At 45.9% G+C, this 71,629-nt stretch overlaps 4 protein-coding genes across 6 annotated transcripts in view; 1 reads left to right on the top strand and 3 right to left on the bottom strand.

The window, feature by feature from the left end:
* ciartb (circadian associated repressor of transcription b) overlaps window positions 1–1,491 on the top strand; it is a 7,578-nt gene extending 6,087 nt beyond the window's left edge. The window contains exon 6 of the mRNA XM_084452690.1: window positions 1–1,491. This exon is cut by the window's left edge and continues 373 nt beyond it. Coding sequence (XP_084308816.1) covers window positions 1–65 — 65 coding nt within the window. The 3' untranslated portion in view covers window positions 66–1,491.
* A 24,486-nt stretch (window positions 1,492–25,977) lies between these two features.
* Window positions 25,978–45,855, bottom strand: dapk2b (death-associated protein kinase 2b; the record flags this gene model as incomplete). 3 transcript variants are annotated; one of them, XM_084452940.1, is made up of 12 exons in its annotated part: window positions 45,734–45,855; window positions 45,104–45,275; window positions 36,603–36,824; window positions 34,466–34,604; window positions 33,668–33,797; window positions 33,430–33,478; window positions 33,307–33,333; window positions 33,027–33,179; window positions 30,614–30,659; window positions 28,168–28,257; window positions 27,975–28,058; window positions 25,978–27,027 (listed from the first exon to the last, which is right to left on the bottom strand). In XM_084452940.1, the coding sequence occupies exons 2-12, from the start codon at window positions 45,178–45,180 to the stop codon at window positions 26,950–26,952; spliced, it is 1,095 nt and encodes a 364-aa protein (XP_084309066.1). In that variant the 5' UTR covers window positions 45,181–45,275; window positions 45,734–45,855. The 3 variants fall into 3 exon arrangements, with proteins under 3 accessions (XP_084309066.1, XP_084309067.1, XP_084309068.1); XM_084452941.1 differs by lacking the exon at window positions 45,734–45,855 and having other exon boundaries at window positions 45,104–45,299; XM_084452942.1 differs by lacking the exons at window positions 25,978–27,027; window positions 27,975–28,058; window positions 28,168–28,257 and adding an exon at window positions 30,188–30,403.
* On the bottom strand, window positions 28,260–30,105 carry LOC311321060 (death-associated protein kinase 3-like; the record flags this gene model as incomplete). Its single annotated transcript, XM_084452945.1, has 1 exon — window positions 28,260–30,105. The coding sequence occupies one exon, from the start codon at window positions 30,103–30,105 to the stop codon at window positions 29,335–29,337; it is 771 nt and encodes a 256-aa protein (XP_084309071.1). The 3' UTR covers window positions 28,260–29,334.
* Window positions 45,856–46,595: 740 nt separating the features above from the next.
* tbc1d2b (TBC1 domain family, member 2B) lies at window positions 46,596–67,423 on the bottom strand. The gene is made up of 13 exons (XM_084453122.1): window positions 67,052–67,423; window positions 64,537–64,687; window positions 60,947–61,121; window positions 58,898–59,046; window positions 57,163–57,413; window positions 55,217–55,630; window positions 54,816–54,926; window positions 54,332–54,528; window positions 52,812–53,306; window positions 52,392–52,509; window positions 50,778–50,963; window positions 50,228–50,349; window positions 46,596–48,945 (listed from the first exon to the last, which is right to left on the bottom strand). Exons 1-13 carry the CDS (start codon window positions 67,388–67,390, stop codon window positions 48,750–48,752), a joined length of 2,904 nt encoding a protein of 967 aa, XP_084309248.1. The 5' UTR covers window positions 67,391–67,423; the 3' UTR covers window positions 46,596–48,749.
* Between the last annotated feature and the right edge of the window lie 4,206 nt (window positions 67,424–71,629).

Raw genomic sequence — 71,629 nt, 5'->3', positions numbered from 1 at the left:
AGAGCATCATCGGCCACAAGGGGGCGTCGCCGGGAGGGGGCGTGACGGGCAGCGGCTGCTCCTAGTCCGGACAGAGGGCGTTGTGCCCATCCTCCCCAGGCCTGCCCCGCCCTGACCCGCCCAGGGCCGGTCGGCTCTCACTCAGCCCATTCCAGCCTTCAGGAGAGACGGGCGCCTCTCGCAGACGACGCGGGCGGTTCCATCCCAGCGTGGGAGGAAGGAGCGTCGGTGAAGACGGACTGCTGGAGCGAGCATGTCCTCATCCGGCATCATGCCCGCTTAACTTCCCTTTGTCGACTTATTTTTTTCCATGGTTGTACTTGCTTTGGAATTGTGTGTGTGTGTGCGTGCGTTTGTGTGTGCGTGCGCGCGCAGAGTAGGTCAGAAGGATGACTTTGGTGAATCTTGATGTCCACGGAGCTCTGCTCTGTCAGGGGCGTGACAGCTGAGTTCTTCTTTCTGTGGCTGATAGACACAGCACGGCGATAACACTTCAGAAGTGGGAATTGAACAGTGGAGTCATGTGCGTTGGGAACACTTCAAAAAAATTCAGTGTCACAGTGTCTCCATATAGCTGTGGTGTATATGTGGGGTTGAATGTGAAATTGTTTCATGAATCTCCTCTTTTAAGTTTATTGATGTGACTGTTACTCATTTGTACACTTTATAAATAAGTCATTGGTACAACAGTTCTACCTCAAAACAGGCACCACGTCAAGGTTAATGCGTAAGGAATATGAACGCCACACACACACACACGCACGCACGCGTATGGACATCTCACCAGGTCTGCAGTGAGCCAAACAGCCTGTGATGGCCGGGTTTTGGGCATGAGTTGTTCTGCTCGTACAATCAGAGGGGGCGCTCTCGGCAGGGATGGTCCCACAGAGGGACTGGTGCCAGGGGGAAGAATGTGAACTGCTGATGTCTCTGGAGTCTCCCAGTGGAAGGCAAACAGTGCCTGTAAAGTCATGCTGTGCCTGCCTACGCCAGTCCAATACAGAGGGAGAACCATCCAGATTACCTGAACCCTCTGAATGAACCATCCAGAATACCTGAACCCTCTGAATGAACCATCCAGAATACCTGAACCCTCTGAATGAACCATCCAGAATGCCTGAACCCTCTGAATGAACCTTCCAGAATACCTGAACCCTCTGAATGAACCATATCCACAATACCTGAACCCTCTGAATAAACCTTCCAGAATACCTGAACCCTCTGAATGAACCATCCAGAATACCTGAACCTCTGAATGAACCATCCAGAATACCTGAACCTCTGAATGATGTACAAATCAGGAATTCTCAAACTCCTGCCACTTCCTGTATCAAGTAAATTATTCAGTTCTTGCCAACTGCTTTGTGTGGTGGGATGGGACGTTTCTGTTTCTGTTGCACAGCACTGGACAGGAGACCACCACAGAGGGACGAGGTATTTCTTTGTGTAAATGTAAAAAAGAAAGAAAAAAAAGGTTAATTTACCCTGAAAAGTGGCCTTTATAGTGTGATATTTTATACTTTCAAAATAAATGTGGTTATATTTGTTTGACGTAAACATGTTCCTGCTTGGACGTGCTTTTCTTCGATTACATTTCTTCACTGTTAAAAACGACAGCTCTCTTAGTTAAGTAATTTGTTCAGGAAGCATGGATATAGGCTACACTCAATTTGTTTACCCCTCTGTAAGGTCAGCGACTTGATGAATTACAGGAGTGGTCTGTAGAGGAAAATACTGAGCACATTCTCCCCAAACTCACAAAGCAGCATGGGTAGTATACAGCTGGCACTGTATCAGAAGCTATTGCCAAAAAGAGAGGAATCCATTATCTATCAAAGTACAGTGACTACCACATAAGTGGGCACAAAGGATTTGTGCTGAGGAGTTGGGTGAATGAGACGGTCAGAAGCAGCGATCACCCAGCTGAAAGCCACATCCTGTGGGAGGAGAGAGCACTGTGGCTCTTTTATTAAACAGGCTGTCAGTTCACTTCTTTCCTGTACAGTCAAAAATTACATTTTGACTACCAGGGCCCATCGAACCTCACCAGTATCACTTCTCAATATTGTTGTTTCTCAGAAAGGGCGATTGTTCTAGGTAATGGAGGGGTGCCAGGACGTCTGTCTGTCATCCAGTCCTCCGATGCCCTGGGATGTTTGCTAGTAGACAGTATTTTACCACGGCTGCTAGCCAATCAGAATCAAGTATCCAAACTCTCCGTTGTAGAATAGCCTGTTCTCACTGCTCTTGCACTGTAAACTAGAAAGTACATTTCCTGGAGAAAATGTGAGGTGGGCTAGCTGCTGCAGTTGTATGTAACAGCTACTGCTAGAACTACTACGGACAAGGCAATCTCCATGCACCCACCGGCGAAGACTTTGCGTCTCTAGCCCAATCAGGGGCTGAGTTGTGGGGTCTGTGGTGTGGACAGTGGCATGGTGGTGAGACTCCGCCCCCTCAGGTCAGAGCTGGTCGAGGACAGTGTACCCCTCTCCGGGCCACCTACCCGCCCGCACCGGTGAAGACCATGTGTCTCTAGCCTACTCAGGGGCTGAGTTGTGGGGCCATGGCGTGGATAGTGGCGTGGGGGTGAGACTCGACCCCCTCAGGTCAGAGCCAGTCAGGGACAGTGTAGCCCTCTCCGGGCCACCTACCTGACTCAACCGGTGAAAACCGTGTCTCTAGCCCACTCAGGGGCTGAGTTGTGGGGCCCGTGGCGTGGATAGTGGCGTGCTGGTTAGGCCCCACCCCCTTGGGTCACAGCTAGTCGGGGACAGTACAGTGACCTCTGGGCAATTTCAATGCATCCACCAATGAAGACTGTGTCTCTAGCCCACTCAGGGGTTGAGTTGTGGGGCCCGTGGCATGGATAGTGGCGTGGTGATGAGACTCCACCCCCTCAGGTCAGAGCCAGTCAGGGACAGTGTACCCCTCTCCGGGCCACCTACCTGACTCCACCATGAAGACGTCGGGGCAGTCTCCTTGCACCCACTGGTGAAGACTGTGTGTCTCTAGCTCAATCAGGGGCTGAGTTGTGGGGTCTGTGGCGTGGTGGCGAGACCACCACGCCACCACGAAGAGAAAGAAAGAAAGAAAGAAAGAAAGAAGGATGGAAGGATGGAAGGAAGGATGGAAGGATGGATGGAAGGAAGGATGAAAGGAAGGAAGGAAGGAAGGAAGGATGGAAGGAAGGAAGGATGGATGGAAGGATGGAAGGAAGGAAGCAAGGAAGGAGGGAAGGATGGAAGGATGGATGGAAGGAAGGATGCAAGGAAGGAAGGAAGGAAGGAAGGAAGGAATGAAAGAAAGCAGGATGGATGGAAGAAAGAAATAAAGAAAGAAGGATGGATGGATGAAAGAAAGAAAGAAAGTAAGAAAGAAGGATGGATGGATGAAAGAAAGAAAGAAAGAAAGAAAGAAAAAAAGAAAGAAAGAAAGAAAGAAAGAAAGAAAGAAAGAAGGATGGATGGATGGATGGATGGATGAAAGAAAGAAAGAAAGAAAGAGAAAGAAGGAAGGAAGGAAGGAAGGAAAGAAGGAAGGATGGAAGGAAGTATGGAAGGAAGGAAGGATGGAAGGAAGGAAGGAAGGAAGGAAGGAAAGATGGAAGGATGGATGGAAGGAAAGGAAGGAAGGAAAGAAGGATGGATGGAAGGAAGGAAGGAAGGATGGAAGGAAGGAAGGAAGGAAGGAAGGAAGGAAAGAAGGAAGGAAGGAAAGGAAAGGAAGGAAAGGAAGGAAAGGAAGGAAGAAAGGAAGGAAAGAAGGAAGGAAGGATGGAAGGAAGGATGGAAGGAAGGATGGATGGAAGGAAGGAAGGGAAGAAAGGATGGATGGAAGGAAGGAATGAATGAATATGAATGCTACCACAATAGTCATAAAAGGGTGCCTGTACAGAGAGCATGCACGTGTCCCCAAATTCAAATCCCAACTGACACTGTGAGCATCCTCTCATTCACTTCAATGGAAAGGCATGTTGGCTTCAGACAGCTCTCTCTCAAAAAGTATAAATGTCACAGCCTAGATATTGACACCGTAGGAATCCTGGGAAAATGCTGAACATTTTAGGATATGATATGTCCATGTAGCTTAAAAACTGTAGGCATGGCGACGTGTTAGAAAAAGGGTAAAAATGCAAAATTAGCAGCTCAAAAGGTAGAGTGTGGGCCCATACATTTCAATGGGGAGCGCAGTTGCCGAACAAATCGTCATACAGCGAAAACTACAAGTCACACGGCTTAGATACTTTTATTGTACGAATCAGCACAGTTATGGGAACGTTTCGATATATAATATGTGTATGAGCTGTTAAAACTGTAGGCATAGCGACAAGTTAGAAAAAGAGTAAAAATGCAAAATTAGCAGCTCAAAAGCTAGAGTGTGTTGCCATACACATACGTACAATGAGGAGCGCAGTTGCCGAACAAATCGTCATACAGCGAAAACTATAAGTCACATTGCTTAGATACTTACATTGTACGAATCAGCACAGTTGTGTGAATGTTTTGATGTATAATATGTGTGTGAGCTTTCAAAATTGTAGGAGTGCCAGCAGTTTACAAAATGTGTGAATATTTTCAAAGCAACTGCTGCCACCACTCTAAAAACATAAAATTTCTGAACATTCCAAAAGCATTTCAAGCAGTTTCAATAGGACAAAAAATAGTTTTAAAAGTTAAATTTCTAAAAAACTATAACAAATATCAAAAATCTGAATGGATCCGTTCAAGAGCTGAACGTCATGAACATTTTAAAGTTTGAATGAGGTTTCTAGCACAAAGTATGAAGAACTAGTAGAGGTTCAAAAAAGCGGGGAGAATAATAATAATAATAATAACTAGAAAGTACATTTCCTGGAGAAAATGTGAGGTGGGCTAGCTGCTGCAGCTGTATGTAACAGCTACTGCTAGAAATACTACGGACCAGGCAATCTCCATGCACCCACCGGCGAAGACCGTGCGTCTCTAGCCCACTCAGGGGCTGAGTTGTGGGGTCTGTGGCGTGGACAGTGGCATGGTGGTGAGACTCCGCCCCCTCAGGTCAGATCTGGTCGAGGACAGTGTACCCCTCTGCGGGCCACATACCCGCCCGCACCGGTGAAGACCATGTGTCTCTAGCCCAATCAGGGGCTGAGTTGTGGGGCCCGTGGCGTGGTGGTGAGACTCCGCCCCCTCAGGTCAGAGCTGGTCGAGGACAGTGTACCCCTCTCCGGGCCACCTATCCGCCCGCACCGGTGAAGACCATGTGTCTCTAGCCCACTCAGGGGCTGAGTTGTGGGGCCGTGGCGTGGATAGTGGCGTGGGGGTGAGACTCCGCCCCCTCAGGTCAGAGCCAGTCAGGGACAGTGTAGCCCTCTCCGGGCCACCTACCTGACTCAACCGGTGCAGACCGTGTGTCTCTAGCCCACTCAGGGGCTGAGTTGTGGGGCCCGTGGCGTGGATAGTGGCGTGCTGGTTAGGCCCCGCCCCCTTGGGTCACAGCTAGTCGGGGACAGTACAGTGACCTCTGGGCAATTTCAATGCATCCACCAATGAAGACTGTGTCTCTAGCCCACTCAGGGGTTGAGTTGTGGGGCCTGTGGCATGGATAGTGGCGTGGTGATGAGACTCCACCCCCTCAGGTCAGAGCCAGTCGGGGACAGTGTACCCCTCTCCGGGCCACCTACCTGACTCCACCATGAAGACCTCCGGGCAGTCTCCTTGCACCCACTGGTGAAGACTGTGTGTCTCTAGCTCAATCAGGGGCTGAGTTGTGGGGACTGTGGCGTGGTGGCGAGACCACCACGCCACCACGAAGAGAAAAAAAGAAAGAAAGAAAGAAAGAAAGAAAGAGAGAAAGAAACAAGGAAGGATGGAAGGAAGGATGGAAGGAAGGAAGGAAGGAAGGATGGAAGGAAGGAAGGATGGAGGGAAGGAAGGATGGAAGGAAGGAAGGAAGGATGGAAGGAAGGAAGCAAGGATGGAAGGAAGGATGGAAGGATGGATGGAAGGAAGGATGGAAGGAAGGATGGATGGATGAAAGAAAGAAACAAAGTAAGAAAGATGGATGGATGGATGAAAGAAAGAAAGAAAGAAAGAAAGAAAGAAAGAAAGAAAGAAAGAAAGAAAGAAAGATGGATGGATGAAAGAAAGAAGGATGGATGGAAGAAAGAAAGAAAGAAAGAAAGAAAGAAAGAAAGATGGATGGATGGATGGATGGATGGATGGATGGATGAAAGAAAGAAAGAAAGAAAGATAGAAAGAAGGATGGATGGATGGATGGATGGATGGATGGATGGATGAAAGAAAGAAAGAAAGAAAAAGAAGGAAGGAAAGAAGGAAAGAAGGAAGGATGGAAGGAAGGAAGGAAGGAAAGAAAGGAAGGAAGGAAAGATGGAAGGATGGATGGAAGGAAGGAAAGGAAGGTAGGATGGATGGAAGGAAGGAAGGATGGAAGGAAGGAAGGAAAGATGGATGGAAGGAAGGATGGAAGGATGGATGGAAGGAAGGAAAGGAAAGGAAAGGAAGAAAGGAAGGAAGGAAGGAAGGAAGGAAAGAAGGAAGGAAGGAAGGAAGGATGGAAGGAAGGAAGGATGGAAGGAAGGATGGAAGGAAGGAAGGAAGGGAAGAAAGGAAGGATGGATGGAAGGAAAGAAGGAAGGAAGGAAGGAAGGAAGGAAGGAAGGAAGGAAGGAAAGGAAGGAAGGAAAGATGGATGGAAGGAAGGAAGGAAGGAATGAATGAATATGAATGCTACCACAATAGTCATAAAAGGGTGCCTGCAGAGAGCCTGCACGTGTCCCCAAATTCAAATCCCAACTGACACTGTGAGCATCCTCTCATTCACTTCAATGGAAAGGCATGTCCGATTCAGACAGCTCTCTCTCAAAAAGTATAAATGTCACAGCCTAGATATTGACACCGTAGGAATCCTGAGAAAATGCTGAACATTTTAGGATATGATATGTCCGTGTAGCTTAAAAACTGTAGGCATGGCGACGAGTTAGAAAAAGGGTAAAAATACAAAATTAGCAGCTCAAAAGGTAGAGTGTGTGGGCCCATACATTTCAATGGAGAGCGCAGTTGCCGAACAAATCGTCATACAGCGAAAACTATAAGTCACACGGCTTAGATACTTACATTGTACGAATCAGCACAGTTATGGGAACGTTTCGATATATAATATGTGTATGAGCTGTTAAAACTGTAGGCATAGCGACAAGTTAGAAAAAGAGTAAAAATGCAAAATTAGCAGCTCAAAAGCTAGAGTGCGTTGCCATACGTTTCAATGAGGAGCGCAGTTGCCGAACAAATCGTCATACAGCGAAAACTATAAGTCACACTGCTTAGATACTTACATTGTACGAATCAGCACAGTTGTGTGAATGTTTTGATGTATAATATGTGTGTGAGCTTTCAAAACTGTAGGAGTGCCAGCAGTTTACAAAATGTGTGAATATTTTCAAAGCAACTGCTGCCACCACTCTAAAAACATAAAGTTTCTGAACATTCCAAAAGCAGTTTCAAGCAGTTTCAATGGGACAAAAAATAGTTTTAAAAGTTAAATTTCTAAAAAACTATAACAAATATCAAAAATCTGAATGGATCCGTTCAAGAGCTGAACGTCATGAACATTTTAAAGTTTAAATGAGGTTTCTAGCACAAAGTATGAAGAACTAGTAGAGGTTCAAAAAAGCGGGGAGAATAATAATAACTAGAAAGTACATTTCCTGGAGAAAATGTGAGGTGGGCTAGCTGCTGCAGTTGTATGTAACATCTACTGCTAGAACTACTACGGACAAGGCAATCTCCATGCACCCACCGGCGAAGACTGTGCGTCTCTAGCCCAATCAGGGGCTGAGTTGTGGGGTCTGTGGTGTGGACAGTGGCATGGTGGTGAGACTCTGCCCCCTCAGGTCAGAGCTGGTCGAGGACAGTGTACCCCTCTCCGGGCCACCTACCCACCCGCACCGGTGAAGACCATGTGTCTCTAGCCTACTCAGGGGCTGAGTTGTGGGGCCATGGCGTGGATAGTGGCGTGGGGGTGAGACTCCGCCCCCTCAGGTCAGAGCCAGTCAGGGACAGTGTAGCCCTCTCCGGGCCACCTACCTGACTCAACCGGTGAAGACCGTGTCTCTAGCCCACTCAGGGGCTGAGTTGTGGGGCCCGTGGCGTGGATAGTGGCGTGCTGGTTAGGCCCCACCCCCTTGGGTCACAGCTAGTCGGGGACAGTACAGTGACCTCTGGGAAATTTCAATGCATCCACCAATGAAGACTGTGTCTCTAGCCCACTCAGGGGTTGAGTTGTGGGGCCCGTGGCATGGATAGTGGCGTGGTGATGAGACTCCACCCCCTCAGGTCAGAGCCAGTCAGGGACAGTGTACCCCTCTCCGGGCCACCTACCTGACTCCACCATGAAGACGTCCGGGCAGTCTCCTTGCACCCACTGGTGAAGACTGTGTGTCTCTAGCTCAATCAGGGGCTGAGTTGTGGGGTCTGTGGCGTGGTGGCGAGACCACCACGCCACCACGAAGAGAAAGAAAGAAAGAAAGAAGGATGGAAGGATGGAAGGAAGGATGGAAGGATGGATGGAAGGAAGGCTGAAAGGAAGGAAGGAAGGAAGGAAGGATGGAAGGAAGGAAGGAAGGAAGGAAGGAAGGAAGGAAGGAAGGAAGGATGGATGGATGGAAGGATGGAAGGAAGGAAGCAAGGAAGGAAGGAAGGATGGAAGGATGGATGGAAGGAAGGATGCAAGGAAGGAAGGAAGGATGCAAGGAAGGAAGGATGGATGGATGAAAGAAAGCAGGATGGATGGAAGAAAGAAATAAAGAAAGAAGGATGGATGGATGAAAGAAAGAAAGAAAGTAAGAAAGAAGGATGGATGGATGAAAGAAAGAGAGAAAAAAAGAAAGAAAGAAAGAAGGATGGATGGATGGATGGATGGATGGATGGATGGATGGATGGATGAAAGAAAGAAAGAAAGAAAGAGAAAGAAGGAAGGAAGGAAGGAAGGAAGGAAGGAAAGAAGGAAGGATGGAAGGAAGGAAGGAAGGATGGAAGGAAGGATGGAAGGAAGGAAGGAAGGAAGGAAGGAAAGATGGAAGGATGGATGGAAGGAAAGGAAGGAAGGAAAGAAGGATGGATGGAAGGAAGGAAGGATGGAAGGAAGGAAGGAAGGAAGGAAGGAAGGAAGGAAGGAAGGAAGGAAGGAAGGAAAGAAGGAAGGAAGGAAAGGAAGGAAAGGAAGGAAAGGAAGAAAGGAAGGAAAGAAGGAAGGAAGGATGGAAGGAAGGATGGATGGAAGGAAGGAAGGGAAGAAAGGATGGATGGAAGGAAGGAATGAATGAATATGAATGCTACCACAATAGTCATAAAAGGGTGCCTGTACAGAGAGCATGCACGTGTCCCCAAATTCAAATCCCAACTGACACTGTGAGCATCCTCTCATTCACTTCAATGGAAAGGCATGTTGGCTTCAGACAGCTCTCTCTCAAAAAGTATAAATGTCACAGCCTAGATATTGACACCGTAGGAATCCTGAGAAAATGCTGAACATTTTAGGATATGATATGTCCATGTAGCTTAAAAACTGTAGGCATGGCGACGTGTTAGAAAAAGGGTAAAAATGCAAAATTAGCAGCTCAAAAGGTAGAGTGTGGGCCCATACGTTTCAATGGGGAGCGCAGTTGCCGAACAAATCGTCATACAGCGAAAACTACAAGTCACACGGCTTAGATACTTATATTGTACGAATCAGCACAGTTATGGGAACGTTTCGATATATAATATGTGTATGAGCTGTTAAAACTGTAGGCATAGCGACAAGTTAGAAAAAGAGTAAAAATGCAAAATTAGCAGCTCAAAAGCTAGAGTGTGTTGCCATACGTTTCAATGAGGAGCGCAGTTGCCGAACAAATCGTCATACAGCGAAAACTATAAGTCACACTGCTTAGATACTTACATTGTACGAATCAGCACAGTTGTGTGAATGTTTTGATGTATAATATGTGTGTGAGCTTTCAAAACTGTAGGAGTGCCAGCAGTTTACAAAATGTGTGAATATTTTCAAAGCAACTGCTGCCACCACTCTAAAAACATAAAATTTCTGAACATTCCAAAAGCATTTCAAGCAGTTTCAATAGGACAAAAAATAGTTTTAAAAGTTAAATTTCTAAAAAACTATAACAAATATCAAAAATCTGAATGGATCCGTTCAAGAGCTGAACGTCATGAACATTTTAAAGTTTGAATGAGGTTTCTAGCACAAAGTATGAAGAACTAGTAGAGGTTCAAAAAAGCGGGGAGAATAATAATAATAATAATAATAATAAAGAAAGAAATAGTGGGAATATCACAAGTTGGGCTAGCTTCTGCAAGCTAGCCCACCTAATAATAAAGAAAGAAATAGTGGGAATATCACAAGTTGGGCTAGCTTCTGCAAGCTAGCCCACCTAATAATAAAGAAAGAAAGAAAGAAAGAAATAGTGGGAATATCACAAGTTGGGCTAGCTTCTGCAAGCTAGCCCACCTAACTAGAAAGTACATTTCCTGGAGAAAATGTGAGGTGGGCTAGCTGCTGCAGCTGTATATAAAAGCTACTGCTAGAACAACTATGGACCAGGCAATCTCCATGCACCCACCAGCGAAGACCGTGCGTCTCTACCCCACTCAGGGGCTGAGTTGTGGGGTCTGTGGCGTGGACAGTGGCATGGTGGTGAGACTCCGCCCCCTCAGGTCAGAGCTGGTCGAGGACAGTGTACCCCTCTCCGGGCCACCTACCCGCCCGCACCGGTGAAGACCATATGTCTCTAGCCCAATCAGGGGCTGAGTTGTGGGGCCCGTGGCGTGGATAGTGGCGTGGGGGTGAGACTCCGCCCCCTCAGGTCAGAGCCAGTCAGGGACAGTGTACCCCTCTCCGGGCCACCTACCTGAATCAACCGGTGAAGACCATGTGTCTCTAGCCCACTCAGGGGCTGAGTTGTGGGGCCCGTGGCGTGGATAGTGGCGTGCTGGTTAGGCCCCGCCCCTTTGGGTGACAGCTAGTCGGGGACAGTACAGTGACCTCTGGGCAATTTCAATGCATCCACCAATGAAGACTGTGTCTCTAGCCCACTCAGGGGTTGAGTTGTGGGGCCCGTGGCGTGGATAGTGGCGTGGTGATGAGACTCCATCCCCTCAGGTCAGAGCCAGTCGGGGACAGTGTACCCCTCTCCGGGCCACCTACCTGACTCCACCATGAAGACCTCCGGGCAGTCTCCTTGCACCCACTGGTAAAGACTGTGTGTCTCTAGCTCAATCGGCTGAGTTGTGGGGTCTGTGGCGTGGTGGCGAGACTCCGCCCGAAAGAAAGAAAAAAAGGAAGAAAGAAAGAAGGATGGAAGGAAGAAAGGAAGGATGGAAGGATGGAAGGAAGGAAGGATGGATGGATGGATGGAAGGATGGATGGATGGAAGGATGGATGGAAGGATGGAAGGATGGAAGGAAGGATGGAAGGAAGGATGGAAGGAAGCAAGGATGGAAGGATGGAAGGAAGGATGGAAGGAAGGATGCAAGGAAGGAAGGAAGGAGGGAAGGAAGGATGGATGGATGAAAGAAAGATACAAAGTAAGAAAGATGGATGGATGGATGAAAGAAAGAAAGAAAGAAAGATGGATGGATGGATGGATGAAAGAAAGAAGGATGGATGGAAGAAAGAAAGAAAGAAACAAGGAAGGATGGAAGGAAGGATGGAAGGAAGGAAGAAAGGATGGAAGGAAGGAAGGAAGGAAGGAAGGAAGGAAGGAAGGAAGGAAGGAAGGAAGGAAGGATGGAAGGAAGGAAGGATGGAAGGATGGATGGAAGGATGGAAGGAAGGATGGAAGGAAGGATGGAAGGAAGCAAGGATGGAAGGAAGCAAGGATGGAAGGATGGAAGGAAGGATGGAAGGATGGAAGGAAGGATGCAAGGAAGGAAGGAAGGAGGGAAGGAAGGATGGATGGATGAAAGAAAGATACAAAGTAAGAAAGATGGATGGATGGATGGATGAAAGAAAGAAAGAAAGATGGATGGATGGATGGATGGATGAAAGAAAGAAAGAAAGAAGGATGGATGGAAGAAAGAAAGAAAGAAAGAAAGAAAGAAAGAAGGATGGATGGATGGATGGATGGATGAAAGAAAGAAAGAAAGAAAGATAGAAAGAAAGAGAAAGATAGAAAGAAGGATGGATGGATGGATGAAAGAAAGAAAGAAAGAAAAAGAAGGAAGGAAGGAAGGAAAGAAGGAAGGATGGAAGGATGGAAGGAAGGATGGAAGGAAGGAAGGAAGGAAGGAAGGAAGGAAGGAAGGAAGGAAGGAAGGAAAGAAAGGAAGGAAGGAAGGATGGAAGGAAGGAAGGAAGGAAAGGAAGGAAGGAAGGAAGGATGGATGGATGGAAGGAAGGATGGAAGGAAGGAAGGAAGGAAGGAAGGAAGGAAGGAAAGAAGGAAGGATGGATGGAAAGGAAGGAAGGAAGGAAGGAAGGAAGGATGGAAGGAAGGATGGAAGGAAGGATGGAAGGAAGGAAGGGAAGAAAGGAAGGATGGATGGAGGGAAGGAAGGAAGGAAAGAAGGATGGAAGGAAGGAAGTGAATGAATGAATATGAATGCTACCACAATAGTCATAAAAGGGTGCCTGTACAGAGAGCCTGCACGTGTCCCCAAATTCAAATCCCAACTGACACTGTGAGCATCCTCTCATTCACTTCAATGGAAAGGCATGTCCGATTCAGACAGCTCTCTCTCAAAAAGTATAAATGTCACAGCCTAGATATTGACACCGTAGGAATCCTGAGAAAATGCTGAACATTTTAGGATATGATATGTCCGTGTAGCTTAAAAACTGTAGGCATGGCGACGAGTTAGAAAAAGGGTAAAAATGCAAAATTAGCAGCTCAAAAGGTAGAGTGTGTGGGCCCATACGTTTCAATGGAGAGCGCAGTTGCCGAACAAATCGTCATACAGCGAAAACTATAAGTCACACGGCTTAGATACTTACATTGTACGAATCAGCACAGTTATGGGAACGTTTCGATATATAATATGTGTATGAGCTGTTAAAACTGTAGGCATAGCGACAAGTTAGAAAAAGAGTCAAAATGCAAAATTAGCAGCTCAAAAGCTAGAGTGTGTTGCCATACGTTTCAATGAGGAGCGCAGTTGCCGAACAAATCGTCATACAGCGAAAACTATAAGTCATACGGCTTAGATACTTACATTGTACGAATCAGCACAGTTGTGTGAATGTTTTGATGTATAATATGTGTGTGAGCTTTCAAAACTGTAGGAGTGCCAGCAGTTTACAAAATGTGTGAATATTTTCAAAGCAACTGCTGCCACCACTCTAAAAACATAAAATTTCTGAACATTCCAAAAGCATTTCAAGCAGTTTCAATAGGACAAAAAATAGTTTTAAAAGTTAAATTTCTAAAAAACTATAACAAATATCAAAAATCTGAATGGATCCGTTCAAGAGCTGAACGTCATGAACATTTTAAAGTTTGAATGAGGTTTCTAGCACAAAGTATGAAGAACTAGTAGAGGTTCAAAAAAGCGGGGAGAATTATAATAATAATAATAATAAAGAAAGAAAGAAATAGTGGGAATATCACAAGTTGGGCTAGCTTCTGCAAGCTAGCCCACCTAATGATCAACTGTTTACGATGGAGGTCAACACCTCTAGTCTGATGGACCTCTGGAGGAAGACATGGGTGGTGATTATGCTGCCTGTTAAGTGTTTTAGAGAGAACAAAGAAAACAGTCCATAGATATATACGTATTTAAATCTAAGGGTCAATCAGGGTATCTACCGCGTTCACTCAAACTCACTGCTGCCACCTGTAGGCGGGAGTATTGCAACCATACTCTGTGTGATGCTGTACATTACATAGCTTGTTCTAATCCTGTGCCATGTAGAGGCCCCACCACTGGGTAGACACATACTCAGTAATTCATCCTTATGCCTCACATGCAGTACAGTGGTTGGCATCCTATACAAATTCAAAGACTCAAGGACTGTTATTTGTCATACTACAAGATACCATACAATACCATAAATTCTCATTTGAGACCCTCTCGTCAAATTATAATAACAAAAGGAAAAGAAAGGCAGCAGATGAACCACAGAGACTCAACGGGGGCGAAGTTAGATTTAGTGTAACCCCAAATGCTATCTGACAGCGCTGGACGGCTGAGCAATTAAAACGGATCAAAACCGCAAAAGCCCACCACGGTTTCATTGTTCCGTCCTCCTGGCATCGCATGGTGGTCACACGTTTCTGTTCCTGATTAGAGGAGGTGAACGGGGGGGGGGGGGGGGTGTGGGTCGGGCGAAGGGAGGTAGAGAGGACTCTGGTTCGTACCCGGGCTGTTTGTTTCAGCACTGCGGCCTCAGGCCCTCTGTCCCGGCGCAAGGTCGACTCGGCAGACAGGAAGTCATCTGTAGGAGGGGCTGGGCTGTCTGACACCCTCATATATCCAGAGCAGAGCTGCTGGCACTGCCACAGACCTACTCCCACTCTCTCCCAGCACAGAGAGACAGCCCTACCACTCTCTCTCCCAGCACAGAGAGACAGCCCTACCACTCTCTCTCCCAGCACAGAGAGACAGCCCTACCACTCTCTCTCTCCCAGCACAGAGAGACTCAGCCCTACCACTCTCTCTCCCAGCACAGAGAGACTCAGCCCTACCACTCTCTCTCTCCCAGCACAGAGAGACTCAGCCCTACCACTCTCTCTCTCCCAGCACAGAGCGACAGCCCTACCACTCTCTCTCCCAGCACAGAGAGACAGCCCTACCACTCTCTCTCCCAGCACAGAGAGACAGCCCTACCACTCTCTCTCCCAGCACAGAGAGACAGCCCTACCACTCTCTCTCCCAGCACAGAGAGACAGCCCTACCACTCTCTCTCCCAGCACAGAGAGACTCAGCCCTACCACTCTCTCTCTCCCAGCACAGAGAGACAGCCCTACCACTCTCTCTCTCCCAGCACAGAGAGACAGCCCTACCACTCTCTCTCTCCCAGCACAGAGAGACAGCCCTACCACTCTCTCTCTCTCCCAGCACAGAGAGACAGCCCTACCACTCTCTCTCCCAGCACAGAGAGACAGCCCTACCACTCTCTCTCTCCCAGCACAGAGAGACTCAGCCCTACCACTCTCTCTCCCAGCACAGAGAGACAGCCCTACCACTCTCTCTCCCAGCACAGAGAGACAGCCCTACCACTCTCTCTCTCCCAGCACAGAGAGAGCCTGCTATTAGAATTCCGCGGGGGGAGCTGCAGCAGACCTGAACAGTGACAACCCAACAGGCTGGTACGGCTGCAATGTGATGGGGAAGGATGTGATGTGATGGGGAAGGATGTGATGTGATGGCGAAGGATGTGATGTGATGGGGAACGATGTGATGTGATGGCGAAGGATGTGATGTGATGGCGAAGGATGTGATGTGATGGCGAAGGATGTGATGTGATGGCGAAGGATGTGATGTGATGGCGAAGGATGTGATGTGATGGCGAAGGATGTGATGTGATGGGGAACGATGTGTGTGTTGAGAACAAAGGGAGTGTTTCGCCGATACCGACTCAATATGGCCGCTGGGTAGGGAGGCAAAAACAACACGTTGACACGTCTCATCTTTTTTATCATATATGTCGGACAGCATTAATCCACAGGTACACGGTTTGATCAGGTGATAGATTCTAAGGGGACTATTGATCTGTGAACACAATAGCTTGTATCCATAATATGTACTGATCAGCTGTTAAGGAGCTAAAAATCGACCTTGCTGTCTCTGAGAGACACCTATTGACTGCTCTAGATGATGTGTATAACTGTTGTTTTTGTTTGTGATTTTTGTGTCTATATGTGTTTTTAAATGTGTGCTGTACTACAAATTGCCTCCTTGAGGACATTAAAGTCTAAATCTAAGTCTTGGTAGTGCTACTGTCTATTTTCAAGAATGCCTAATTGCATTCTGGGAAATAACAGTACCACTGGGCGCCTCCCAGAAAATGTATGCCCTATGGAACAAAGCTGTGCAAAAGAAGTCAGGCAGCGTTTACTTTTCTTAAGGCCGTTCTCTGGAGAACATGCAGAGTGCAAATAACTGTTCTCAGACCTCTTTGTCTGGAGTGTGTGTAGGCCGGACCACAAAGACCGGTTCATGGAGAAGCTGTCAGTCCTTGTTGAAAGTGCAGAGAGAAAGTGAGAAAGAGAGAATGTAGAAAGAGGGAGAGAAATTGAGAGTGAAAGGGACAGAGAAACAGTGAGAATGGAGAAAGAGGGAGAGAAAGAGAGAGAGATAGAGAAAGAGAGAATAGAGAAAGAAAGAGAGAGATGGAAAAAAAAGAGAAAGTGAGAAAGAGAGAATGGAGAAAGAGAGAAAATGGAGAAAGCGAGAATGGAGAAAGAAAAAGAGATGGAGAAAGAGAGAGAGAGAATGGAGAGAGAGAAAGAGAGTGGAGAAAGAGAGAGAAAGAGCAAAAATCTGAAGAAATCCGAAATAGAGCCCCATTTCTCTGAAGCAGCTCTCCATTGTGAAGTGGCCCTGATTTGAGCTCCAGCTGAGTGTGAAATGACCAGGCCACAGGGTGGAGGAGAGCCGCTGACTTGTTCCTGCAGTTATTTATGTAGAATAATACATTTCTCCATCCAATCTCCTTTCTCACAGGATGTGGAAGAATTAATAAGTAGAAAAAACATCACAGAAAAGAAACCATTTCATTACCAAGAGGTAATGCTTCATAACTCATTATGCCCAGTGATACAAATAGACCAGGAGTGGCATTCAAACTAAAAGGTTGACAGGAGAGGGAAGGAAAAATATGTAAAGCCACGTGACATATACAGTTATATAAGTATATACAACAGTTATATAAGTATATACAGTATGGTGTTGTTGATGGAGACACGTGACAGCCCTCCTTCAGGGTGCTACATCACAAATAATACATTTTTGATTTTTATTTCTTCAGTCAACTCAGATGTATAATTTTGCAGATCAGGCTGCTAAACCTGCTGTGTGACTCACGGCTCACAGAACCATTCAGCAGACCTCTTGAACAGGTACACATTTAATGTAGGCTAATTAGTTACTATTGTTGTTGAACTTCTAACTGTTCTCTTCGCGCCAGCACACCTATACCTTGACCAAAAAAAATGGCACTCACAGACATGCACTCTCATTCTCTCCCTTTCACTCGACCTCATTCTCTCTCACGCGCCCATCCCTCTCTCTCTCCCTCACACACACACACACACACACACACACACACACACACACACCCACACATGCTCTCTTTATCACCTCAATTACATGTATACAATAATGAAGCCACTGAACTTTCCTGATTGAGTTCCTGAGGCAGCGGTACCATTACAGTGTGACACAATAGAGATCCATTAGAGCCACGAAGATGTGTAGCCAAGTCATCCAAATGCCAGACCTGGTGTCTGCACCTGAAGACAGTCCACTGGGAATCACTGAGGAGACGGAGGCCATCTGTGTGCCGTGGATAACGACTGACCGATAACGAACCACAGCTTGCCTGATGCAGAGTAGTCTTGCCATGCCAGACTCTAGATGCAGATTGTCGCACAGTTTGAATACCATGCCTGTGGAATTAAAAAGGGGCTGATTATGTAATAAATCATTCACAGTCGACCCATTCATATCATACAGAGATCATGATCTCATTTGTCACACAGGACAGGCAACTAGAATTGCAATAGACTCTGTGGACTTAAAAATACCCCCCTAGCAATGGCCAGGAGAGCAGAGGGTAACAGCCCTCCAGCTAACAGCTGCTGGAACCTCCAATCTCAACTAACAGGCTGCCAGAGCCTCCAACCTCAACTTACTAACACAACTAACCTTCAAACCCTACATCCCCTCCCTACCGCTACGCTCTGCTACCTTGGGGCGACTGGTCGCCCCGTCACTCCGAGGCCCCTGCGGTCGATTGATACTGTCACAGCTCAAATTTGCACATAGGTCCAGCCCTATGACAGAAGTCCTCAACTGGCATTGGGGGCGAATAGTCCTGATGGTGGCGCTACAGCAACCGTCTAAAGTTTAAAACTTCAAAAAATCATAACAAATCAGCCATACATGCTATCATAGCAGAATTATGAAGTCCATCACTCTGTTTTTCTCAAAAACTGTAAAACCTATCAAGTCCTACTCCTCACACATTTTTTTGTCAATTAACACCCCCATTGCTACACTACATCTTCAGACTGTCCTCCACAAACGTTCTTCACAGATTTTTGAAATATCAAAAATTGAGCCGACAGCACATCAAAATGTTTTACTGTAAACAGTACTGTATGCAGCTACTGCAAATACTCGCACAATAAATCTCCAATGTTCATGAAAAATAAGTATACATTTTCATGACATGGTAGATAGAAAAAATTCAGAAATTTATTTTAAAAAACGGTATTTTTGACAGTATTTTGAAGTCTGTCCCCCGCAAACTACTGCTGTTCATACAGGAAGAAATACACTACCCACAATCCTATAGTGCAACAGCAATGTCTCCACCAATCAGAGACATTTGTTGTTGGCAACCCCGCCCCAATAGCGGACCCTAGGACTACAACTGGCTAAATTGACTCTGATTGTGAGGACACCTGTGCCACTGATTGTTTGATTGGTTTCCATTATTTGCTGTAGCTGTGCGTTGTCCTGTGCCAACTTGTAAGTCTGTAAGCTTACAAGCTTTGTCTTTTGTTCTCCACTTGAGTGTATACCTTGGTTTCATTGTTTAGTCTCAGTTTTTTTCCACTCGTGGTGCCTTAATTTTAGCAAACATTTTGTGGAAACTGCTGAAACCTCTATGTTACATGCACCTGTGACATTTACAGTATCTTCAACCCTTGTGATTGATGTTCAAGTCAAGTGTGAAACTATCTATGGCTTCTCACATGGCAGGTAGCTCAACAAGAATTCAAGCCCAGGGGGATGCAGAGTAAAAATGCTAATGCACAGCTCCGCTGTGATTATTTTTTAATGATTTTTAATTTGTAGCTGTTACTGGTTTGTTGTAGCTGTTACTGTTTATTTTGTTTGCATCGCTTTATCTGACCAGTCTTTTGTCTCAATCAGTGCCAATTGTCTTCAATCAATAAATTTTTTAGGTCAAACTGCCAGCTTCTCACTTGGCTCAAACAAGAACATAACCTTCCCATGGTGTCTGGTTGTGAGTTCAACCCCGAGTGATGCAGAATAAACATGCTAATGCCTACTCAGGCGTTGTCTTGTCATTGTCGCCGCTTGTTGAGTGTGTACCTTTAGTTTTTGGTTTAGTTTTTTTTTTACCCCTTGTGAGGCCTTAAATGTTTTGTGGAAACTGATGAAACCTCCACATACACCTGTGGCATTTACATGCAACCCTTGATTGCTTGTCAGTGTGAAAACCTCTGTGGCGTCTCACATGGCAGGTAGCTCAACGAGTTCAAGCCCAGGGGGATGCAGAATAAAAACGCTAATGCATACTCAGGTATTGTGACATGATAAAAAAATTTTTTTTTTAAAGGTTTAAATTATGGTCTGGGCAAATACATAAGCACACCCTCATGTATTTGTCATTTTCGTGTCTTCCTCCTCTTATACCACATGCACACTTCCTCATAGTTTTTGTATTGTGGCAACCCAGGGGACATGGAAGACCACACATGCCAAAATGGCAGTGGCACACAGACAAGGGAAGCAAGTTGCAGAAAATAGCCAGAGGTTGTCTCTCAAATGAAAGATCTCAAAACAAAATCCACACATGAGGCACTATGACCAATTAAGAGAACAAGACATCAACAAAACCCAGGCCGCTGCATCCCCCGCCGCCAACAGCTAATTAGCTGTATATAGGTCTGTACTCAGCCAAATAAGCATTTTAAATCTTAGTCCAATGGGCTTTATGTGTGTGTGTGTGTGTGTGTGTGTGTGTGTGTGTAATTCATCGAACTTAATGAACAATAGCCGCGGCAGCACCTGCAGCACCTGTCCTGTCCCTTCTCCGGGGCCTGGTGATCTCGCAGGTAACCGCTCACCAGAGAGCCCATGCAGGGTCGAGCAGGGACGCCGCTGCTCAGCGACAGGCAGCTAGAGAACACGGTGGCCTAAATACAGCCGCCCCTCATCAAGGCTCTTCTCTAAGAATAGGTCCCAGACTGCCGCGCCACTGTAGGCTAGGTATGACTAATGGAGGCCGGCGGCCTCTATGAGCTCATTTCCAGAGAGCGATCAGCATAGTAGCCCTACTGTCCAGATGATCACACAGATAAAGCGAGCGTTTGGCATGATTAATAACCGGCAGGTCCGTTTTCTGGGTTACTGTACCAGGCGCCCCGCGCCAGACCCCGTCTGCCCGCAGAGCTCGATGAACACAGGAGGTCCGCTGACCCTACCTTTACTGTAGATTACTGAGGCACAGCTGAAGAAGTATGGCCACTAGATGGTGCTATGGTCAAACAAATTATACCAGAATCAGAATCAGTATCAGTTTTATTGCAAAGTATGCCTAGTTTTTTTTTTTTTTTACACATGGGCTACTAGGAATTCGTTCTGGTCAGTTAACACTGATGGAGACTACATTCGACAGTACGCAAGGACTGGACAGGACAGTACAAAGACGAGAACAAATGAACAGTGCAAAATACAAAATGGCATGTAATGTGTGCACAATGTTTTATATATACAATGTGTGTGCTGTTGTGATACAGTATGTGTGTGCAGTACGGGCCTATATACAGAACAGTCAGCGTTTGTGTGCAAGGCCACTACAGTCGTGTGCGAGTACCGGGTGGTGATGGAGGTGAGGATGGACTCGATGATGGAGGTGTAGAAGAGTACCATCATTGTCTTTGGCAGGTTGAACTTCTTCAGCTGCCCCAGGAAGTACATCCTCTGCTGTACTGCCTGCCTTCTTGGTGAGGGAGCTGATGTTGAGTTCCCACTTGAGGTCCCTGGAGATGATGGTGTGCAGGAAACTGGGGAGTCACCCAGGATGATGATGGGGGAGGGGGTGGGGGGCGGGCAGGTTTCTTCCTGAAGTCTACAACCATCTCCACTGTCTTAAAAGCGTTGAGCTCCAGGTGGTTTTGGCCACACCAGGACAGCAGCTGGTTGATCTCCCACCTGTAGGCGGATTTGTCACCCACAGAGACGGGTCCGCAAACTTCAGGAGCTTGACTGGAGACTGGAGGCTGGAGGTGCAGCCTTTGGTGTACAGGCAGAAGAGTACGAGGGAAAGAACGCAGCCTTGGGGTGAACCCGTGTTGATGGTCCTGGAGTCAGAGACGTGTTTTCCCAGCTTCACGTGCTGCTTCCTGTCAGACAGGAAGTCTGTAATGCACCTGCAGGTGGTGTAGGGCACGCGCAGCTGCGAGAACATGCCCTCCAGAGTGGGTGGGGGGATGGTGTTGAAAGCGGAGCTAAAATCCACAAATAAGATCCTGGTGTAGGTGCCTGCCTAGTTTACATTTAGTAAGCCTTTATGAGCTTCTGTTTCAGGTAGGTTTGGATAACAATGCATCATGCCTACAGTATATTTATGAACATATTGTGTTCAACGCGTAGAAATATTCATGGAGATATCCAGCTGGAGCCTGGGACAATGACATCTTGTAATGCTTTATAAAACTAGACATCCTATGCCTATGCCATACAGTGGATGTTGTCGTGTATTAATTTGCCTAATTAAGCTCGACCCTTTGTTCTAATCAAGATTATATTATATGTGTCTATTCTTAAAGTCAGTTTAGGCCAAAAAGCAGCCTTTTGTGACAAGACAGTAGGCCAGAAAATAGCTATCACGAGGTTTGTTCTGTAAGGGAGGGGGAGCGCTTTTGCTCCCGTGGGAACGCATATGTCGCAAAAGAAACGTTGAAATGAAATTGAAACATTGTATCAGATAACGAGTCAGGCTAGAAACTACATAGCGTGGGAAAGCAGGGGCTCTCAAACTGTTCATCAGATAACAACTAAGAGAAAGTATATAAGACGCTGTCAACAAGTCAGTCGGGTGTGATATCTCTCGAGAGCCCACCGGTTTTAGTTTGTCTGTTACTGATTGTACCAACAAATAAAACCTATTGCATTAAGATCCAGTCACCAGTGCCTTTTTGATTCGACTTCAACTACTGAACAAAGAACATTGAAGATTGTAACTAAACCCAAAGGCGTCCCTCCACGTCAATGTAAGAGCGAATGCTTGAGTTGTTTGTTTGTTTCTCACACCTGGCGAGTCTGGAGCAGAGCAGAGTCAAACATGTCGCTATGCATTTCATTGCTAGACCACACAGTGACACATGGCCTATCCAGCCATACCTGCAGATAACTGTCGCATTCTTATGCTGATGTGACTCAGCGTATCTTGAGGCTGCCAACCGTCTGGTGTTCACACTCGACCTTGTGAGCACATGGCCCGGGGCTCTGATCTGTGACATTGTACACATTGTACGGGATCTGATCATGCAGTTATGGTAAATGGACTGCGGTTGATTGACTTTTATCCAAAGCGCTTCACAATGAAGGCCTCTCATTCACCCATTCACACACACATTCACACACCAATGGCGGCAGCTGCCATGCAAGTCACCTGCTCATCGGGAGCAATTTGGGGTTCAGTGTCTTACCCAAGGACACGTCGAGGAGGAGGAGGCGGGATTCGAACCGCCGACCCTACGATCATTGGACGACCCGCTCTACTGCTGAGCCACAGACGCCACAGCAGTTAGTCAGATCCTGTAGAATAGACCAACAGTCTGATCACAGCACACATTTTAGGACCACGTCTTAATTGTCGGTGTTAGTGAAGGTCACTAAGGTCAGATTTTCGGCATGCCAAAGCTGACAGCACGGTTTGTTTTGGGGAACTGACGTGTGCGGCGCACTGTGGCGGCATCAGAGCGGCTGGTGTCACCCATGTCAACGTCCCCACCCAGAGGAGGACATCTCTGATTCAGCCAGCAGCACTGAGAGGAATGGATGACTGGTAGACGAGCTATCTCACGCTCTAGCCACAACAATGCCACAAAGACGGACTGGGCCCAGATCAGATATCAGAGACATCTGGCCTCTGGGTCGATATGAACAGGTGACCCAGACCTATGTCTGATCTCATTGGCTCTTTTGTCACCTGCTGCCAGTATGTGTCTGGAGATTATATTGAACAGTAATCAGAGCGTCCGGGAAAGACGGCTCTGAATTCTTCCCTTATTTAGGATGTGAAGGGAAGCCAAGGGAAGCCATGTCCCTAGTCAAACACGAACGAGGGATCCGGTTGGTGTGTGATGAATATGAGAACTGGACCTGCGACAACCATAAAAGCCTTTGATTTTGGTGTCAAACATACAGTACAGTGTACTCAGCAATGACATCTAATGAGTCACAATTAACAAGTTATGCAGTCATGACACTCAGTCGCATTCATTCCTGTGAACTGAATAACATGTTTAGGGCATAGTGGCTTGTAATAAAAACCAAACTAGATACAGTACTAGAATTGGAGGAGGTTCAACCGGTTCACTTCAGTCTTTAGTCCATGGACAAAAAGAGAATGGAAGAAGTGGGGCAGACAGCTGAGAAAGGAACCAATGAGACATTCAACTCGTTATGAGCTAGAAGAGAAATGTACTGCTCATTATTTTTTATAGGATGGTGGTCTGGTGTGGTGTGGGTCAGACCGATTATATAACGTCCAGCCCACTATAGTCCAGGAGTCTCAGGCTTTTTCTCTGCTGATTCTTGTAGTTTGGGGGTCCCTTTTCATGACCGCTGATATCCCTTGAGCATTTTTGGTACCCCCAACCTACAAGCTACAAGAATGAGCAGAGACAAAACATTACCCAATAAACTCCCAAACTACTACCCAACAAGCCATGGGAAACATGCATAACATGTAGTAGTAGGTGTGTTGTAGTTGTCAAAGTCAATTTTATTTATATAGCACATGTTCATACAAGCAAATGTGGCATATAGTACTTTACAGAATAATAAAAGATAAATAAAAACATAGTTTATTAGTACATGTTACAAAAATAAGAAAATAAAGCAGGACAGACATAAAAGAGAATAGAAAATAAGAAACATTCTCAAAAAATTGAGAATATTGAATTATAATAGGTATAGCTACATGATAAATGCGAGATTAAAAAGGTACTATGTCTTAAAATCGTACTTAAAAGTTCCCACAGCTTCAGTCATGCTTAGGTTTTCTGGCAGGGTATTCCAGAGACTGGGGGCATACAACTGAAGGCTGCCTCCCCATGTCTCTTGGTCCTGGATCCAGGAAGTTAAAAGTTTAAAGTTCAGTGCCAGAGGACCTCAGAGACCTACAGTACTTAGTATATATCGGAAAAGCATGCCTGACACGTACTGTTTTTAGGTTAGGATTTTAGCATGACTATGGAGTGCTTTGTAAAGTAGTAAAATAATCGTATTAATAAATCTATTCTAAAACTGACAGGTAACCAGTGTAGTAATTGTAAGACTGGTGTGATGTGAGCCCTTCTTCTCGTCTTAGTGAGGACACATGCTGTAGCATTTTAGGTAACACTTTAGAATAGCTATCCCTTATAAATAGTTAATAGATCATTCACAAACTGTTAGTTAATGAGTTATTAATGACATGTTAAACATTTGTTAATAGTAATTTCATGATTTACAGATACCCCTTATGAATAGTCAATAGATCATCCACAAACTGTTAGTTAATGAGTTATTAATGACTTGTTAAATGTTCTTTAATACTTGGCTAATGATTTAAAACTACACATTAGAAATCGTAAATAGATCATTAACAAGAGATTAGTAAACTACTTACTAAAGACTTTGTTAACAGTTGATATACAGTTGACCCCATCTGGCCTTCCATCATGGGATCTATCTAAACACAAATTAATAAATGTTTAGAAGTGAGTAACAAATCATTTTGTAAAGGTTAGTAAATATATTTGTTAAGACCATGTCAATAGTTTATAGACCTCATTGAGACGTTATTCCAACAGACCAATGCTGTCTCCGTGCTATGATGAGGCCAAAAACCAGATCGAAAAGTATCAAGGATAGAATTTGCATCTAGAAAGTTATTTAACTGTTTGAATACATTTGGTTGAGGTTGGGAATCAGTTTAAAATGACTGAGGACTGAGGAGTCTAGGTTATTTTTCTTCAGAGGGGTTTCACCAGGTTTTTCTTCAGAGGAGTTTCACCAGGTTTTTCTTCAGAGGGGTTTCACCAGGGCAGTCTTAAGTGCCAATGGGCAAAAGCCTTTACTGAGGGAGCAGTTAGCGATGGCTAACATCGACAGAGTAGTAGGCATGTTGTAGTAGTGTTATAGTAGGCATGTTGTAGTAGTCATGTTGTAGCATGTTGTATGTAGATAATCGTAGACAGTGGTGTCTTAGAATGAACATTACATTTACCACATTATTTTCCACATCTGTGAATCTTATTAAATGACAGATAAAAAAATCTTTCTTAAATTGACCTACATTTTCTCACTGCTATGTGTTCATTCCAGGTCAGATTTCTTACATCTCTTTCAGGTTTACTGGTCTTCTGGGCTGTACTGCCTATGTGTCCCCATTCTGGTTTGTGGTGTTGCATTTTGGGTAGCATGTTGTTTTTTTAAAGCGAAACTTACTAGGCCTTGTCTGTAAAACCACCATAACCTTTTTTAAGGACTGAACACTTTATTGTTTGCTTCTGGTGCTGTCTGCTCAGAGGATACTACTGATCATTTTTGATGTACTCCTGTTTATGTTGTAAACACAAAATCAATAAATATATTGTTAAAAATATTGTGAGGATGTTCAACGTGATCTTTCATAAGAATCGCTGTTTAATGAATGACTATTTAATGTACTGTATAAAAGCCAGGGGATTCAGTATAGCTGCACTGTGGCCAATTTAATTCCTCAATTTCTTTACAAGGCATGATTCATAAAGACCTGTATGAAATGAAAAACATGACTGAAGTTGCGTTAAAGTTTATTCATTCCTTTTACAATATGGAGTTTTACACATTTTCCTGAACAGAAGGAGAATTATCCAGTTCAATACATCAAAGTCTCCATGAAGCAAATACTTAAAAGTGGAATTAAGACACATTTTAGATATAAACAAAGAACAAAATGTACATTTCATAAATATATTAAAATATATCAAAAATTTCATATTTATAGGAAGGGAACAAAATAAACGGCTGTTTTTCATAGGGTTATCTGATATATCTTATCTGTTATACTGTAGATGATGTAAACTACTGTAAACAATGTTTAGTCATGCTGTAAGTCAATGAGAGGGAAACCATCTGATAGAAACATAAAACAATGTAAACATTAGACCATGAAGATCACTGTCCTCCACCACCCCAAGTGCTCGTCATTTACCCCAAATCACTTAAAAATACATTTAGATGAACAGGGTTTTGCAAAGCAGAAAAAAACATGTAGAAACTAACATTCAGGTCAAATATTGTTGAATTGGCCCAATATAACAACATTGTAATAAACAGGTTGTCAGCAAGCCGATGTGAAAGGGGACTTGACAGTGCTGCTAGACAGAGACCTAAAACTGGATTAATAAGTAAGGACCACAAAGTACCGAATGGAGAAGCTGCCTACTGTATCCATCTTTCACATAACAGTATTTACTTGACTGTTGTACTTTTCTTTTTTTTTTTTAAACATTCTATTAGACAAACAAGGCAGAACATACTGTACTCAATGTACTCCGTTACACTGGCAATATGCACCACAAAATACTTTTTAGGATGTCGTGCAACATGTAAAATGTGTTACAATACAGCATATTGCACATACTGCGTCTGCAGCATCAGTCCAGTGTTCAGGTTAAGACCGTTCTCTGGGAAAGCTGTAGGGTGACACTGCTCCCCTCCCAGCAGCCTCCGCCACCGGCACGCCCATGCAGACCGAGCTCAGAGACTGGGACTCTCAGGAAGTGCTGCTTCTTTTTCTGGTTCTCGGTCTTTTCTTCACTATTTCTCCCTCTTGGTCACTTTCACATTGTCTCTGCAACAAATGGTAAATGGTAAATGGACTGAACTTACTGTATATAGTGCTTTTATCCAAAGCGCTTTACAATGGCCTCTCTTTCACCCACTCACACACACATTCATACACCAATGGCGGCAACTGCCATGCAAGGTGCTAGCCTGCTCATTGGGAACAATTTGGGGTTCAGTGTCTTGCCCAAGGACACTTCGACATGTAAGCAGGAGGAACTGGGATTCGAACCGCCGACCCTACGTTCATTGGACGACCCACTCTACCTCCTGATCTACAGCCTCCCCACAAGCATAGAGCAGGATCAGAATCCATTTATTACCTGGTAGTTTACAACATTTACAACATACTAGGAATTTGCTTTGGTTGATGGTGCATAACACTGATGGAGGCAACGTTGGACAGGGTGCAGGGATGAGACGGGACAGTGCAAAGACAGGACAGTGCTAATGAGCAGTACAAAATATGAATACAAAAACAATATACAAAATGGAGTGCGGTGAGTGTATATACAGTGAGTGTACAGAGTGTAACGTGTGTTGTATACAGTGTGTGTGTGTGACGAGATGTGTGTGCAGTCAATAAGAAGACAAAACACTGACATCTCCAATTAAATACTGAAAAGATCAAGTAAAGTAGATCCGAGTTGAGAGAATTTGACATACTGAGGATTGATGACTAATGGAATGATCTTTGCATTGAACTGACAAATACAGGGAGCTCAGACCTACGACTTAGCCGGCTGTTGGACTGCATGTAGCTAATGCCATGCTAACTGCATGACGTACAGTCCACAGGACACACGCAGAACCAATTTGACCTGACCTGATAAGAATGTGCCGTGAGCCTCATGATAAGCAGGTTTAGGACGAACTGAATTGGTCAATACAGTAGTTGCTGATTGGCCAGACCAGCTAGTGTCAGTGTCAGCCTGAACAGTGCGTCCTCCTCACCTCGTCCTGGTCAGGTGTTGGGGGGTGACTCTTCTTCATCATGCGTGTTAGGTGGTTACACAGGGCCACGATCCTGATGGACAGCTGTGGATTGACAGAGGAGGGATGTTAAGATGTTTTACGGTAGTAGAAGTTCGGACTGTCTAGCCGTTAGCCCTCAGACTGTCTAGCCCTGTGTGTGTGTGTGTTTTACCTTCCACCTGCGTCTGGCATATTGTCTTCTGAAGTTGTCCAGGTTGACCACCGACAGTCTCTTCACCATGGCCTGTTTAGGGTTGAGGGGCTGGGGGACATAAACTTGGATCAGCCAAGGTGCTTCCGCGCTCAAGTTCACCCATGTGAACTGATGATAATATCTTTCAGACTATTTTCAGCTATAAATAGTATTTTCAACTTCTGCAAAACTAGAGAAACAATATTCGAAAGAGTTGCCAGGTAGATAAATAGGTACTTTATTCTCAGTTCTTAGACATGGATTACTACAGTATTAGTGTCCCAGATGTTGGTTTCTATGTGCTGAAAAGCAACCCAACAGGTATAAGGCATTGACACCTTGCCAAATGTATTATAAAATGTTAATATATGCTGCGTCTGCTCTTATCTTCAGTATATTCAGAATTGTTTATAGTAACTGTGTATTAATATGAGATTAATATTATAAAACAATGAGTATGTCAAGAGTTTATAACAATGTAATGCATTATGCCTGCTGGCTCTCAGTGAAGAATGTAATTCATACATGGTGAAGTCATAGTGAAGTCAAAGTGTAAATTAAGTGTCAGTATTTGTTCATTATTAACAATAGAAAATACAAATAAATGTGAAAGTAAGATTAACCAAATATATATATTCACAAAATGACAACATACAAACAAAATATTCTAAGAATGGAATGAAAATATAAATAAATTAATTCATAAAATGTAATGGGTGACTTTCCGCTACATTCCAATGCAATTAATTTCTGTTTGAGCATGGTTTCTTTGGTCATAGCAAAGAAGAACATTCCTCTACATTAAAATTAATTCATAGTAGAACTACCAGTCACTTCAAGTGCTGGTGAAAGTACTTCAACAAATAACAGTACTCCTCAAATGCTTAACAGTACTCCTCAAATGCTTACGCTCCTTTTGAAAGCATATCAGTGTGCAGCCAAATCACTGAGAAGTACAGTGCTAAGAAATAAAGAAATGTAAAAAGTAACACGTGACAATAAACGGTCAGCGATAACCAAATCTGACATTTCAAAAAAGAAATCAGTGGGTTCAGATCTGCTTTGCGAAGAAACACACTTCAGTGGCCAAGAAAGTAAAGATGAGGTAAGTGAACACAGTCGTATCCTGCTGTATGTCTCCTTCCCTCAGTGTTCAGCGGACTCTGAGGTCTGCTTGTCCCCGGGGCACAGGGCCCCTCCACAGGTGTGGCTGAGCAGCTCCTTCAGGGTCTGGTTCATACTGTTGTAGCTGAGGCCGCTGCTGCCATGGGCGAGGCCCCCGGTGGCCCCGGGCCCCTGGTGGTGCAGGGAGCCCATCACCTCATGCAGCCAGCGCAGCTCTGCCGTCAGCTCCTCCCGCAGGGCGCCCAGGTGGCTCTGCCTCTGCTGGTACCTGCCGCCCAGCTGCTCCAGGCTGGTGTCCAGCGCCCGCATGTCCTCCTGGAGCAGCCGCCTGGCGGACTCCACCTTCCGGAACTCGTAGCGCACCTGGGAGAGCTGCTTCCTGGCGCTCTCGCCCTCCTCCTTGTACCAGGCCTCCTTCTCGCTGTAGATGGACAGGAGGGCGTCCACGTCCCCCTGGAGGCTCTGGTGGGCGCCGGCCACGCCCGTCAGCCCCGTCTCCATCAGGCCGACCTCCTCCACCACCCGGGCGAAGCGCTCGAAGTTGGCGTAGGTGTTGTTGGGCAGCGTGCTGTTGTGGGACTGGATGGTGTACTCCCTCAGACGCTTGGCCTGCAGCTGCTGGGGCTCCGCCGTCTTCCTGGCCTCGGGGGCGGAGCTCTCCAGCACGTGGTCGTGGGACTTCAGACAGAAGGGGGGGCGGAGGAACACGGGGTGAGAGCTCGGTCTCACACTACCACGGTGAGCAGGCCAGCTGACACAGCGCCGCGGGGTTAGTGCACACACCACGGCCATGGCAAGGTGAGGGAGCCAGCGCCACTCCCAAGACGCATTAGACAGGCCGTTAACGTCCTCCTCTTCATGCTTGGTGTATTTGTCACTCCAAACCGGATTGAGTTTCCACAGCAAAACCAGTCACATGCATGTCAGCAGCTCTCAATGGACTCATTCTCAGATTGCAAAGCACCAGAAGACTCATGCGGTTCCAAACGTTAGTGTTGTGATCCTCCTGGGTCGTCCTGATTGGCTGTTTTCGATCTATGTCACTATTGTCAGCCAGAAGGTACTTATGGAGACAGTACAGACCAACAGACTGGCCAGGGAATGACGCCTGGGTTAGAATGATGCGTGGAAGTGAGACTAAAAAATGTCTCTTACTAAACTCTACTATGACTCTTCTATTATTATTTTGAGAATAACACACACTTAGAACACAAGTGCAGATGGATATCCACAAGGTACAGTAGGACAGCATCAACAACCACAGAAACATGCTGTTATCCAATAAGCACCATGCACTTACTTTTATCCAGGGATGGTTGAGAGCCTCTTGGATAGTCATCCTCTTTCTGGAAGGCAAGTGACAAAAGGGATGAGTCATCAGAACAGTATGGCACACAAACAACACATATTAGGAAGCAAAACATTTGGAAAAGAGAGGCTAGTGAGCAGCAGGTTCTGGACCAATAAGATCCTTTAGGCTAGGGAATATGTTGCAATGCAACATGAAGTGTTGCATTGCAACAGTTCACAGGCGTACTTGGTTGCCTGTACATACGTTTCAGTGAAATAAACTGGCTTGCACCAACAAGCCCAAAAATTAAAGGGTAACCAAAGCTTCCATGTAAAGTCATTCTGTAACGGCTCCAATTCAATGGGCCTCATTTACTCTACTAAGCGATCATAAGATACTGGGCATATGGTCATTTCCATATTTTCATTGGAGGGATGTTTGCTGTTTGTTGTCAATAATTAATTTCTCTCTGGGTTAAACTGCATTTGTAGTTTTTGTTTTTTCTGTATCTATAATTGAACGCCCTTTTGTTAATTTCAATTATAACTTTTGTTATATTTATTTATTTACTGTATTAATGCATTTTTTGTTGTAATGTTGATTGTGTGTGGACCCCAGGAAGACTAGCAAAATAATAAATAAGAAAATAATAAACACACAACAAGTGTTTATCAATTTGGAAGTAAGCGGAGACTGCGACCAAATCTCATGTCAAGTCTCAGACCGTGTGCATAAGTTTGACAATAGTCATGAGACTGATTGTGACTGGCCTCTAAGCGCAGAGCAGCCACATAGGCCTATTCATCACTTCAAAATATGTCAGAATCCGAATCCGTTTATTGCCATGCAGTTTTCCAACGTACTAGGAACATGCTTTCGTCGAGGTGCATAACATTTGTAACCTGCCCTATGGCAAAATATGATATTTGTGGTCTCTTCTATGTGACATTTATGGTATTTTCCAGTTGTTTGCAAGTACTATAACAACTTAACAAGAGTAATTTCGCTTTCATTTTGAGCCTACTTAGACTATGCAGCCTTACAGGTCTTAAAATGAAAGCGAAATTAATGTTACACCAATCAATCAATGTACTGGTGACATAATTACTAGCAATCAAAATTAACAAATGAAAAGCAATGGGTAGGCTTCAGTCAAATCCTATCGCGCACCAGTTTCTACAGGCTTGGTTGAAATAGGATATTTTACATTCACACAGGTGTTAGCTCTAATTTGAGATTTTGTTACTTTGTAATTTATTGGCACAATAATACATTTTTCTGTATGGAACGTAAAATAAAGTTGTATCATTATTATTACTATTATTATTATTGTTATTATTATTATTTTAAATCCTCAAATTTAAGAGGAAACAAGGAAAGCTGCTCATCTTGCACGCTCTCTGAGTGTATGAATTTACATGTGTGAACTACCCCTTAAAATAAAATAGTAAAATGCAAGATGGTTTTCCGGAGTCTTTCCATAGAGAGTGAAGAGTTGTTAGAGGGGTGAGGCCAGAATATGTAGGGATATAATATTTCAAATCAAATCTAAATGTATTTATAAAGCACGTTTAAAATGACAGCAGTCAACCAAAGTGCTGTACAAAGGTGGGTCTTAGGTAAAAACATTTCTCAACAAAGCAAGGAAATTACAGCAAAACAATACAGACATTGAACATGTATAATAAATGTTTGATACTGTCGATCACATGTGGACGCTGTCGTACATTCACACATTCACATACAGTAGTAGCTCCCTACAGAGCTGCCCATCCACTTCCCTGGCCTGGAAGCCAGACTTGCTCACAATTTATTTGTTAATCTCTTTTGCGATACAGTCAGTGGACAGGAATAGTTGCCTTTACTCTTTCAGCCATCGTAACAGAACTTTTGCCAAATCCAGTTGTAAGAACGGATGTGTTTATTCTACTAACGTTAACATTACCACTCTTTGTTTCAGGAGACTGTTTTGACTGCATTTCATTTTCACGCATCAACTACTAGGACCAATTAGTTAAAATGCAGTCCCTGATTGGCATGTTCATTTAGTAATTTCTGGAAATCGGTGCGGATGGGAAGAAGTCCAGACTGATCTGTGAAGAGCAGAATGTGAGCTCATGTGACCAAGATGGCGACGCCAGGCTGCCACTTCCCCAGTCACTCCCAGCCACTCATGTATGGATATATTTCTTGTACTCTATTGTGGATATGCTTTATAATCTTTACTCTAATCTATGCTGTACATTCTTGCTGCTGAAGCGCCCCCCCGGGGATTATTCAAGTTAATCTTATTTTATCATCCACAGCGACATTATTTTTTTTGTCCCTGCGGCTGCAAGACAGAGCACTCCCTGGGGCTATCTGCCCTGACCTTCGACCCGAGGTCTTTCTCCAGGTTCTGAGGAGTGGCCCCGCCCCTCACCTTGTGTCCTTCTCCAGAAGCTGTCGGATGAAGCTCTTAGCAAGCTCACTTGTACTACTGAAAAACTCCTCGTCAAACTCGTAGTTCATGGCTGAAATGTTTCCAAGCGTCTCCTGTTTTGTGTCACCAAGAAAAGGCGAAGCCCCACTCAAACTGAAAACACAAAAATCAACAACACACAACGGTCATTCAACCACACACAACAGTCGTTCAAGAAGCTGTCCATGTGTTATATCAATCAACACTTAGAACTGAAAGGATCCTTCCTCTTTCTACTTACAGTATATATGTGATAACTCCAGTGCTCCTGTGAGAGACGTTTAACACAAGGTTAAACCATAGAAATTCACTGCTGCCGGTGGCATATAAAAGCCTTGAGTGTGAGGTAATTAGAGGTTCTTACCACATGTCGGCTTCTAACCCCAGCTGCTCATAGTTCACTATCTCTGGAGCTGAAAACAGACATGACTATGAGCATCTCCACACAGTCACTGGCACACCACAAACAACATTAGACGTGACAAACATGGACGACAAGCCATACTGCTAAGTTCAAATCCTTAAAAAAAAGGCTACAACAGACTGAAGAGGGTCCATGTGATGCGCTAAGTGTAAGTAGGTAATGGAAAATATACACTTACCAACAAATTCTGGCGTCCCAAAAATGTTTTTGAAGTCCGCCCCAGCTACAATTTTATGAGCCAGACCGAAGTCGATCAGTTTGATGCGTGGCACCGACACGTTCTTATCCAAAAGCATGATATTTTCTGGCTGTAAATCATAAAATTGCCATTATGGGTCTTAAAAGCTCTTGGGTCATAAGACACACCGGTTAACAGGCCATGAAAATAGTTCAAGTTACCTGATTGCGGTGGTACATCTTATTGCGTAGGCATTAAACAAAAAGATTAAATTGGTTATACAGAAGAGTGGACAGTTCTCTGACCGACTCCCTCAACACCCCATTTCAGAGAAACAGTCAAGCAATTAATTAATTCTGGGAAGCTGCTGGGAAGCCTATTAGCCTAGCCTTGGTTGAATGGGCTCTAACAGTGTATGCCTTGTTGTGTTATGACTGTGGGACAAGGGCAATACAACAACAGGATTGCGTTTATCAGAGACTACAGGGTGGGTGACGTCCCTTTACTGCTGATGTAATAACCCTGTGGCATCTGCTCTGGAGTGTGGATGTCTGGACCTCAGCCACAGAACACGAGGAGGATGTGTGAATCATATCAATGTTCTGAAACACTCTTGGCTGATGACAACACAGTGCCCCGGGGACTCAGTGGGAATACTGAGTCTGGATGGATTAGACGCTGTATTGTTAGACTATAGGATCATGTGTTTTTATTGGGAGCCTGTTTAACAGTGGACCTGCTGTATGGGTGCTGTGTTTGGAAGCGTCAGGGTGCTGTGTGAGGTCAGAGATAGGGTACCTTGAGATCGAAGTGGGCGATCCTCTTGGAGTGGAGGTACTGGACGCCGTCCAGGATCTGCTTGATGAACTGGGTGGCCTCCTCCTCGCTCAGGGACTCCTTCTGGGCCAGGAAGTCAAAGAGCTCTCCCCCGGACACCCTGCAACACACACATATATACATACACACAAACAGGCGCACGCACGCACACGCGCACACACGCGCGCACACACACACACACACACACACACACACACACACACACACACACACACACAGAATTATATTCTTTCAAACTCACTGCCACTGCAATAACAGTATGGGGGTCCTTAAAACATCAGCAGGCTGACAGTATGCAGATACTAGGATGCAGATACATGGTCATGGATACCTTACAGGCCCCCTTTTGCTGCCACTTTAACTCTCCCTTTTTTTAAGGTGAATATAACATTTGGGTTCTTCAGCATTCCTGAATAGTTTTTTAAAATTTAACTACAGCCTGTCGACTGGAGTCACAGAACCTATGAAGAGCTCAAACTGCTAGGCTCCTGGAAAGAGGCTGCTCGAAGATAATTACTTCCAATTCAGTCCAATTAGTTGTTAGCCAGACAAACCTGAACACACCTCGCTAGACATGCTCTGTCTGTCAGATCGGGCCGTTTGAGAGTGTGCGTCACATCAGCTACATGGTATCGCACTCACTTATTCTACGGAGGCGTGTTCTCACAACCACATCCCTTACCAGCTTGAACACTACGTGCTGACGGACCACCGTCCTAGCATCCCTATTAGAGCGGTACAGTTCATGTACAGTATCTACTACTGTACCAGGCTGTCATAGACACCGCCTATCAGTCTCTGCCATTCAGTCAATCAGCTTTGATAGGACAGAGCTCTCAATTGGTCCTAATTGGGTCACCGTGTTCCCATGTGTCACCCTGTAGGCCGGGAGAACTGGGCCTCTCAGATGTGCTGACTACTGACTCAGGAAGTGACATTTAGTCCAGTTTCCCCTGAAACAGCATTGGCAGAGACTCACAGCAAACACATGAAATGTCAATGAATGTCCTGTGTGTACACACTGACTGGCACGCACACACAGAAACACATGTGCACACGCAGACTAACATGTACACACAGACCTGTCTGTTCTCTCCACCACGCAACACACAACTCCTACTGATCTCGGTCATGGATCCAAACAAAGGTTTGTAGGCTCTTGTGTTACAGAGGCTCTCGTTTTACTGAGGTTCAGAGTGAGTAAGTGATGTAGAGTAACAGAATATGCATCCCGGTCGTGAAAGATGTTGAGCAGGCCAGCTGAGGAGCTACCGGTGGTGGAATGAACTGCCCGCCCACTGACTCAAAACTCAACTCTTCAAGAAGTACTACCATAATCCTCCCTCTTAAAGGAGTAGTAAAGGGAAAATGCATGTTTAGCCCTGTTTTAAGGTTACTTATGATCATATATAATGGTTCAGATCAAAACGTTGACAAAACTAGCACTTTTGAGAAAGTCTGATAATTGCTCTACCACCATTTTGGTCATACAATGGATGTGGGTGGACACCTTGAAAAATCATTCAAAAACATGTTAAACTCTCGATTTCAAAGACAAGAAGCTCACAGAGGGGGTAATTGGTGTCCGTTGGTGTTCTGATATCAAATTCGCCGCAAAGTATGAATCCTGCAGGGTTTTATTGATTGACTTGTATTGAAGCGACCATTGTAGATGTGTAGATCAATCCGCAGAGGGGATTCAGAAAGTGGAACTACTTATGGTAGCTATTGTTATTGTTTATGTTGCTAGGCTACCTAGTTTGCGGACGTTTACACACGTATGTGCTGCGACTAAATAGTTATATGCTAAATATTTATAAAAGCCTTTCCAGATGAACTAGAATCTTACTTTATGGTGAATTATATGTCAGAACGCCAACTAACACCTCGATGAGTTTCTTGTCTTTGAAATTGAGTGTTTAACATGTTTTTTGAATGATTTTTCACGGTGCCCATCCACATCCATTGTATGACCAAAACGGTGGTAGAGCAATTATCAGACTTTCTGTGATGTAATGTGATATGATATAATAGGATGTAATGTGATGTAATATGTGATGTAACGTGATATGATGTGATGTGATGTGACGTTACTCACAGCTCCAGGATGAGCACCACGTCGGTGCGGTTCTCGTAGACGTCATGCAGCGTGATGATGTTGTCGTGGTCGACCTGCTGCAGGATGTCCACCTCCCTCTCGATCTCCTCCCGCCTCACGCCCCGCCGGCCGGCACGGCCCAGGCGCTTCTTGATGAACTTGGCGGCGTACTCCAGGCCCGTGTCCTTCTCCCGGCACCTCTTGACCATGGCGAACTGCCCGCTGTGGACGCAAGGCAAACAGAGAGGAGGTGACATCAGCGCCGACCTCGGACTCTGCCTCCCGGCCGGGGGATATGAGGTCACCACGGCTGTCTCTCCCGAAGGAAGGCGGGACTTTGGATCACATTCACAACCAGAGCTATAGAAACATAGTGATAGGACCTTTCTTATTCCAATCCACTTTCCAGTCTTACACAACCAAGTAACTGGCCGCTTTCTCCATCCCCAACTGGTATCAACCGGCTTAAAGTCGCACAGAAATGAAAAAAGCATTCTGTCCCATTTTGGTTCACATAATTGGTCATAGTGTTCACCTATTCAACGATGTTTGCCAAAAAATTTACAAAATTCTACTTTTGTTGTCATCTTATATCAAAGTATATAATTTCTTACTTCCTGGAAAACGGTAGGTCACGTGCAATTACAACAACAGGTACCTTAGATTTTAGGCCAATAATCTCACAACATCCATCCGTCAATCAACGCTATCCTTCTATCGAATCTGTCTAAAGTTCTTAAAACCCGCCCACTTGTCAATGTTCCAATCAAATTCCTCTAAACATTATGCCCCACCCTCATAGCTTGTTTGCGTCGGAAATACGTCAAACTACGGAAGTTAGATGATCTCAAACGTCTGTTTCTGTGCGACTTTAAGTTAAAAAACTCTCCTCAAAACAACATTCCATCCTCCATCTGGCGGTGGGGGAAAGGAGAAGTCTGTGAGGAAACCCTGCTTCTGGCGGTGTCAATGAGTGAGTAGGATGGTGTACAATGTCCGGTCTCTTGGAGAGACCACTCACACAGAGAGGCAGTCAGCTCCGCTCCGCTAGCCTCCCACTCCGACAACAATCCCGCCAAATATCCCAGCCCTTCTCAGGAGGTCTCTCTGCCCAGAGCCCAAATCTCACAAATATTTCACAACAGAAGTGTGTCTCACAGCCAAGAGAATGGGATTCCTGTTCCTAATGACTTCCATACCGTCACCACTTACAGACTTCCATACCATCACCACTTATACTAATACAGTGCATACTGTATGCTGCATGCTTTAGGAATGGTTCATTTTGAATGTGAAGCGTCTACAACGAGTTGTATTAACCAACAGGACATACAGTCAGGGAAAGAGCCAGAACATGTGAATATACTATACTGCAGCCCAAAGTGACATGAGGTGGAGAGAGAGAGAGAGAGAGAGAGAGAGAAAGAGAGAGACAGAGAGAGAGCGGTAACATGGCGATAACATGGCTAGCTGGCACGGTTTCCATGGTGGGGGGTGTATGAGCTGGGAGCCTCCCCACCAGGTAGGCTTCCTCGGTATTGTTGCGCTATCGGCCCGCCTCTGACGCCTGATATCGGAGCTGACTAAGCCTGCCACTCCCGCCACTTGCATCATGCGTGCTGCTCCAGTGTTGCTCTGACTGCTGCCTGAAGCCGCCTGTCTGCCTGCCTGTCTGCCATTGGGCTGTAAACAGCCTCTCATAGGGTCAGTCCTGCTGTAGCAGCCTCCATCAGCCCAGACCTCTCACAGGGTCAGGCCTACTGAGGTGGGAGGGGGTCCGGAGGGGACTCTAAGTGCCTGAGATGTTCTGAGAGCAGGCGGACTTGGACGGCTGGTATCTTTAACTTGGGCTCAAGAGGGGCACTTAGGCGCGGAGCAGCTCACATTCAGATCATTGCGAAACACAAACTGTTGCTCAGTGGTAAAAGGTGGACGGAAGTCTTCAAAAAGACTGAAGAAACGTTCTTCCCACGTTGTCTGTCAAAGGACTGTCATGGCAGCGGCAGGGATCACAGCACCATCCCGCTGTGTGAGTGTGGATCTACTGAGGGAACGCACGATTATGGGTGGCCATTTCCTGTGTTTTAACATGGGTCCCCCTTCAGGGAGGATTCCCGAGCAGCTGGCTGTGATAGGCTGCGTCCGGGCTGTGATAGGCTGCGTCCGAGCTGTGATAGGCTGCGTCCGGGCTGTGATAGGCTGCGTCCGGGCTGTGTCCAGTGCTATCAGGCCAACAGAGCTAATTATAACCAGGCTTGCCTGCTCATCCTCCACCTGCCATCTCTGTGGCAAGTCAGGCAGAGCTGCTGGGCAGCCAGGGGAGAGATTGGGAGACAGGAGAGACTGGGAGACAGAGGGGGAGAGACTGGGAGACAGAGGGGGAGAGACTGGGAGACAGGAGAGACTGGGAGACAGAGGGGGAGAGACTGGGAGACAGAGGGGGAGAGACTGGGAGACAGGAGAGGGGGGTGGGGGGTGGGAGAGGGGGGATGGCGAGAGGGGCCAGGATTAAGGCTGTACCCTGACCGAGTCACACACTAAAACCGATCCCATGGGCGCACTGCAACCCCACCCCCTCCATTGGCTAACTCAGGAGCTTTGAGCTCCATGTTGGATATTCAGCTGCAGCATTTACACTGTAGTTGGCCTACACTCGGTCAACGTCCTGGAATACAACAAGGGCTTGACTGATCGGACCTTTGCATGAACTGGAAGAAGTTATACAAACATTTGGATCCTGAAGGTTCAACTATTTAACAGAGAGCCATTGTATTAAGTCTGAATTCCAGTTCTGTTAGTAAAAATAAATAAATAAAGAGTTACCGCTTCCACTTTCTTAATAATCAACATTATGCCAAGGACAACAAGCACTTTGGATCGAAACGTACCTACAGTAATAACATACAGTATATTTTGGGAGCATTAAACAAGAGTTGCGAGCCCTTCTTCACGATTTGAACTCCTGTACTTTACAGCTTGGCTTTGCACCAAAGGAAAAAGGGGGATGTGAGTAAAATCTATCACTAACTTTTAACAAGTATAAGAAGCAAACACACCATGGGGTCTTCACCTGGACACACAGAACACAGGGTGGGTCCGTCCGCAAGCCAAGAGAGAGAGAGAGAGAGAGAGAGAGAGAGAGAGAGAGAGAGAGAGAAAGAGAGAGAAAGCTCGGGGATAAGAAGAAGATAAGCTCTGTTCACACAAACCAAAACACACAGGGGAGGAATTCTATTCCCGAGACTGGTCTGTATGTACACACAGACGCATGCATGCACGTACACACACACACACACGCAAACATAAACACACACACAGAACCACAACACAAACACACACAGGATAAACCACCAACCTGGGGGGTTGGTAGCGAGCAGCGTGTGATCTCCAGTGTTCATCCCATCTATTGTTCTATCTGCAGAACCGTTCCTGTCTGAAAGGCTGACCCTGTTTGAAACTACTACGCTAACGTGTGAGTCCAATTCAACGCTCAGTGCTATGAATACAGCTTTTATGAGGCACCCTGTGGCCTGTAGGGAGGGATACTCATGGGACGTGATTGTGTCCCAGATCAAACTTTTGTGTGACAGGACAGATCAGATAACAGCTGCGGGATCAATCTACTGACCGAAGCCCACTCTCTGACTGGGAATTTCATGATCTCAGGAAAGATAAATAAACATATTCAAAACATCAGGGAGAAGCATGATTGAAATGTGAAGTGTGGGAGTGTTGTGGGAGTGTTATGAGAGGTTGTGGGAGTGTTGTGAGAAGTTGTGGGAGTGTTGTGGGAGTGTTGTGAGAGGTTTGAGAGGCTGCGAGAGTGTTGTGGGAGTGTTGTGGGAGTGCTGTGAGAGGTTATGGGAGTGTTGGGGGAGTGTTAGCATGTGGGGGTGTTGTGGGAGTGTTGTGAGAGGTTGTGGGAGTGTTAGGGTGTGGGAGTGTTGTGAGAGTGTTGTGAAAGGTTGTGGGAGTTTTGTGAGAGATTGTGGGAGTGTTAGGGTGTGCGAGGTTGTGGGAGTGTTGTGAGAGGTTGTGGGAGTGTTGTGAGAGGTTGTGGGAGTGTTAGGGTGTGCGAGGTTGTGGGAGTGTTGTGAGAGGTTGTGGGAGTGTTGTGGGAGTGTAGTGAAAGGTTGTGGGAGTTTTGTGAGAGATTGTGGGAGTGTTAGGGTGTGCGAGGTTGTGGGAGTGTTGTGAGAGGCTGTGGGAGTGTTAGGGTGTGAGAGGTTGTGGGAGTGTTGTGAGAGGTTGTGGGAGTGTTAGGGTGTGAGAGGTTGTGGGAGTGTTAGGGTGTGAGAGTGTTAGGGTGTGAGAGGTTGTGAGAGTGTTAGGGTGTGAGAGGTTGTGGGAGTGTTAGGGTGTGAGAGGTTGTGGGAGTGTTGTGAGAGGTTGTGGGAGTGTTGTGAGAGGTTGTGGGAGTGTTAGGGTGTGAGAGGTTGTGGGAGTGTTAGGGTGTGAGAGGTTGTGGGAGTGTTGTGAGAGGTTGTGGGAGTGTTGTGAGAGGTTGTGGGAGTGTTAGGGTGTGAGAGGTTGTGGGAGTGTTGTGAGAGGTTGTGGGAGTGTTGTGAGAGGTTGTGGGAGTGTTAGGGTGTGAGAGGTTGTGGGAGTGTTGTGAGAGGTTGTGGGAGTGTTGTGAGAGGTTGTGGGAGTGTTAGGGTGTGAGAGGTTGTGGGAGTGTTGTGGCGTGTGTCCCCAGCGGGCCGGGTGCTGAGGCGGAGGTGGCGGTATTTCTGGTCCATAGCGGGCGTGCCAGCTGTCTCAGCTCTAAAGCCCGCCAGTGTAGCTGACAGCACAGCGTCCCAGTGGAGTTTCCACTTCCAACAGCTGAAGGTTATTAGCACGGCCACGGCTGGCGGCACGGTGGGAACTGGCGGCGCCGGACCAACGTTCAAACGCACGTCTCAACACAAAAACAACTTCTGGGACAGCATGACAGAACCTGTTTCATAACTGACCAATCCCTAATCTGGGCCTCTCGTAGAAGTCCTCGGGGGTGGAGGGCCTGGAGAAGGTCTAGGGGAGACGGGGGGGATGCACTGAAGGGTTGCTAGTTCAGGACCGAGCCAGGCCACTTGACAATCGTTGACCTTGAGCAAGGCACTTAAACCCAACACTCAAAAACAAGTTCCTTTAGATAAAAGCGTCTGCTAAATGATCAAATTGCAATTGTAATCTTTCTTCAACATTGCCATTGGATGTCATTGGATCTATTTTAATATGACCAAGTACAAGGGTCGGAAAACTGAAATCATCAAAGCCAAATATGGAAAACTTGGCCAATCTCTTCCTCCAGCTGTTGGATACCTCAACAAGTGTGTTATGCAGGCTGGGTGTGTATGGAGGTTATATAAGTGATGATGTTTACAGGAGAGCAGGCGAAGGGGAGTGTCCCAGTGCTGTGCTCTACAGCCATGGGGGTGACCTCTGTCAGGCCCTCCCAGGAACTCCAGGAATTCCCAGGATCTCCGGACGGAGTTCCCTACACTGGGCTCTGCTCTGGACAAACACAGTTTTCACCCACCCAGCGGCAGGAATGTCCCATTTATGCACTGGGCTGACTACACTGCCTCCATCCCACTGTACAAAACGACATAGCTACTGTCTGCTATAAATACACCACAATAAACCTGTCGGGATAGAAATTCTAGTGCTATATTGCCAGGATCAGTGACACCTGTTGACTAACAAATGCTAGTTCTTGCACTTCCAACGCTTCGACAGTGTGAGCTCTGTAGATTGGGAGGAATATCACTGAACCCTGCGTCGCCTAGTGTGGCCAAACCCCTGTACTCAATTCTGAAAAGACAAACCGAATCAACTGTCATCCAACCACCGAGTCATTTCCTACTCCACTTCTGCTTTACCACGGCCTATTCTGCATGATTTCTCCAGAACGATAAAAAAAATCCAACCACATGATGACGGCATCTTCGTTCAATGCTCTTTAGATTTTAATAGCTTCGCCCAAATGTAAGCTTTGCGAAGACAGTTGAGTCACTGCTGTGACTAAGGTATCATGTCACATTTTTGACAGCTCTCTGCAAACCCACAGTCCAGAGCCCCCCCCTTCACACACACACACACTCACTATCAGAGTAAAAGCTACAATCCCTTTAGAAGAACTGGGATACTTGAACTCATCTAGAGTTCACACACACACACACACACACACACACAAATACACACACACACACACACAAATACACACACACACACACACACACGTTGTGTCTCAACACACATTCTCTCCCTGGCCCTGCAGGCCGACATGCTGCGGATACTGTACGTTTGATCCAACAATGTTTCTAACAGACATGGAGTCTTCCTGTCCATCAGTGTGTCTTCATGTGAACAACATCCTGTGGGGTTGTTTGCTCAGGAGGGATAATGAATATGTTTTGGTGGCACTTTGTGTCCTCTGGATGAGTTCAAGTATCCCAGTTCTACAAAAGGGCTTGTAGCTTTTACTCTGATAGTGAGTGAGTGAGTGAGTGAGTGAGTGAGTGAGTGAGTGAGTGAGTGAGTGAGTGAGTGAGTGAGTGAGTGAGTGAGTGAGTGAGTGTGTGTGTGTGTGTGTGTGTGACTTCTGTTAAGTGGAAGTATTGTATGTGTAACAATATGGAAAGTGGAAGTGGGTGGGAACTTCTGTTATGTGAATGTGTATGACTGAAGAATGTGGAATATGGAGTGATGTGTGAACTTTCACCTCCAGTGTCACCAGTATAATCAGTTAGACTGATTGTGAGGCAGGAGGGGGCACATACGACAGCCTCCGACCTCAGTAGAGTCTAATTTTTACAGGTTCACCAACTACACTCAGTCAAGCTCAAGTCCAACTGCCGAGCATCAACCACTTTCCATTGCCATGGCTGATCTCGAGTTCGCTGAATCACTCAAAACAACATTCTTAAAGGTTTTGTACTTCAGGAGAAACACACAACACCTTACTGGGAAGGACCCAGTCATTGATCCCTGTATCAGTGCATATATAACGACCTTAAGTAGGTGAATCACCTATCACCACCATGCCCTAGGAAGCAGTGGTACCATGTACACAGTTCAGCAGACCTCCAGACCCTAAACTGGTCTGTTTACGATCACTGATCACTTCCTGTCCCCCCCACTGGGCGTGATTGAGTAAGAGCCTCACCCCGGGGGGACGCAGACGGAGACCACTGATTCACGCCGTCGGTGGGCGGGGCATTTCAGCGGCCCCCTGCCCCCCTGGAACAGAGTGACTGACATCCAGACCGGGGGGAGCGGAACACGCCTCTCTCTCTCTCTCTCTAATGATGAGAGGCGGCTGCTGGGGTGTCGATGGAACTGAAAGACGCCTCCGTCACGCCACAGAGTCAGGTCTTCCCCTTCCGCGTCGGGGCCGTCTGCGGGTTGTTCCACCACAAGCATTCTCACTTCTCTTTTCCTGACTCACATCGCCGGGGGCTCGACATACAGCATTCTAATCAAACCGCATGTCCCTGCTGGGACGATGACCCCCACAGCTGCCAGGGCTTTCAGCGGCTCTTCAAAGAAGTAAACGATATCCCTCACTACTCTCATAACAATAGGAGTTTAGAAAGGATATCTGGTCTGCGAATCAGAGGACATTTCTCTGCGTCAGAGAAAAGATGTTGACCTGAACTAGAACATTAATGTAAACACAGCTGGAGCAACTGTATTAAGAGTATAGGAGGAGTATACGGTATTAAGAGCATAAGAGTATACGGTATTAAGTGTATAGGTGTATACGGTACGAGACCCTTTGCGCTGTGTGAGTGTCAAACTTACTGTACTGTACATGGATCAAGAACAGGGCAAGGTTGAACGTCAAGTATGCTGAGACCGATCTTATAACATGTCATGAACAGAACTGAGTCACACCTTCTTGTGAAACATTAACTGCTTTACAGTAATAATGTTATCCATACAGTAGCCTACCTCTCTTCCTTGGTAAAAACGGTTTGTAACTTCCTTTGGCAGATATTATGAATAATAAATTAAGGGTACTTCTTTATAAAGGTTTCCCTTAGAACAGCAGTTACTTGATATCTTCTACCCAGTGATAACACGTTGTGTAACTTCAAAAGTTGATCATTGTGCACTTAATTTTGAAACCCATTATGTCTGTGGTCCAAAGTCCAAAAAAGTCACATTGACATATCTCAAAACTGTCAAAGAACCTTATCTGGGGGGCTATGCTGGGTTCTTATCCAGCTATTCTGCCATCACTTATTATTTGAGCAAAAAATAGTAGGGGTTTACTAAGACAACCTTTCTCCAGCTTCCCCTCCCTAAACTTGGTCTTATCACTGACACTGCCCTTCACAAACTCCTGCAAACCTCCCTATAGCCCGTACAATACATAGCCTGTATAGATATGTCTATGTAGCCTACAGTGTCTCTTGATAAGCAGTTAGACAGGGCACAAATAACTTTATAACTTTATAATGTTTGAGAATAACTGTAATTCAGTCGGTAGCTCAAGACCAACAAACGCTCACCTCCCCAACTGTTCGCCGATTTCATAGAAGTCCTCTACTTTCTGTTGCTTGAATACAGCCATGCCTAATGTCCTCATTGATGTTGAGTATTTCCTCGTAACGTAAAATGTAGCACGTCTGTCTTCTCTATGTCCGTCTGTCGGCCGTCCTCTCTCTCTTCTCGAGTTGAGCGCTGTGAAAACAGAAGAACCGCAGCTCAGTGATGTTCCTGCTCCACTATCCGACACAAACTGAGCACTGACGCGACTCTGGCCACATCATGTTCAAGCTTGCTGTTACAGGCTGCATTCCAGGAGAACACCGTTTACCCCGCCACCTTCACATACACAGGGGCCAAACACGCCTGACAATGCCCTGGGAAGCGGGCACAAACAGTAGGCTAGGCCAAATACTTAATAGGAGGCACAGATCCTATCGCGGACAATGACCGTTCATATTATAGTGGGCTTCATTATTCAATGAGTAAAATGAAACGTGCCTTTGAATGGAAGTAGTTGCATGGGCAAAATCAAAGAGAGGATCTCATACATAAATCCCAGCCGTCTGTAACTTGATGATAGCCTATTGACAGATCATTGCAACTATGCTATCTACATTCCTTGAAAAAATATGAAATTAAGATGATCTTACCTTATCAAACTAAATAGTGTTTTTTCTATAGAAGAATGGCATTCTTTCAAATTGTCTCAGCGCCCCAGCAGAAGGGATGCGGTCTGGTATGAGTGGCTCAGTGTGGTGGTCCCCTCTCTCTCTAGTTCTCTCTGTGGGGCGCAGACTTGTTTCTCTGAGGAGGCAGCAGTGTGCACGTGTTTATGTTTCTACAAAACTCAGACTCACGCCACCTACTGGCTGAACCTGCAGCCGACCTAAATAAGTCATCGTCGGTACATTTGTGCTGACAGACCACAGCTGCCACTCTCAACACACACGATCATTTATGCCAGAACATTGATCACAGAGCCGACAGCACGATTTCACTGTATACTGTACACTGTACCATTTACATGTGACAAATAAATCAGAAGCTGACCCTACAACTAAAAATGTGTCTCTAAAGTCCTTGAACTTCATTCTGTCAGTGTGGCATAGCCTACATTAAGTATCAAAGTACTTAGGGAGCCACGATCAGCAGCTGATTTTAAGCATGTAAGTGTAATCCATCTCTTTCAGCACCCCCAGGGCAGGATTAGAACCCAGATCAGACATGCTGACAGTTGCGCCTGTAGGAACATCCCTCATGGAGGGACTGTCAGCGCTCCTTTGAGGAGCACGTTTCACCAGCTACTCCACGTCTCACTCGATTACATAAGCATGGTGGTTCTTATGAAACTAAATTATAAAAATTAATTACATCTGATCCATGCAGATCTTGATAAAGCTATAATTATAAAATACAAAGATATAAGAGCACAGTAGGCCATAACAATTTTATTGAATGACCATATAGGTACAAAACAATCAATGCTATGTTGATTACATCATGGTACAAATGTGGCATTGAACAATTGTGTAACATTCAATTGAATTAAATTACGCCTATTGACAAATAACCATATATGTAGGCTTAGATTTTTTGGGGAGAGCCTGATCAGTAACTGATGTAGGCTACAGACCATCTTAATTATATTTTGTGTGAATGATTTACATCACTTGCAAGAACACCAGGTCTTCTACAGTATGTAGTGCTATGCATTTAAATGTATTTTAATGTGAAAGTCAGAAGACACCAATTACAATACAGTAACACACGTGTAAATGTAAATGGCACACAAGGTTATTCGTCTCTAGGCTTCAAATGATACTCAGTCTTTATAGATACAAAAGGTGGCCCATGAATATTCTGGATAATGTTGGAATTGGACTTAAAGGCCTGTGCATTACAGAACAAAACCTGTGCATTAAAGAACAAAACCAAGGGAATTTGACAAACTAGCTTATTTAAAACAAAAAAGAAACAAGCTCTAAGATGTCATATAATAATAAATGGCAATTAGTCAACATGCAGATTAACATGGGGTCTTAAAATGGATATGTTATCAAATTCTCAATGAGTCAAGAACACATTAAAGCTTGACTTGGGCATGTACGTTTACGGCATGTGTGTTTAAAGAGACCTGCTCTCTTTCATAATACTTCCAGAAGACACCTTCCAGAAATGCCTCATTCAGCAATGAAAATAATAGGATTTGCTGAGGCCATAATCAATAAAACGAAAACATAAATTTCTTACCCATAGACCCAAGAATTCCCTCATAATATCTGCCCTTAAAAAGTTTTCATTTGTTAAAAAACACTTGCCACTGGCTCAACCATGCTGTGCTGACAAATGGGAAGCTATAGAACAACACTACAGTATTTGTAATATTTGCTCTAAAACTCAACAATCAAAAGTTCACCAGTCACTCAGGTAGATCCTCCCCTTGCTGGTCATAACTGTACACATGCTCTGTTACACTGCCTCCATGAGGCCAACAAGTGAACTAACAGGAGAAACCCAATACACCACCCGGTGACATAACAGAATGGTCCGGATAGAAGGTGCCCAGATAACATGACGGCAAAACAGTCAACTCAGTCAGAACTGTACAACCAAGTTCTACGGTGTGGCATGCTCTATGGTGTGGCGTGGTATGTGAGTGAGAGTTATGTTACTGATGGAGCTACTGGGAAATCTATGGTGCATCGGAACTGGAGAGAAAATAATGAAGGCCACGTTTGAACTAGACAATAAACAATGGCAGGTGCTGGGGAGGGCGGGTTTGTGTGACCTGATCAATGAAGAACAGGAAATACGAGTACAGTTCTCTGCATTCATTTGTTGTCAGTGACAGTCCACGACGACAGGAAGAGAGAAAGTCTGTCTGATGAAAATGACAGATGTGGCTCCTGGTTTTACTGCCGTTCCTTTCCCTCCACCAGCAGTAGGGAAGCTTTCCTGGAGTCTGGAATGAAGTATTGATCCTATTTCCATGAAAATGCTCAATCAATAATAATGTCATTAAAAGTGATTCAAGTGCCTCGACATACATAGGGAGTACATCCAATGGGTGTAGTTGGGAATGCGTAGTAGACTGTGACCGTTTACTAAGGAGTCAGCAAACTGTCACTCAGAATGTGCTGTGTAGAGTCAAAGCTACGGCAGATTGTTCGATAAATAAAGTCTCATTTTGAAGGAGAACAATATTTTTTTTTTATCAAGGACGATACAATCACTCCATCAACCGGCAAAAATAAAAGTCTCCACTCCAATTATTTCTTTGAAAATACTGATTGAGATTGCAAGGTGTCTAGCAATCATGGTAAGATGGCAATGTACAGATGGACAGTTATGGTTGGCAGTTCAACCTCTTGGCTCAAGGTCCCTTGACCAAAAACAAACATACAAACAAGCAAACAAACATCATTAATTAAGGCATTTACAAAAGATGGCTGGAATACTGATAGGAAAGACCAGTTGGGCAATATGATTTTGGTCTTTAAAAACCCTCATGAAAAGAGGGGTGACAGCTCCAACTCCAGCATGTAGGGAGGGAAGCTGCTTGCTCGCATACTGAACATGGCCCTGGTCCAGAGAATAACCCCTCGCCCTCTCTTTGCCTGGTTAGTACTGTAGGTGAGCCAGGCCGCTAGCTCTCTCGCTAGCTAGCTAGTTGTCCTCCTCGTCCTCGCTGATGTAGGCCCTGCCGTCCGTCGTAGTCTCCCTCTCCCTCAGGAAGGTCTGTCGGATGGCCTCCAGCTCCGTCAGCTCCAGGCGGACCTTCTCCAGGTGGAAGGTCCGACGGTTCTGTATCTGCCGGAGGGGGAAGGGGTTCATGTCCACAAAGGCGATGTTCATCAGCTTCCTGCAGGGGGACACAGAGGGGGCGTACCGAGTCTATCAAGCTTAGCCTGCACTGCTGGCATGATGTACAACATCTGCTGGCTGAACACACGACTTGGTGTGTAAACTGTCAGGTCACTATGTGTCATCATGACCTCCGTCCGAGCAACAGAGCAGGGAGGAAGGTATTGTTTTCGGTGGTGTGGCGCAGGATTACACAAAAACTACCAGACCAATTTTAATGAAACTCAGTGGAGGGGTGTAGTTTGCTTATAAACCATTCAATGGTTGTTTTTTTTGGAGCAGATCCAACTCACGGGACGGATCCACAAATTAAAACAGCACTGAGCGAAGACAGCTCGCCGTATGGGGGCCCTAGAAACACAGGGTTGGGACTGGGGGGTGCGGGGGGAGAGCCCGGAGTGCTCCAAACCGCCCCCCCCGCTTGCTCCGACCTAAGGGGAGAGCCACAGAGCCGTCCACACATGGCCGCCCTTTCACCTCCATAGGCCAGAGCAGTCATCCGGGAGCTTTCATGCCGTGGGTATGGTTACTGCCCCTTTTTGGGTGAAGTTGAAATGGTCGGGAAGTCCCGCCCTGGTCCCGCCTCGTTTTCACCCAAAAGGGGCGTGTCCGCATGCCTGTGCTTCCCATTTATTACAATTTGATGTCATGGTGCTCTGGTGTATTCTTTTAAACTTTTCTAGCTATCTAACTAGAGTAGGTAGCTGTGATACATCAGAGCAGAGCTGAAGAGCACCCGTTCAGCTGACCCCAGCTGTGTCAAACCCAACAGTTCATAAACTGCAAAGGTGATGCATCACCAGTATATTTTGGACATTTGTCTCCCCTAAGTATCAGTACCCTAATGTCACTGTACATGCTGACCACATGCATTCACGGGCGGCGGCCTGCGCTCCCCGATGACCCCGGCCTGCGTCCTTTCTACAGTAGCTCATGGTCAACTGCGCTAGCTAGCACACAGCTTTACTGGGCTTTCTGATTTTCTTTTCGCCGCTGCTTTTCATTAAATCAAATAATTATTCATTCATACACTGCACTGTAACTTTTATTTCTGTATTTTATTTTCCCTGCATTTTGTTTTAAATGTCCCTTTTTCTGTTGCATTTCGTTTTATATGACCTTTTGTGTTTCTTGCTTCTTGTCTTGATGTTTTTAATATCTCATGTGAAGCACTTTGAATTGCCTTGTTGCTGAAGTGTGCTATACAAAAAAACTTGCCTTGAGGAGCCAGATTAAAGCATAAACAACACTCTCAGACACCAGGTGCACAGGGACGTTACCTAGAGTCCAGGATGGTGCGTGTGAAATAGCGGAGGTACTTGAATATGGCCATGGAGTCCTGCAACTTCAGAAACTCCTCCTCTTCGTACTTGAAGAGAGCAAGGGCGAAGCGGAATATGATCTGGGGAGGAAGAAAAGAACGAGACACGTGAAATCTTACAGCTCCCCTAGAGACACCCGCCCAAGGAACACGATCCGTCTGAAACGGAACGCCACTCTGAAAGGGCGACTATGTGGATCTATAAATATAAAGTACCTCATTATCGCTTTTACAGCATTCATCACTTTTGCAACGTTGGCGAGGATCAGTATCACTACCACAGGAACAGATAGTATTGCACCACTCGTATTTGAACGTGCGTGGTGTGGTACTCCAGGACTAGACAGGCATGAGTAAAAGTCATTTCAGACTTGAAAGAAAATGGAAGGGCACCCCTCCCGCTCGTTCCACCATAGTTAAGTTCACAATAGGCCAGGTATCTCAGATTTCACCCCCTCCCCCGTACCTGTTCAAGCAGTTACATATCAAAGACTCGTCCTTCTAGTTACCTTGGGGCCCTCGTAGAGGAAGGCGTCCCAGATCTTGAAGAGGATGTCGCTGACCAGACTGTCCACAAACACCACCAGGAACCAGTTGAAGGTGATGAGGGAGAAGTCCACCTTGTGCTGCTCAAAGTGTGCATGGAGTCTGGGCAGCTTCTCACTCATCAGGTCCTTAAACACTCGCTGGTCCACCTGCAAACAAACAGTCAAGACCAGAGTCATTTTCTGGTCCCTGCTGGTTCGCAGGCCCCAACGTGTTGATGTTACAGAGACCAGCACCACAGAGACTTCAGGACGTTGTAATTGTAAGCACAGCTGGAGAGAGATGGGGTCAGATGGAGAACAGTGGATGGAGGTCCAGATGAACAGAGCTGGTTAGAAGCTTAGATGAACAGAGCTGGTTAGAAGCTCAGATGAACAGAGCTGGTTAGAAGCTCAGAGGACCAGAGCTGGTTAGAAGCTCAGGAGGACCAGAGCTGGTTAGAAGCTCAGGAGGACCAGAGCTGGTTAGTAGTTGGTTAATAGCTGATTAGTAGACCAGAGGAACACAACTGGTTAGTAGCTGATAGTAGCTCAGAGGAACACAGCTGGTTAGTAGCTGATAGTAGCTCAGAGGAACACAGCTGGTTAGTAGCTGGATAGTAGCTCAGAGGAACACAGCTGGTTAGTAGCTCAGAGGAACACAGCTGGGCTGCGTTCCGAATCGCATACTTCTACTTCTTACTACCAGTACCTACTACAGCTGCCCTTAGAAAGTACGTACTTTGCAAGCAGTAGGCATCCAATTGGGACATACTACCTTGTCATAACATTGCGCCTTGAAATTAGCCCACATCCGTCGCTGTCCATAACGCGACATTCGTCTACAGCTGTCATGACTCGCACATGTGACGCACATTTCCGCTGCGCACAGGATTGTGGGTCAGAATAGCCAGAAAAGCCTGCTGGCTTGCATACTGCAAAATACCACCGGATGTAGTAGGTCATCCTGGTATTTTTGCCATACTGCATGTGGCATACTATGTATTGGGACATACTACATTCTGTTTTGGCATACTATATAGTAGGGTAGTAGGCGATTCGGAACGCAGCCCTGGTTACTGCTACACATTGTCCTGCAGGTGAGTCATGATCAGCACCCTCCGTCACATGGAGATGACATCATCCACATCAGAGAAAAATTAGTAGACTCAACAAAAGACTCAGCAACAACCATCCTGATCTCACGAGCTCACATTCTGTTTCTCTCAAATTCATTCAAGCTTTATTTACTGTATACTCGAAATTACACTGAGCAGTTTGTATAATTAAATCAAGAAAAAATACATATAACAAATGATATTATTTAAAATTAAATCAGTCTGGTTACTTTCCATAGAGATCCGTTTGTGCCAGAAAAATGATCTAGCCAATCGGCGTTCTGAGAGGAAATACATACAGCTACGCTGGGCCAGGAGCAGTTGAAGTTGTGATTCGGTGTGAGACGGTGATACCCCTGCCAAGTATTTTTAAACGTGCCTGCCCTTCTCCAAACAGTTTCCAATGGAGAGTTCCCAGATGATTATGCGAAACGAACCTTCTGGCACGTCAGGTTAAGAACTTGAGGCCTTGAGTTTTTACCTGAGAGCCTAGCAGGGTCTTGGTGTAGTAGTCCCTCGGCATGAAGACCTCCACAATGGCGATGAGACACCAGAAAGCGTCCTCCTGGTCCAGGTAGAGCAGAGCGATGGCCGCCAGCCTGACAGGAGAGAGACAGCAAACTGATTCACAGAACTCTTAAGTAATGAGATCGTAAAACTCACACCAATAAACCACAAACTAGCTCTCAGCTAGCTACTGTGGTGAAATATGACAGTTAATGTATTGTTCGCAAGCAATTGCCACAATATAATTAATGTTTCTTCAATCTTTTCATTGTCATATCATATCTCATCTAATCAAGGCGTAAATAGTGAACGTGATGTGATCACTGATTGTGGTGCAGCTTGTGGTACAGTGTCCAAGCGGCCCAGGACTGTGACCCTGGTCCCCGTCCCATACCTGTTGAGTCCCTGGCAGTAGCCGATGTCGGGGTTCCTCCAGGAGAACGCCATCAGCACGTTCCTGAGCTTCTGGATGCCCTCGGCGCTGGGGGAGGAGTAGTGCTTGTTGTTGGGCAGTGTGCGCAGCAGGTCCAGCTCGATCTGCTTGGAGGCCGGGTTGGGCTTCTCCTGGGCCACGCCCAGGAGGGACTCGTAGTAGCCCGCCCGCTGGGTGTCCCGGAACTTCCGGACATGGAAGGAGATACACCAGCGCCACACCTTGGAGCGGTGGGCGTGGGGAACGCCGCTGCGCACCAGGGCTTTGAGCTCCGGCGAGCGCACCATCTCCCGGTTCATGGTGCCGGACAGGTAGTTCTCCCACTTCACCCCCACGGACACCTCCTGGTCGGCCAGGGACAGGGAGTGCAGGTTCAGCGCCCTCACCTTGGCCACCAGCTTCTCCTCCTCGTCGTCCTCCTCGGGCACCGTCTTGAAGCCGTACACGTCGTACTCGCTGCACAGGGAAGAGAGGAGGACCGGCAACAGGAGACCATCACCATCATCATCATCATCGTGACACAGAGTACAATAGAATGTAATAGGTATACTAAAACATGGATAATAGGTATACTAAAACATGGATTCTATTTCTATGAGTATTGTTATGTGGGTCATGTTCAGCAGTGCAATGCTGCGTTCAAGTGCACCTCGGAAATATCGTATTTACGAGTTACGAACACATGAACGGCCCCCAAAAGTCGTAATTACGAGTGGGAAATAACAATGACACCCGAGTTTCCGAGTTGTGACGCTGCGTGTCGTTTTGAACAGCAAAATTGGCGGAAAGTATGGAAATTGTCATCTTATTGACGGCATAAAATTATGTATTTCGTTATTCTGTCCATAGTAGCAATCAGGAATACCTTACAACAGACTCTAAAGCTTGAGGTACTTCCTCCAGTCACAGAGTTTAAATCGATGGACTAGACCTTTGTACTTCAACCTGTTTTTAATGTATTATTATTATTATTGTATATTGCATTTGTTCTGTTGCTATTTGTGTCGCTGTGTAAACTCGTCATGAAATGAGGGAAACCTCAGTGCTTTACAATATAAATAAAGGTTTGAAATTAAATGTGCCCACTTTTGTGTATTCAGCTGTAGCAAGCAAGCAAACTTTTTCCTATTGAAGCATGCCAGGCATGTGTGATACTAATGTTACAACATGATGAGGGTGTGGTATAGTACCTGACGGGGTGTGGTTTGAGGATGGTGTAAGGTACAGTGTACTACCTGACAGGGTGTGGTCTACTTTAGGGTGTGGTATAGTACCTGACAGGGTGTGGTCTGGTTTAGGGTGTGGTATACTACCTTACAGGGTGTGGTCTGGTTTAGGGTGTGGTCTGGTTTGGGGTGTGGTCTGGTTTAGGGTGTGGTCTACAACCTTACAGGGTGTGGTCTGGTTTAGGGTGTGGTATACTACCTGACGGGGTGTGGTCTGGTTTAGGGTGTGGTCTGGTTTAGGGTGTGGTATACTACCTGACGGGGTATGGTTTGAGGATGGTGTGCTCCAGCGGGTCGCTGCTCTCGGCCTGCAGCGCGTCCTCCAGCAGTCTGGAGATGACCTCGCGCCCCGGGGTCAGCTCCGACGACGAACACACCGGGTTCTTCACCTCCTGGAGCAGCACCAGGTACTTACTCTCCACCTGGCACAGCTTTGCCTCCAGGGCCGTGTACTGGAGCACACAACAACAACAAAAACTGTTAGCTCGTAATCAGCTATGTGGGGCGCGCACGCACGCACACACGCACGCACGCACGCACGCACGCACGCATGCACACAAGCACACACACATACAGTGATACGAGGTGGCATTTCCACATAAAGTAGGTACTGTAGAATCAAGAGGCTACCAGCTGGACTTCCCCCTAAAAGGCCCCTTCTGTTCCAGCTAACACACCAGCAGACGAAACAACCAGGAAACCCCGGCCGCGGCTCCCAGAGCGGGCCCTGCTGAATCACCTTGGCCTCCATGGCCTTCTCCCTGCCCTCTGCGTTCCTGCGCAGAACCGTCAGCTCCAGGATCTCCTTGTTCAGGAACCGGTTCTGAGACTTGTAGCCCTGGAGAGCGTCCTGCAACGGGGGCACGGACAGCGGTCAGTCCGGCGGAGTTGTCGAAAGAGATCAGCGACTTAACATTTTCAGTGGAAAAAAAAAAATCTTTCTCGTTTCAAAACACTGTAAAAGTGTCGAAACTAAACTCTAAAGTAACAACTTAGACCCCAGAGGGCAGCTGGATCGAAGTTGGCATTCAGTTCCTTCCTCTTGGTCAAGTGTCCTAGTTGTGTCTAGCGTTGGAGCTTAGCTAGCCTTCCCACCTCTCGCCACCTGCGCTGAGGACAGAGCTGCGTGGCGTCTCTTACCTTCAGGGAGTCCAGCTCCTGCTTCTCCTTGTTGGGGGGCGGGGGGCTGCCGTCAACGGGCGGGGGCCCGTTCCCCTCGCAGCCCTCCTGGGACAGCTTGATGATGACCTCGTCCTTGGCCTGGATGGTCTCCATCATCATGCCCAGCTGGTCGTTGATCTCTCCCACCTTGATCTTCAGGCCCTTCAGCTCCTGCTGCAGGCTCTCCTTCTCCAGGGCCAGCCGCTCCATGTGGCCGCACAGGGCCTGGATCTGCCCCTCCCTCTCCAGGAGGAGGGCCTGGGGCCCGTCCGGAGCTCCCCCCGGGCTCTGCCCTGGGTCTTGACCCGGGGACGGGGTGGCAGTGGGGCTGCCCGCTGGCCGTCTCTCACACTGGGAGCTCCTCAGGGTCTGCTGCAGCAGCCTCACCAGCTCCTGCGGGGGAAGAAGGGGGGGGGGGGGGGGGTCTGTGTCAGACATCAGACTCCGGGAGACGGTGGCGTCTCGGGTTAAACATGAAGGTACAGTGTCACAGTGTATAGAAATGTCCAGTAACAATACCGGTCCTAGGGGTCCAGACAAACTCCAGATGCCCCCATAACAAAGGCTGGTTGGATTAATCACACAAGCCACACATCAAGCATTGTTTTAATACAAGTAATGTGAACTATTGAGCCTATCCAGTGCTAGATTACTTGGGGTTACTGAATAATAAATAAATAATCTTGTAAGATTAGACTCAGCAGCTTAAATCAGCAGGGGTTAACTGGTGTTTTGGTGAAGATGGAGGTAAAAAAACAAAAAAACAAATAAACAAAATTTTTCCTAGCAGTTACTCATTCACAGATGTACCCCTAAGCCCAACTGCCGTGACTGGTTGTTGGAAGGTTGAGATATTTCTGTGGACATGATGATGTCATCCTGCGGCCAGAGGGACATGCAGGAAGTCATTGATTAACTTAGTCGAGAGCAGCCCTCCCACCAATGTTGCTTGCCCAACTCCAGATTCCCCTGAGCAGAGAGAGAACATCCTCTCTGAGAACATCCTCTTCGAGAAAGGCCAGAGGCCACTGTGTACTCAGCTAGCCACTGTGTACTCAGCTAGCGGTTATCAACTCTTAATCCAATTTATATCAAATCTAATTGCATGAAAGCTTTCAACACCATGTATTATGTTAGAAAGACAGACATTCAGAATCAGACCTCTGCTTGCTTGAAAGAAGGTTATTTCTAAAAGCCTGACAAAGACACGAGTGAGAGAGATATTTCAAACATCCAGAATTATAAAGACCACACGCCTTTTAATAAACCAGAGAAACAAAATGAAAACCTTAGTTTTAGTCTTCCGTTACAGAAAGTTTCATACACACACACATAAAGAGTCTATGATACAGTACCCGGTCTCTGACGGCTGCCACCTGGTCTGCCATAGACCTCCGTTATAACCTCAAACAACAACAACAACAACAACATCATAGAGTGAGCGAGTGATCGCCTCACTGGTCACGTTTTGATCCCAGTTTCTATACATGACTAATCATGTGCTTTCCAGCCTGCATACAGTACACACACACACACACACACACACACTCTCTCCCTCTCTCTCTCTCTCTTGACCCAGGAAATACACAGGAAGTACACACACATCTACCCAGACACAGGAAGGCCGTCGTGTGGTCCAGGAATGAGGAACTAGTGAAGTGTCAGGTGAAGATAAGAGCTAAGATAACACAGGACTAGCAAAGAGCTGAGCAGCTACCCTGAGACTCACCCTGAGTAGAATGTAATATCTCCCTGAGATTGTAGTCTCACCCCGAGCATACAGTATCTTCCTGTTGGTGACACCCCACTGACACTGTGTGATATACAACACATCCTTCTGCTCTGGGATTGGTCAGCAACGATTCGATGCATCTTACAGTATGGGTCTGTATGTGTCTGTGTGTGTGTGTGTGTGTGAGTGGTACCTTCTGACTGGCCAGCTCCTCTCTGAGTTTGGCCTGTTCCTGGTGCGCAAGGCTCAGCTCCTCCTGCTGGCTCTGCAGACGCAGCTGCAACTCGGAGGGCTTGCTGCCGTTACACTCCACCGGGGCGGCGCCCTCGGCCTCGGGGCCGCTGCGGCTCTCTACGCTGCGCCCCAGCCTCATGTCCCGCAGGAAGGGCCTCTTATGACGCACCGAGCGCGCAAAGTCGAAGGTGAAGGGCGACCCGATGGAGTCTGAGGGGAGAGGTCACATGGGAGGGGTTCAAAGTTCGAACGACTGTTATCCTCGGGTAAATGAACGAATGCCTATGGCAAATCTATTCCTCAGTCTCTTTGTGGATCCCTTACAAAGGATATTCATGTTTTATACAGTTAGTGGAAATACAACTCCAGATGACACACAGTGACAGATGCTGATCTTTAGCAGTGGACCTCTTATCTGAGAAGGTGTTGTACATATGATAGGAAGTTGTAAGAAAGTGTAAGGCTGTGTTCACACTAGACTTTTTTTTTTTTAACAACCAGCGCCTTTTTTTACATGCAAACCTATGGGAAAAGGCAAAAGATGGACACCTTTATTATTATTATTTTTTTATTATTATTTTTATTTTATTTTTTTATTTTAAGCGCAGCTGCCACCACCTTTTGAGTTGAATTTTGTTCAGAAATTCTTCAGAAAAGCGCTGTGTGATGTCAAGCGCATTTCTGACAGCTGACCAATTCAGATTTACACTACAGTTACAGTACATGTGACGAGTCACAAACGATACAGTAACATACAGATGAAAGAGTAGCAATTCATACATTTAGTTGATTTCTATCAATTTATAGTAGGCCCTATATAATATTAATAATTTAGTTGACGTTTAAGATGATACGGTTCAGTCAACGTCGGCTAGAATGTATGATTCCCGTTGTTAAGGTTACAGAATACTCGTGCAGAAAAGCGCAGAAAAGGTGCAGAAGGCAGCGCTTTTTCAACAACAAAAGAGGCCAAGTGTGAACGCGGCCTAAGGGATTCTAAGTGGAGCAACTCATCCGAGTTGGGTGACACCAGGACCAGGACAGGCCTGGGAGACAGAGAAGGACCAGGACAGGCCTGGGAGACAGAGAGGGACCAGGACAGGCCTGGGAGACAGAGAGGGACCAGGACAGGCCTGGGAGACAGAAGGACCAGGACCAGGACATGCCTGGGAGACAGAGAAGGACCAGGACCAGGCCAGGCCTGGGAGACAGAGAGGGACCAGGCCAGGCCTGGGAGACAGAGAAGGACCAGGACCAGGACAGGCCTGGGAGACAGAAGAACCAGGACCAGGGCAGAGAGACAGAGAAGGACCAGGACCAGGGCAGAGAGACAGAGAAGGACCAGGACCAGGGCAGAGAGACAGAGAAGGACCAGGACCAGGGCAGAGAGACAGAGAAGGACCAGGGCAGAGAGACAGAGAAGGACCAGGACCATGGCAGGCCTGGGAGACAGAGAAGGACCAGGACCAGGGCAGAGAGACAGAAGGACCAGGACCAGGGCAGAGACACAGAGAAGGACCAGGACCAAGCCAGGCCTGGGAGACAGAGAAGGACCAGGACCAGGGCAGAGAGACAGAGAAGGACCAGGACCAGGACCAGGCCAGGGAGACAGAGAAGGACCAGGGAAGGGTGACATAAGAACCAGGATCAGGGTAGGCCTGGGAGACAGAGAAGGGCGTCGGCCGTGGACTCACGTCTGTGGGCGTCGGGGTGGGGTTTCTGCTCAGGGATGTCCTTGGCTGGAGCCTCCACCAGCTCCCAGTCGTCTGCGCTGCTGGCCGTGTAGAACACACTGCGCCTGTTCTCACCTCCCCGCCCCGAGCGGAGGTGGGACATGGAGTTTCTGGAGGAGGAGACAGGGAGTCAACTACAACACACCTCTTCTGGAAATGGCCAGAATGGAAAGTGTCAGGAATTTGTGGAAGAAAACTCAAGTCTTCACTCTTTGTGGCTTCAGGTGTGAAACTGTCTTTATTTTACATGCAACAAGGACAGACACAAAATCAATGCAAAATCTCTCTGAAGAGTTCTTCCCCTTCAGATTGCATTCATAAAGTAGCAATATATATATATATAGCCTAGCTATGTTAAGAGAGAAGGACACAGCATCCAGAAAGGATTATTCTACTGACAAGCGTGCTAAACTGTGGCGTGAACCCTCATGCTGTGTGGAGAATAAAACGTTAAATAAAATAAACCTGGACCAAAATTTTTTTTTCTCAACCAAAAGAAATCTTGGTCGATCAACAGTCCATCAACCAAACAATCGGCCAGTTGACTGAATGGGGTCAGCCCTTGTAGCGCAAAAGTGTCAGTTATCAAAAGCAGACAGATACATTAATGTATTTATTATTTATTTATTTCAGCAGTTATCAAAAGCAGATACATTTTGTCAAGGCCACTTATTTCTCAGGACATGTGATTGGTGTATTGAGTCACAGACAGAAAACAACTTTTCTTAAATTAAAAATAAGTTATTTTAATTCTTTAATTAAAATAACAAAAATATGACTGATTTACTTGATTGCAGAAAGAACTGTAAAAAAAAAAAAGCATCTTTAAATTTCTACAAATGAAGGAACTCATCCATAAGCACATAATGAAATTCAGGAGCGGCATGTGAGGGCTAGACTGATAAAACCTGATATAATGTGCTACTCTAGTGATAGCTGTAACACAACTTTCTCTGGGAGGTCCCTCCTAACCAGCAGTATCATACTGTAAGCACACTGTGTCATTGTTTGTGGCCTTTCTCAAGAAATAAAACTGGTTACAGTTGCTGGAAGATGCAGGCCAGTCCAAATCTGTTTAATATACATAAAACATTGTTAGATCTGAACACTGACTGTGCTGAATATGGTGATTAGAGATATTTTAAGGTGACGTGCCAGTAACATGGCAGCTTCTCTTTCGCTGAACTAAACCATTCACCCTCATGGTGTCCAACCATTTCCTCTCAACGCTTTCACACCAACACTTGGTCAAAAAAGAACAGTTCTGCTTTTGATCCCACACCCATTTCTAACACTATCAGATGTGTCTGATCTAGCAGGAAAGCTGCACCTTGCATCATTTGGATATTTGCCCCCACTTCTTGTTATTTGCAGGGTTACTTTGAATCATTTCCACGTCCCCGTCATCATTAAAGAGATGACTTTTTGTGTAACATTATGATCTCACAACAATTTCCTCTCTTCTGAACAAACTAAAGGGACAGCAGATCTTCCTCAATAGCAGCGAACTCATGAGAAGTGGATGAAGCACTACTCAAGCCAGTTTAACAGGCACTGAACACAATGACCTGAGAAAAGACATTCTCCCTTTTAAAGGTCTCCTATTATACTCCTATTCAACAAGTTAATAGAGGTCACTGGGGTCCCCAAAACATGTCTTTGAATATTTCTGCTGAAAATACCACTCAGATTAAGCATTCTAGCACGCCTCTATCCCCCTCTGTTTCAGGCCTGTTCTAGACTTTTTTTCCAGATTGGGGGTGGTATAATTCTACAGGAGGCAAATCTGAATGGCTTGTTGAATCACATGTCTTCTGAATTTGTTTGCCCACAAAAAAATAGGTCTTCTTATTTCACAGTCTGTGTGTTAGTAGAGAGAGACAATGTATGTGCACAAGCACGGAGAAGGTGAGTTTTTCATAATAATAAGACCTTTAATTAACTTGTAATAACTAGTCAGTGTTGAGTGGCTGCAGCAGTGTTAGCCTCCAGGTCCCAGCAGGGTCTCACCTGAGCTCTGTGCCCCAGTGTTTGAGGGAGAAGTTGATGGGGCTGGTGGACGAGCCTGGAGGCCCGCGCCCTGACTGGACACCCCCCGGACCCTCCGCCTCCATCTCCGTCTCCATGGAGAAGTCACTGCGGACCCTCTCCATGCTGTCGCTCCTCCGCTCAAAGAAGATGGGATCTGGGAGACATCAGAGAGGGAGAGAGAGAGGGGGGGAGGGGGGCAGAGTTAGGTACCACAACAATCTGCCCACCAGCGGGTCCTGCTGTACCACACACACACGCACACCAAAGAGACTCCCCAACTGGAGCCCTGTTAGGAAATGAGAACCCAGTGTGCCTGAGGGAGCGGTAAGTCTGTTTACTGTGCCGCCAAGTCTATTGTTGTAGAATTACCCAGAATACTCCTCATCGGGGCATGCCTCCTCTCTTAACCAGCATACTCTGACTATCTGGAGTCTATTTGAGGTCGGAATGCCAAATATAGTCCAGCGAAGCTAACTGCTATGAGGTGAACTGGAAAGTTTGGGAACATCCCTGGCCAGACGGTTCAGATCTCATCCAAGATGGCCGTGTTGTGATGACACCACTGGAGAGGAATGTCTCTGCTGAGTCCACACTACAGCTGGATCTCCTCGTCTGCCACGGCCCAGCAAACATGGAAATGTTTATAAAAGAGATGTTGTTAAGTACTGTACTATTGCTGGCACACTCGGCAGGGCCTGCTTGTGAGGCCTATAAATACAAGTAGGCCCATTAGATTACAATTGTTATATGCCAGTTGTGAGAACAGACAGAAACTGGCAAGCTCAATAACAGCAATAGCTACAGTACTGCATGTGACTAGAGGCATGCGTTTATCTTCAGTAAGCTCGACTACTGTAACGGTGTGTTTAAAGGTCTCTCTAAAAAGAATCGATCACACAGCTGCAGCTGATTAACAATGCTGCTGCTCGAGTCCTCAGACGAAGAAAGTTGATCATATCACTCCAGTTTTGAGGTCTTTACACTGGCTTCCTGTCTGTCAAAGAATTGACTTTAAAATACTGCTGTTGGTTTAAAAAGCACTGAATTGTTTAGGGCCAAAATATATTTCTGATCTGCTGCTACGTTATGAACCATCCAGACCTCTCAGGTCGTCTGGCACAGGCCTGCTTTCTGTCCCCAGAGTTAAAACAAAACATGGAGAAGCACCGTTCAGTTTTTATACTCCACATATCTGGAACAAACTTCCAGAAAACTGCAGGTCTGCTGCAACTCTCAGTTCTTTTATATCAAGACTGAATACTTTTCTTTTTGTTGCTTTTCATTAAATCAAATAATTATTCATTCATACACTGAACTGTAACTTTTATTCCTGTATTATATTTTTCCTGCATTTTATTTTAAATGTCCTTCTTTACATTGTTTTATATGACATTGTATGCGTTTCTTGCACTTTGTCTTGATGCTTTTAATGTCTTAATGTAAAGGCAGTTTGTTAGAAAGCTCTTCATTCAATACGGTCGCAGAATTTAGCTTTGTTCTCCTGTGGCATGACGTTCTGCTGTTCCTCCATCTGTCATCAGCTGGAGGAGAGAAGACTTCTCTCTGGGTTTCGACACGGCAGCCATGCAGCTGTGCAATAAAACCATGGTTACTCCCCCAGCCTGAGAGAGCAGCTGCCTTACTAGCCCAGCCTCCCAGAGAGGACATGCAGCCTCTTCTAGCGCCGTGTGAGATCCAGCACACAGGATTAAATAGAAAACAAATGCGTTGTTGAGAGCACTGTGCAATGGAGCGTGTTTCAGAATGAGAGGAAGCTACACAGTATGGAGCATGGGACTGAACATTAAGGCCAAGAATCTGACTTCCCAGCTAGATTCACAGATCCAACGGTATTAGTAGGCTAATCAGTTTGTGAGTCAACTGTCATGTGGATCATATTGAATACAATAGTAGCTAGAAATGGTTGTCAGAGAGCACAGACCTCTGCCCATGAGCGGGACATGTTTGGTATTGCCGCATACGTTAGGTCGCGAGCTTTACACCAGTCCAAACTCGTGTCACTGTGACCTTCCCATGTTGAGATATGGACGTTTCTATCCCGCCTATTGACAATGAATGGGGGGGATTTTTCGCTCCCAATCTCCAAAAAATGAATGGAGTTGAATGGCCAGCAGCTCGTGGGTCCACCCTGTGATTCCGATCTGCTACAAAATAGAATGGCTTCTAAATTGGCCCGTGACACACCCCTCCACCGAGTTTCATGAAAGTCAGTCTGATAGTTTTTGTATAATCCTGATAACAAACCAAGAAACGGCTCGTGGACCCGTCCTGTGATTAGGATCGGCTCCCAAATGTAATGGGTTCCAAATTGGACCATACTACGCCCTTGCACCGAGTTTCATGACCAGTAGTTTTTGCGTAATCCTCTTAACAGACAAACAAAGGCACGTGCGCACAAACACACGCCACCGAAAACATTACCTCTCGCCCTGTGCTGTCGCGGAGGTAATCAACGCAACACAAGATCACCACCATATTTCCAATGAACTGCAGGCAGACACATTTCTGTCAACAGCATACAGTATACAGTACAGAACCAAGATCCAGCATACTTAGAGTATCAAGTGATGAAACATTCTCCATTAATTAATGCTAAGCTTAGCTTAGCTAGTAGGACCATCTTTACATTAAAGATCGTTCCACAGGAAGTGACCACACCACAGGCGTGTTACTCCTCTGTAAAAATGCTGACCACTCCACCACAGCTGGGGCCCCTACCAGGGTGTTCAGGGTCCACTAGGCCATGGCTGGGCATGCAACATGTGGTGCAAACAAACCAGAGCTCGATATGAGGGGAAACCGTTTTGATAAAGGGGGGACGGGGAGGGGTTGATGAGTTCTATGAGGTGTACAAAAGAGGAACTGTAAAGATCTGGAACACTTGACGACAAATCTGGAACTATAAACAGCGCACGAGTATAGAATTCCGGCTCCTCCTGATGACATGTCGAAGTGTCCTTGGGCACACTGAACCCCAAATTTCTCCCAATGAGCAGGCTAGCACCTTGCATGGCAGCTGTCACCATTGGTGTGTGAATGTGTGTGTTAATGGGTGAATGTGCGGCCATTGTAAAGCGCTTTGGATAAAAGTGCTATATAAGTGCAGCCCATTTACCATTTATCTATGGTGAAAGATTAGCAAAGGTGTAAGAATGAAACGGGTCATAAAACTCCCTAAAGCATTTCATGGAAAAGACCTGGTCATATGATAGTGTCAGTGAGTCATATGATTACTTGACAGGAGCCAGGTGTTGATGAGGAAGAGAATCTGCCTCTGAGGTGTAGCTGCTATTTTGTCAAGTCAAGTCAAGAGCACAGGGTCAATGTGTGATATGGTAATGACAACATAACAACATCTATATGTACAGTACGTTATGGCCAACACCCTGAGAGAGAACAGGGACTGTGCCTTACTCAAACAGCCTCTGATGTTTATTTTGAGTTGTCTGGTAAATGAGCAGCTGTTAGGTTATCTGTGTGTGTGTGTGTGTGTGTGTGTGTGTGTGTGTGGTGTGCGTACGTGTGGGTCTAGCCCACTTCATGTTCACCTGTGTCTTTGGCCACCAGGCCGGTGAGTGGGTAGGGCAGGGTGGGAGAGGTCCAGCTGTCCCTCTGGCCGGAGCCTCGGGTGTTGCTGAACTCCCAGCGCTTCTGCTGCAGCTGCTGAAGCCAGTAGTGCATCGCCTGCCTGTTGGGGGCCTGGGAGCAAAACACACATGCTGACACCGTCTCCTGTGACACAGCAGTAACATGAGGAACGCAGGACATGACAGCTCTGATTCCCTGATAGACTAGGCTATGTGAGACTGTCTGGCTTGGCTAGGGATGGGTATTGGGAAGCAGTATTTTTTGGTACCGGTACGTCATTGGGTCAGTGCCAAAATATTGATAAGCATATGTACAAACGGTGCTGCTATCGGTATTTAACACATCGTCTCATTAATCCATGGAGCCGCATGCGTTTCATAAATCAGCCAACCGCTGGCATCCGTCCCCAATCATGAACAAGCTGCTGGTGTCAGGCGATGATGTTTCATAGTTATTGTTTGTCTCTCGCAGAAGTAGGCATAGTGGCGGACAGGGCAAAATGGTACTTCACCAAATCTACCGACGGTGCTATGCAATATGTAAAAAGTTAGTTGTAACAACTTACAAGTTTCACATTTGGTAAATGAAAAACACACTTTTTTGGGCTTGTGAGCTACTTTTGAAATGACCAGCTCAACAAGATTTCCCCCCCCCCCCCCGGAGATGACGACAGCCCTTAACCCCAGTTCCCACCCCCCTTACAGAGGCACATTATCAGACACCCTCACACCTGCTTAGCATGCAGTTAAAAAGAGAAACATCAGAGCTGAGCTTGCCTATGTGTAAAAAGTAGCCATAACCAGCAATGGCTGGACAAGTATCATACACCACTCTGTCAATCCACTATGTAAATGAAGGCCAACTGAGACAGAAACATCGACCTAGGCAGTGTCGATGATGATACTGGTATCGATAAAATCCCAACGACACCCATCCCTAGGCTTGGGTGTTCCACAATGAATCCTTATAAATGAGTCAGTGGAGTTCATCCAGCCCCCCCCCCCCCCCCCCCCCAGGAGTCAGACAGACTTGCTTCAGCCCTGCTGTCAGGACTCAGCTGAAGGAGGCAAGAGCGCTGGAAGGAGGCCATTAACTCCATCGACTTCTCACACTCCAGCCGAGAGGCATGGAGCATCCTTAACAACCTCACTGTTAGGTCTAGACACTCCCCCCGTCACTGCCCCATCTCTGCAAACAAAATTGCATCACAATTTGTGAAAAGTGGGACATACGAGGGCAAAGACCGTGAATCATCACGTCTCATGGCGAAAGAAGTGTCTGACCTCTGGAAAACTCCTAGCGGCGGAAACATCTCTGGCGAATTCCCACCGGAGGAGTTCGCTGCTGCCCTCCAGCATGTAAAGCCAGAGAAAGCTCTGGAGCCTGATTCCATCTGCCTAGACTGCCTTGAAGTCCTGGTTAAGAGCGTTCCACCTCTTACAGAATAAATCTTAAAAACAAGTGTCAGACACACACACACAAAAATGCACTACGCGAGAGTTGACAGAGAGACTACAAGAGTACAAAAGAACACAGATGCTGGTTTCAGTCTCAGTTCCGGTCCGTGCCCATCTTGGCCCTGGGCCTTGTACAAGGTTTATAATACGAACCACCAAACACCTGTTGTATGGGATGTAACCTATACATGGACATGCAGAAGTGGACAGTCTGCGGAGAGTGAAAATAAAGACAAACCAATAGACACTGGGACAAACCACCTGCCTCTGCCTACCACACCGGTGCCATATTGTGAGGGAGCTGTGTGATTCTGTGTGATGATGCTACTGTAATGCAAATGGTAAATGGACTGCAATAGCGCTTTTATCCAAAGTGCTTTACAATGGCCTCTCATTCACACATACACATTCACACACCAATGGCGGCAGCTGCCATGCAAGGTGCTAGCCTGCTCATTGGGAGTCATTTGGGGTTCAGTCTCTTGACCAAGGACACTTCGACATGTCAACAGGAGAAGCAGGGATTCAAACCACCGACCCTACGGTCATTGGACGACCCGCTCTACCTCCTGAGCCACAGACGGTGTAATTTTAGATCACCAGTCATGGCCGGTAGTGAGCCAGGTGGGATGACAACTGTCAACTGTGCTCACTTAGAGCATTCTTCTTCGAACAATAAAACAAAAAAATAAAAAGATGGGTAGCCTAGTTCATGTGACTAATAGGTTGGCCAGATATAATGAATATATGACTCAGCTAGCTAACAAAGCCTAATATGCACAATACATGACACTGTTCAATGTGACAGACTTGCAGCACAGAGTCACTGTCATGCAGTTGCGTTAGTAGGCGCCTCCACAATGAAAACTCGAAAGAAGTAGCACTAACGTTAACATAGTGAATAAAAAACAAACAAACAGTCTACGTCACGTTTCGTGTTCACTGTTGAACTGATTCATGTCAAAACAACCATGCATCTATTATCAAAATGACTTAAGAGACTTGTGTGATAGCCTACCTTGAGAAGAAACTCCTTCCCGGAGGCCCGGATCTCGAACTGCCCCTCTTCCCCCTCCACATCATAGCTGAAGCAGGCATCGGCTATCTCTATATGTCCCAGTGGAAGAGCGTCCTGAGGAGTCTTGAAGTAATACAAATAGCATTTCCTCGGATCATAGACGACCCACCTGGGTTTGTACCCCCTTAAAGGCCCCTTTCCAGTCAGTTTGTTCAAGTAACCGCATAATTTCGTGTTCTGGTCCTTCGCTCCTTCGACTTCAGGCGCATCCACGGACTTGGAGGCCAGAATCCGCGGACCTGTAGGAGAATTTCCTTCGCTGCCATCCTCTTCTTGCATCTTAACTCCAACTTTCTTCTTCTTGCACCAGAGCGGATGAATCGTTCCGTTTCTATCCGCATGACTACTTGCTCCTTGAGCGCAGGGATGCTGGTACTTGTAGTTTTTAGGGAGCTCGGGCGTGTGGGCGGGATGGTAAACTTATATAATGCAGTGTAGATACCGCCAGATGGAGGTATTCGACAAGTCTCAAAGCTTGCACAGTAGACCTTCTGTATTCAGTGCATCTTCCAGAGAGTTTATGCTGGATGGCGATAATACCTAATCATGATATCTTTCTATCACTTCATAAGAAAAACATTTGAGATATCACAAAATTGATTGATTGTCTGATTGATTGATTGATTGATTGATTGGTTGATTGATTGATTGGTTGATGGATTAATGGATTGGTTGGTTGGTTGGTTGATTGATTGATTGCATTTATTATGGATATAGCACACATTAAAAATACCAGGGATAACATGCAAAAGTGAAACACTTATTTCCTGCACGGTCCCTAGTGGCTTAAACACAGGATAGACAGACTGTCACATATAACACATCCATAAACCTCCCTAAAAAACAATAATAGGACTAGTATCTGTCTTACAGTCTTACAGTGCACCCGGAAAGTATTCATATACAGTACCTTCATTTTTTTTCACATTTTGTTATGTTACAACCTTATTCCAAAATGGATACATTTTTCGTCTCCAAATTCTACACACAATAGGCTACCCCATAATGACAAAGTGAAAAAGTTTTTTTTTTTTTTCATTTTTGCAAAATGTATTAAATATAACAAAATAAAATATCACATGTACATAAGTATTCACTCCCTTTGCTATAACATTCAAAATTGAACATCCTGTTTCCACTGATCATCCTTAAGATGTTTCTACAACTTGATTGGAGTCCACCTGTGGTAAATTCAATTGATAGGACATGATTTGGAAAGGCATACACCTGTTTAGGTCCCACAGTTGACGGTGCATGTCAGAGCACCAACCAAGCCATGAAGTCAAATGAATTGTCTGTAGACCTCCGAGACAGGATTGTATCAAGGCACAGATCTGGGGAAGGGTACAAAAAATTTTGGTACCACTAGGATTCTTCCTAGAACTGGCCGCCTGGCCAAACTGAGCAATCTGGGGAGAAGGGCCTTGGCCAGGGAGGTGACCAAAAACCCGATGGTCACTCTGACAGAGCTCCAGCGTTCCTCTGTGGAGATGGGAAAACCTTCCAGAAGGACAGCCATCTCTGAAGCACTCCACCAATCAGGCCTTTATGATAGAGTGGTCAGACGGAAGCTACTCCTCAGTAGATGGCACATGACAGCCTGCTTGGAGTTTGCCAAAAGGCACCTAAATGACTCTCAGACCATGAGAAACAAAATTCTCTGGTCTGCTGAAACCAAGATTGAACTTTTTGGCCTTAATGCCAAGCGTCACGTCTGGAGGAAACCAGGCGCCGCTCATCACCTGGCTAATACCATCCCTACAGGAAACCAGGCGCCGCTCATCACCTGGCTAATACCATCCCTACAGTGAAGCATGGTGGTATCATCACCAGGCTAATACCATCCCTACGGTGAAGCATGGTGGTATCATCACCAGGCTAATACCATCCCTACGGTGAAGCACGGTGGAGACAGCATCATGCTGTGGGGATGTTTTTCAGTGGCAGGAACTGGGAGACTAGTCAGGATCGAGGAGAAGATGAATACAGCAATGTACAGAGAGACCCTTGATGAACCTGCTCCAGAGCGCTCTGAACCTCAGACTGGGGTGAAGGTTCACTTTCCAAGAGGACAACGACCCTAAAGACACAGCCAAGATAACAAAAAAGTGGTAGGTGGACAGCTATGTGAATGTTCTTGAGTGGCCCAGCCAGACTTGAGCTGTCTCATCTCTGGTGAGATCTGAAAATAGCTGTGCACCGACGCTCCCCATCCAACCTGATTGAGCTTGAGAGGATCTGCAAAGAAGAACGGGAGAAACTTCCCAAAAATAGGCGTGCCAAGCTTGTAGCATCATACTCAAGAAGACTTGAGGCTGTAAATCCTGCCAAAGGTGCTTCAACAAAGTATTGAGTAAAGGGAGTAAATACATATACACATGTGATATTTGAGTGTTTTATTTTTCATAAATTTGCAAAAATTTCCTCAAAAAACGAAACATTTTTTTATTTTGTCATGGGGTATTTTGTGTAGAATTTTGAAAATGTAATCAAATTTGGAATAAGACTGTATAACACGTGTAAAAAGTGAAGAGATGAATACTTTGCAGATGCATTGTCATATAACCTACTGGAGTAGGCTATAGGCTACACCACTGCCGCCATAGTCAGAACAATGTTCAAGAGCTTGATATCTTCCCAGCACTTCATCTCCAGGGCAATAATAATGTTCACTCACTTTCCATCTTATTTTGTCTTTTTAAATATCACAAAATTTATCGGACTCCAAGTATCTGCCTGTTAGTAACATAATATTGGAGTGTAGTATGCCTAGATATTTTCAGTAATTAGGACCACCACTGCAGCCAGAACATTCAAATGCTACAATTTTTAAAATGTATTGATACAATCTTTTCCCATTGAAGAAACTGTTGACATGATGCTCCTACGTGGAATGGCAACTGCTGAATGTCAGTTATTTCAGAAAGGAAACACATGTCCTTTTCTGTGTTATGTCTGCTCAGATAGGCCCACCTACAAAACTAGTATGATAATGTGTGCTTCCCCTTCATAAAGTATTAATCACATGTTATTTGGAACCAAATAACATGTGATTAATACTTTATGACTGTGCAAAGCAAGGGAATTGGAAATGGTGTTCCTCACAAAGTGATTAATAACATTTGACTCCAGGCTCAGTAAGGACACAATAAAACCATTGGCTGCTCTGTGCTCCTCGGCCACCAGAATTCAGTGTCTCGCCTGCATCATGACATTTCACTTGCGTCTGTGATGACATGTGACCTTTATGAAATGTCAGCTTTACAGGTCCAGATAGGTCCTCATCCCCCACACAGCTTCAAACGAACAATCACACCACTCGTTACTCATAGTAGCCTACTGCTGCTCATAGGACCTGCCCTCCTCCAGGCTCGCCCCTCTGTTCTATTGGCCATAACTGAGGGATCGTATAACTCTGCAGAGTGCATTCATCATAAAAAGAAGAATACGGAATGTTATACCAGTGTGTGTGTGTGTGTGTGACCCAGAACTCCCCTAGAGCAAAGCACAGTCATTGTGTCAGCGTCCTATATTGCCATATCAAGCTGACATATAGAAATGTTCATGCCTGCTGACCCGCATACCTGAAATGTTGAGTGCGATTACTGTTACTCCAAATAAGGAAAGATACTGTAGGTGATTGGATCTTCCATATCCAGGACCCTGACTGTAATTGACCTCATCAGGTACAGTACAACAGCATTAACCATTCTGACTCAGAAAGGAAATGATCAGTCAGCTGAGGAGACAGTGAGAAGCCAACTGAGACCAAAGACCCAGCACTGTGGTAAAACCCTAAAAAACACCCCTTGTCTGTCCCACTCACTGGCAGCTCACACTTGAATTCACATAAGGGTTGGCTCAACCAAAGTGTCCCTTCAATCAGATTCCACCAAAGTATCTGTCTCACCCTCCACTGGGCACACACACAAACAATATCTCTGTTGGGAAAAAGTCTTTGAGACCTAAGCAAAAGTGTTAAGAGCAGCTGATAGTTACAGTTATCAGACACTTTGCCGGTAAACAGCTCCTGTTGCTAAGCGTTGCACTCTTCAGCATAGAAACCACAGGTTTTCCTGTGCTGGTTACTTTCCATTTATCTTCAGGAAACTCTTGCTTGGTGAAGGCCCTTCTGCGCTCATATGCAAATGTGAACTGTCTACTGCTGCTTGACACCCTCATTTTCCGAGCCCACGGAATATTGTGCAATGTAAATGTCATCGGGGTATATTTCCCATGTTCAGTTTTATATTGTGTCAGAACGTCTTTAGAGGTCCATGACGGTTAAGCGATAAGGGAAGTACTTCAACGGCTGCTGAAATGACATTATGCTCAGATCACACACTGAAAAGCTCAACAACAGGTAGTGTAATCTTTCTTACGACAGAACTTAGACCAAAATCAGCAGTATTTTCAAATACAATCTTAATTGTATTTGGACATATTTGTTATGATAAACATACTTATCGTAAGCTGCTTCGGATAAAAGTGTCTGCTAAATGTTTAAAATGTAAAAAG

The sequence above is a fragment of the Borostomias antarcticus genome (genome assembly GCF_949987555.1).
Source record: "Borostomias antarcticus genome assembly, chromosome: 18".
NCBI classification, from domain to species: Eukaryota; Metazoa; Chordata; class Actinopteri; order Stomiiformes; family Stomiidae; genus Borostomias; species Borostomias antarcticus.
This window is presented reverse-complemented; position numbering and strand designations above follow the sequence as displayed.

Bases quoted from the DNA above. Each gene is read 5' to 3' on its own strand.
- tbc1d2b (XM_084453122.1), bottom strand. From the start codon at position 67,390: ATGCAAGAAGAGGATGGCAGCGAAGGAAATTCTCCTACAGGTCCGCGG. The intron at 59,047-60,946 runs GTGAGACCCTGC...CTCCTCCTCCAG, and splicing joins CACTGGGGCACAGAGCTCAG to AAACTCCATGTCCCACCTCC. The intron at 57,414-58,897 runs GTGAGTCCACGG...CTCTCCCCTCAG, and splicing joins CCACCCCGACGCCCACAGAC to ACTCCATCGGGTCGCCCTTC.